Source organism: Rhipicephalus microplus, chromosome 8 (assembly GCF_043290135.1).
Source record: "Rhipicephalus microplus isolate Deutch F79 chromosome 8, USDA_Rmic, whole genome shotgun sequence".
In the NCBI taxonomy this organism is placed as follows: Eukaryota; Metazoa; Arthropoda; class Arachnida; order Ixodida; family Ixodidae; genus Rhipicephalus; species Rhipicephalus microplus.
The window spans coordinates 105097800-105169888 of NC_134707.1; the positions used below are offsets into that span (position 1 = coordinate 105097800).

A 72089-nucleotide genomic window follows, 5' to 3' on the forward strand; every position below is an offset into this window, starting at 1 on the left:
TGAGTGGACTCTGAAGGTGACCACAGTTCAGGTCCACCAATCTGCTACAATCTGCTATAGACAGCAGAGCCTTGGAAGAAGTCCCCCCCTCCCTCCCCCCCCCCGTGATTTACCGTTTCTTTAATATAACGTTGTACCTCTCATGAACTTGGAAAAAAAAAGATGGCTTTTGGCTCCCAATTTTTTAGGTAAATGCAAAAGCTTGTCAGCTTTTCAAATAAAGTGTTTTCTGACTACGAATGTCGCAGCCACGACCGCTGGATCAAAAAGCGCACGGTACGGCCTGCCGCGTGGAGCGGATTTCTATGGGAGAGTGCGTGTCAGCCGCAGGGTAAGTTGCGGCCGCTGCAGCACGTCGGGGCGGGGACGGGAGGGACGGGGAAACGAAGGCGGCGGCTCCCTCGGGGCCACAGCCGCAGCAAATTAGCTGGTGTTTGTGGCAACAGTGACCAACTCATTTTTTCTATTCGGCGTTTTTTTTTCAAATCTCATTTATCACAGCGATGAGATATCCCACATTTAGTAGACTACGAGGCACTATTTAGTTAAAAACCAATTGATTTTTCCTGTGCGTGCCGAGCACCTGACTTTTTTTTTTCAGAACCAGCTTCTTGCTCTGAGGCTGACAGAATAATCCACACTTCATGTAGCTGAATCATATGGCACTGCATGCGTGACAAAGTCATTGTTCTATTTCTGAGGATGTCTTAAACTAACATATTTTGAATATTGTGACGTTTATTCAGCACTTTCGCGTTTGCTCCGTCAGAGTGCTTGACAATTGATTTTTGAACACTTTACAATAGACGTTCACAGGTTTTATTTCTGAAACCGTATCAAAGAAATATATTTTAAATATTTTTCATGTTATCTGGTACACAGTAGTATATATATATATATTTTTATATATATATATATATATATATATATATATATATATATATATATATATATATATACAGTCGAAAAAAGGAAGACGACAAACGTACGAAACGCAGTTTTTACTAACGTTTCGGCAGGTGGGCCTGCCTCCGACGAAGGCAGGCCCACCTGCCGAAACGTTAGTAAAAACTGCGTTTCGTACGTTTGTCGTCTTCCTTTTTTCGACTGCATTTCCTACCGGAACCATTGGATTTATCTCTCGCCTATATATATATATATATATATATATAAGGGAGAGAAGTGTATACCTAAGGGCTCGTATTTCTGTGGTTTAACACAATATTAATGAGATATAACAGACAGTAATGCCAAGGAATGTACAGGGGAAGTTATTAGAACCAATGGAATGTAAATAAGAAGAAAGAAGAAAGAAAAGTGGATGAAAAAATTACCAGCTGTGATATATATATATATATATATATATATATATATATATATATATATATATATACGACCGTGTTAAGTGACAACCACGTTTTTATTATGTGTACACATCGCAAAACCCCTGCTGCTGTAGGGCAGTGCACTTGACGTGCTTTCGTTTGAGCGAGCACAAGTGCCCATTTGTCGACGATACATAGCAGAACAAATAAACAGTAATGGATGAAGGAACCGCATGACGGAGACTGCCAGAATACAAGCGTGTTGGAGTGCTATCGGGATTCGCCATTGCCCGTGGAGAGGCTAACATGAAAAGAGCGAACGGATGGTTTTATTGTCGATAGACACAGAAGCCAACAGTTGGGCGCACAAGCTGTAGCAATTGTTGAGTCGTTTGATTATGCAAAAGTGTAAAGAAGTAAAAAAAATAAAAATGCCAGGGTCAGGGCTAAATTGAGAATAAATAAAATTTTTTCACACATCTTGTTTTGATTATGCGTTCACTGATGAATTAGTTGCATTATCACAACAACGTCGAGACGGAAAGAGACGAAACACTCATAAGCGCAGGAACGTAAGAGGTTGTGTTCACATTGTGCAGCATTTCATCGCTCTTTTCGTCTCACAGTTTTCATATTATTCACTTCATAACGGCTCGCTCACTTGCCAGCATTTAAATTACAGTCACTGAAATTTCAAAGAGGCTCGAGTCCAATGTTATGAGATCACACACATGCAAAGTATATTTCGTGGCTGTTGCATCTAATACTGCATTGTTTGAATATTAGGGCATATTTGGAGGAAGTGAGAAGTCCATCTTAGTTTGTTTTAAAAGAATAGTGGCAACTGCAGTTTCTGACGTAAAATATTCTAAATGAAGTGATCAACTTTGAAGCAGCATTTTCTGATGCGACATACTCACATGACCCCAAATATTTAGATTCCAAAAAAAAAGTATCTCTTCCGGATGTATTAATTGTGATCTTGTAAGATCCGAGTAAAATGCGGTCACAATTCTTACTTTCGCGAACACAGGTTGGCGTGCAAGGTTCCATCTCGGGTAAGACAATACCAAAAATTTGCAATGGCTACAGGTATCTAAAAGCAAGGTCGGTAAGTACCTGGTGCGCACACGCCAGACGGATATTAAAAGAAGATTTCGCGGGTCACACAGAGATACACGTGCTCAATAGTAACTACCGCAAGCGTGCCGCGCATGAGATTCTATAAGTGCTCGCGAAAACTGCCCCCCCCCCCCCTTCGTTGTGTCGCAGTGGTGGTTCGGGAGCTAGACCTGTCACGCCGGTTGTGGAACACGCGGCGGGCCGTACCCGTGCGCTCTTTCATCCAGCGGCCATGCCTCAGCACGCCCTTGGCAAACATTGTCCATATTATCGACAGTGTTAATTTGAGGCACATAGATAAAGCGAAACACCATAATTATTTCCCTTTTAAAGATTTGATGTTGTTTTTTTGCATCATTTATTTTCCTTCATCCCAATCTGCCTTAGCGCCGCTTCTCTTACGTCTTTCCAAAGGTTCATAACAGAGGAATGCCGCTCCACCTTCTTTATTCTTGCTTCTAAGCGTAGCAGCTGGTCCCGAGAAAAATAAGGCTGCCAGCCACCAACGTTTCCATTCCTGACGTAGCTGAATTGCTTGTCGCTTTCCACAAGTGTTTCGCTCTTTGCTGCCATTATTCTTTCAGTGGCGTTGCGCCATTCAGGATCGATGTCTTTAAATGTATTAGGTGCAAGAGTGCGCTTCATGTTTTCGCTGGAGCATCGACTTACAAGCTTCTGTAGCAGCTCTGCGTCCTGTTCAAATATGTTGCCGTACTCATCGGCCAGAAAGTGGGCTAGTCTCAAAATCACCTCCCGAGCATCGGCCTTCAGTTCCTCGTAGGTAACGAAGAACACGTTGGACTCATCTTTCAAGGCGTAGGCCGATACCACGTGATCAAAGTAGTTTCCCTGGCCAGCGCAGTCGCCGTCCAGGAACGCATCGAAGAATTCCTCGAACGTTCCGTCCCGGAAGCGAAATACATCGAACGTGGTAACGTGGTGGAAATCGGAGACACACAAGTCCCACGGATTCTGTGCTACATAGACGTACTTTGCATCTGGGTTCATGGTGTCTTTCCGTAATGGAAAGTGGGTGGCAAACAGGCGCAGGGGGAGATTGGGCTTCCAACCGTCGATTTGAACGATTCCCAGCAGGCGCATATTGTGCGTGAACTCTTCTAGGCCACTCACAGGTTGACCTTTTTTTAGAATCAGTTGTGTGATGTACAGCATCCAGTGTGTGCCGCTCTTGGGGAATGCGGTGATGAGGACGTCGTCTTTCTGTGCGCAAAACTCCAAGGCTGCTCTCAATAATTCCGGGCAGAAGCTAGGACTTCTCGGGATGCCGTCTATAACTTGATAGTAAGGCTTTCTTTGCTCCATTACAACAACTTGCGGACCATTCGTCCTCTGAAATGAAAGAAGATTCATCATTTCAAACTAAAGTGCTTAGACATCTTTTTCGCAAATGTGCGTGTGTTGTGGCAAAAAAGCTCGATCAGTATTTTACCCGCATAATACCAGATCTGCTGAGCACCACACTAACTCCTTCAATGCAAATACTATCAGCTAATTCTAGCTTAAGTGCTTGTGCCAGCATATCTACCGCAGTTACAAAAATCATTGAAGTTACTAATATAGTGAAACTGAAAAAGTGGGTGACTTCGAAATTGTTCATTTTCGTTTAGCGCAGGAATTTCTTCTTTTTTCGGAGTACCTAAGTGTGAAAAGGTAATACTATTAACTTCTCTGACGCTTAATAGTACTAAATAGTATTGAATATATGGCATGTTGGTAACGATTCGAAGCTGGTCAAAGTAAACAGCAAAAAAAAAACAAAGGCAGAGTAAAGGAAGGACACAAGATGAGTGCTCTCTTTCTTCTGATAAATTTGATGAAGAAACACCAAACATGTACCTTTTTTTTGCGCATGTTCTTACAAGGCAAGAAAACTGAAAAAAAATCCGTATAGGCACGAAGCATCTCATCTTAACAATGTTAGCGTTAATATTCTAAAAACAATTGAGCAGTTCACAAGCAAAATTTGATATTTCTTGAGAGCAATGAACGGTTCACTGACGCCATTTTGCCTACCCCTTTGCATTCTGTGGGCTTCAAGTATTTTCCTTGCCAGCTGGTCGTGGTGGCGGATAAGAACCCTCGTTCTCGAAAATCTGCTGCGCACATGCAGTCCTGTCAGTCCGTTGCCAAGTGTGTCAAGGGCACAATACTCCGTAAAAACATTTGGTGCTTCTTCAGTGTCGAGTTCACCCAACGCCCCTGCTGGTCAATATAAATGCTTCCACATGCGAATGATATGTTGTTTACAACTCGAAGGGCACATTGTAAAAGCATATTGTCGTAGTTAATAGCGCAGGCATTATGCAACAATAGGCTGTTTTCAGTGCGTTTCCGCACCACCGCCCAAATATTGCCGACCTTATCCTTGGCAGCGAAAACACTTCGATTTTTCTCTTTGGTATTGTGCCTTTGACACACTTGGCCATTCACGGCTGGGACTGCGGTTGCACTGCAGATTTTTTGAGAACGAGGGTTCATTTCCACCACCGCGACCTGCTAACAAAAAAAAGTATACGAAGCAAAATTAAAACGGCAGAAAAAAGCTGTGTCAGTGAACCCGCAATTGCGCTCCATCATAACGAAATATCTCCTTTATAAGTATTGCTTCAACGTTATCCCCTTTAGATTATTACCGCTAACGTGACTAAGATAAGATGCCTATTGTCAAAGAAGAAGTGTTTTCAGTTTTATTGCCTTGTAAGAGCATGCACAATAAAAATGTGTAAATGTTTGATCTTTCTTCATTAAAATTCTCTGTTGAAAGAAAGCACTCTTCTTGTGTCCTTCGTTTACTTTGTCTTTGATTTTTTTTGCACGCTTCACTTCAACCAACTTTGACTTTATGAGCACCTCTCGAAAGAATTTTCAGTGATGGCACTTTGCTAATTCCGAATAGATTTTTATTACGTACAGGCGTTAAGCTGTGTTTACCGGTAGTGTGGAAGTGTTGCACCCCAGAATATATAATACCGTGAGGAAGTCTGAATGATTTCTTGCACTCATAAAAACTTGAGTGGTAAGTGACCGTTCTTGCTAGACAGAACCAGCTCCGTCTTTATCTGCATCAGTGACTCAAAGGTCCAGTTTTATACTTTATTAGGCTTTTTATGGGGAGATATTTCTGTCTTATATGACGAAAAGGCACGCCTTTTGTGTGATAATAGCGCGATGGTTTTTAATCCGCCTGAGGTTCACGAACAAGTAGATCAACAGTTTCGGCAAAATATTTGGGGTATTATTACTTGAAAAAAAAAATAAGGCTACCACTTCACTTGAGAACTGAAAGATTCGTGTAATAAATGAGATTGGCGCGATGGCTACCGCTTCTTTTTCCCATTATTAGAACACTCTAAACACCCTATGATGATAGCTATGCTGCAGATACGGCCCTCGATTTCTGCTACATTGAACAAATGCTTTCGCCGCAAAATACACGCAACTCAAATGAAATCATTGCAATTTCTGCTCCCAACAAGGCGTAATGAATAACGGCATCAACTACGATGCCTATAGAATAGGTACACGAAGAGAATATTGTAGTGTAAACGACCCCGTTTTAGGCCACCGCACCGACTTACCTATTCAGCCATGAAGCTTCGTCTCACGAGTGCATGAGGAACTGCGAAAACACGTTTACCTATGACACCGGACAGGGTCGTGAAGAACAGAGAATAAACCCATTGCCTTATTTTAGCTTTTCTTTTTACACATTGCACCCGGAATGAGAACCGTGTTTATATGCGACACCCATCCGGCCATTTCGCATCCGGCCATTTTGAGGGTTTTGTGTAGTCGCTCGCGATTATATTTGTAAATAGCCTTTAATGGGCTCGCTTCTTCGTTTAGTTATTCGTCGCGTCAGCGTGATGTGCAAATGAACTAGACTCATGCGTGTGGGGGCCTGCGTTCCAGTACAGCTATGGGACGACAGCTTCGGTGCGTAGGAGTTTCTGTGCTGATAAAACGAGAACATTGTCTATCTCTCCTCTTTCTCACTCTTACATAATAATAATGCTAAAATGAATGCATGAATGCATACACGAAATAACTTCTCTCTCACACACATAAGATTGATGCTAAAAGCAATCGAGGAATGCATGCATGCAATAGTTTTCCACTCCACTACAGTGCTTGGGTTCGAACCTATGTCCTCACGCTCCGGAGGTGAGTTATGCCACGGTAAACAGCCATTGTTGGACAGTAGAAATGTAGGTAACCGTCGCGCGTGAAACGGCGCCTGGTACGACATTTTGAGCATGCGAAATGATTACCGGGACTCGATAGTAACAAACACAAACTTCATTGCATATAAAGTGAGGGTATCAAACAAATATTTTCACAAACGAAAAAAAAAAGCCAAGATGCCTTTTGCGTATACGTTCGATATAGCCTCGTTTTCAGATGCATTGACTCGGTGCTTAAGTTCTGGCGTTGAGTAATCCGGTCCCTCACATATCAGTGACGCTTCTATGGTTGTCGATCGGGATAACTCATCGGTCGTCAATCGGTAATACCTTGTCGGTTGTCAATTGGTGATAGCTCGACGGTTGTCGATTGGTGATACCTCGTTGATCGACGAGCTTGGCAGAGCACCGCTCCATCGTCGAGCTTCCACCCGCGTGGTTACTAAAGGGACCAGCTCTTATGACGTGCCCCGGCCCAGCCAGGGTTCTTATATGGTGTCGGAACTAGAGGCATCCGGTGTCACAGATTCCTTATCAGCGGCGCAAACACTGATACAGCAACCGAAATAAGGTCGTGACAAGTGGTGGCGGGACACTCGAACAGCCACTGGCCGAAACAATTGCTCGCGCGGGATAATACAGTGTTACCAATTTAGGGCGAAATCCAGTGACGCTTTGTGAAGCTGTTGACCTCTTGAGCGGTTCTGGTTTCTTAGTTTGCTTGTTTATGTGCATGGAACAATGAGGTAAAGAAAAATCATATCAGAGTATACCAAAACAAGATTTATTATATCCCAATTCAACGTGCAAGTAGTATGTAATGAAAGCGGTCACGTAATATGCATCTAAATGGGACCTTCATTGGAATGTGGAGATAAGTATTTAATTGACAACAACAGTGGGAAAAACTGATAGATTACAATACTGCGTCCCGTAACAATACGAAGGTCGCTTCAAAATTTATTATCATTAAAAAGGTATTATTTATTTATTTGCGCAATACCGAAGACCTTATTTGGATTCAAGCAAGAGGGCAATACACCAATAATAATCAGGGAAAATGCTGAAAAAAAGGATGACCCTAATTGTAGGTCTGGCGTTACCATGCCGCAAATTTCCCAAGAGGTGGGTGCCCTCTCAAGCGTCTACAACTTCATTCTGCCGAGAACCAGACCGAAGGTGCGCTTGTACCTGTTTAACTAGTAGGTACCTGGTGGCGGCAATTCTCTGCCTCCCACAGCTGCGGCGGATGCCCAACTATTTCACCAATGCAGTGGTGGGTTAAGGTACGCCCAGGGGCATTCGCAGAAACTTATCGGGCTACCTTTTGAGATAAGTACCTAGAAACAACCGAGTGCCAGGTCCGTGTACTCCTCTACCCATTGGGAAAAACCGGTGGGTGTTCCGTCGGCACTGGGAATCGATCCCGGCACATCGCGCCTTGGAGGCGGGTGCTCTAACCAGGCATATAGCCACTGTAGCGGTGACTACTAAAATAGGACATACATTGAAGAAACATGAATAACAATGTAAATAAAAGTTATGTGACTGACAAAAAGTTGCAGTAAAAACGCATTGCATGCGCATGAACATTTCTTATAGCCACGCAAGACACATATAGGAACAATTAAAATAGGAAATGACGGATTAGCTATCGCGACAATGGCGATTACATTAGGTGAATAAACGTTCAACAGAATTTGTGCTTATTACTTTTGATAGATTCCGATCATTCTAATCGTTTTACACGCGTGGAAGGAATGGAAATTTGCAAATGTTTGTTCTGGTCTCATGTGGCGAGACCGTGATGAAGCTGTGTTTGACGAGCTGCAATTGGTGTCACATAAACCTGTGGGTTGAAAGAGCTGTTATTAAGTTGGACAATTGTTTCAGCCTGTGTACTTTCCTTCGAAGCTGAAGTGAAAAGAACATATCAATATAATAAAACCAACAGTTTTTGACAAATCACACAGTGTATGTTTTTAACAAAACAGTTTAGAATGAATATGGTAGACTTGGACACCTGCAAATCGCACGGAAGTGGAAACTCCGTCAAGTGAATTGGACCTTAATTTTTCAACACCCTTTATCAATATTTGTAGTAATAATGCTAAGTAAACATTCTTTTTATTATAATTAACACTTTTTTAAAGTTTGCCTAACAAATATTTGTTAACGCAGAGAATAAGAGCGACACGTCAAGTGGAATAATTAAAATGGCACACTGCGTCAAATACATATTAGTCACAATATGTTCAAACGCACGCAATGAAGTAGGCTACAATTTCTGCAGTTAAACTTGAACTTGCCTTAATATCTGAGGCAGGATAGAAAAAATGTTCAATAGTTATCGCGGGGACACGGTTCGAAAGCTGGTAATCGTTGTTTCAGATGATATAGATTTACTTAATTGAGGTTTCCAGGTGATTATTAGAAGCTAATATTCCGTCGGTTGTGTTATTTTTTCCATCACACCTACATGAATTTCGACTTCGCTAATCGCCACGCTGTGCCTTCGGCTAGTTATCTTACTTTTTATCTATTACTCTTCATTACATCCCCTCTCTTCTTTCTTATTTTTATATACGCTGTGAATCTTGGCAAAGGTTCTAGTGTTTGGAATTTTCGTTCTGCGATAACTTACCTCGCCCCTGTCATTTTCCGGCTCACTAAACTTCAAGAAAAACTGCGAAAGGTGGGTTAACAAGCACAAAAGAGCTTTTGCTATATGCACAATAGACGTCCTGTGTCGCATCCTGCTTTCGTATGGCAGAAAAAATTGAAGGAAAGAAGGGCGAATTTAAGGGCTTGTTTTTTTTCTTAGACACTGTGCCAAGTAAAACATAGGAAGTGTTATTAGAAGTAATTGTAGTGTACATGTGAAGCAAGAAAAGTGGACGTTAGTGGCAAGTTAGTTCAACGCTCTACCACTGAGCTACAGTGGCGCTGACTTCCCAGTCCACTTCCGAAGGTACACATGCGCTTTAAAAGTGGAAGCGTCAGTCAGCGCCGTCTTCTGTCACTGCGCTGAGTATAAAACACTAATTTTTGGCTGTTCGCTTCACGCAGCATGTGTCGATTTCCTGCGTGAAGGAAAGCGGCACATGCTGCTTTTCTTATACTTTTCCCATACTTCTCCTTTCATCATTGTATGTAAGTTCTCATTTTTATTGCGTCAAACATTATAATGGTAACACAGGGCTTTAAACTGATGGCAGATTTAGCGAACAACGTGAAAGATTGAAAATAGACGCTGTGGATGGTTAGCCAATAATTGTAGACTCTACGGCGGCGCATCGCTGTCCGCGCATGTGGAGTATTCAAGAGGATACAAAACCGGCTTGCGAGAGACATTTTTTGGGCTGAGGCTATCTCGTCTCTACTTTCCGCCCGTGTGTGACCCGCGTCGCTCACCCTGAGTGATCAAGAGCTGTAGTTTCTGAGAATATGTTCTTCGTGCGTATGGTATGCCATGCGATGCGTTTCCTCGGATATATAAGGAAGCGACTGAGGAAAGGCGCATGTTGAAAGAAAGCGCCCACATCGGGCGCCCTTTTCGTGTTCATCTGTTTTTAGTTAGCGCTCTTTTAGTCGGCAGCATGCACCAGCAAGCCCGAATTTCAATCAGTAATGCCGCACATAATAGTAATGCCGCACATACTATATACAGTATAGGAAACGGCTGGAAAGGGTAAGGAATAGGGGTGGGCAGGAGGGAATAATAAAAGAATGTATGCCCACCAGGTGCGCTGGATCCTCCGCCCTCACCCCACTCGTGCATAGCTGCTCGAATTTTTTCTCGTCACCTGCTGTATTTTAGAAGTTTGAAGACTAATATCTACCCCTTCCATGCAACGGATTTATTTATTTTTGCGTTTATCCCACTATTCAACACTAAACTCTCTCGATTATCGCAAAAGATAACTAATGACAACTTTGCAAGACCATTCGTCTGTCTCGGCGTGTCACAGTTGATGCACCCGAAAATATACGTAAAGTAAAATAGTCCCCAAGCGACAGCATTTGTCATGTCTCATTGTCGCTACACCATAACGGTACCAAATACTTGGAAAAACGTTTCCCCTTACTCGGCTTGTTCGTTAACTTTTATTCGAACTAGTTTGGCGTGCTTCTTTATATTCACGGACGACCATAAAGTCAGCTTATCTCACCATACGTGCATGACTTAAATAACACTTGTGTAACAATGCTGGCAATCTTCCCTACTTTTTATTGGCCATTGATATCACTAATGTATGTCCATTGGAGAACTGCGCTTCGCAAGCTCAACAGAACGGCAAGCTTTCGCTTTTCTACTTCATAGTGACTATTTTGTATTTCAGAGCTCAGGCATCTTGACATCTCGAACGTCGCTATTTAGCTTACCACAGTGTTGTCGCCATTGTAAACAAGCGCGCTTTCCAAGAAAGAGCGTCGTTATTCGCTAATATATAACCATAGCAGCTATCTCTCGAAAAGTTACCGAAAAAATAGGATCTATACACAACAATCCCGACACCTCATGAAAGCGCCACCTTGACTCACATTAGAAAACATGTTCCGAATTGCAAGTGAAGTTTGAAGTGCAGGGCTTTATAGAAACATTCAACTTTTGAACACTTTGACTTATTCGGCCACTCGATATGTGAGGTTTAACATCCTTAAACCACCATGTGATTATGAGAGTTGCCATAGTGGAGGGCTCCCAAAATTTTGACCACCTGGGGTTCTTTAACGTGGACCCAAATCTGAGCACACAGGCCTACAGCGTTTTCGCCTCCTTCGAAAATGCCGCCGCTGCTGCCGGCATTTGATCCCACGACCTGCGGGTCAGCAGCCGAGTACCTTAGCCACTAGACCACCGTGGCGGGGTTACTTGGCCACTGAAAAGTAAAAGTGGCACATCAATTTCTAAAATCCCTCTGGAATAAAAAGATTTCGAAGAATAAGCTCTCATTTGGTACCAGCATTAGCTCTCGAAATGACGAAAAAAAAACTGCTCCGAAACTGCAGTTTTCACAAGAAGGTCAGTGCAGTTCATTCAGCGCTCACCGTGTCAAGTCAAGTTCCTTGAATTGGTGGCGCATACTTACGCTGGGATATCCGCCTAGAACCGGATAGTTTTCATAAAAGAGTTCTTCTGTGCTTGTTCGTTTTCCTTCAATGTATGACATGTACTTACTTCAGTGGATAAGCCAAGAGTGCCACGTTGAGACTTTTAATGTTTTTTTAAAGAAATGGATGTTCAAAACGAATAAAATGGCAATAATGCGTACAATACAATAAATTTAAAGTACAAGTAATATGCTATCGAGCTTGTAATCAAGACTGCAGTATTATCTGATGAGAACAATTTAATAATTAGTTAGATTTTGCCTTATTGAAATGACGAAGAGTTTTCAATACCAGATGAAAATGGTAGTAGTTGAGTAGTTACACGGCAGAAAAGATATACCCGTGGCAGTACCGCAAGCCTGAGGTACCAAAGCTTGAAAAGTTTTCCCGCGAGAAGGTTAAGCCTATTTTTCAAAGATTAGTAATGAGAAATCGACCTATTATTATAATAATGTCTTCGACATGACAAAAAGTAATGTGGAATATTTTGTAGCTCTCTCCAGACTTGCCATAGGGGTGATATTGTCACGTAAGAGTGAGGGTAGCCCGAAGACAGGAGACCGGGAGGCTCGTAGAAATAGAAGGGAATCCGTTTATTTGGCGGACTTGCGCCCACTAAAGGAAAATATACACATCGGCTTAGCGGGGGGCGGACAGCGTGTTCGACGGCCGTCGGGGAACAGAATGCCCCACTGGATTGCAAGCGCGTTCACCATGCGAGATAGTCGTCGTAGAATCTGGGGCTATCTCGTAATCAACGAATGGTCGACGTGCGGGCCACGATCTTCGCAGATGAATCGCGGTGCATCCTGGACCACGATGAGGCCGCGTGCCGGCGGTATCGCCATGCGTAACACAATCCGCAATGCGCTTCGCGGCAATATCCTCATACCAGCTCTGTGCAAGTATAAATTTAATGGTGTGCACCATGTTTCTTCTTCGGTGTCTTTTTGTGGTGCTTTGTTTCTGCAGAGGAAAAACGGAGTCAGCCGAATATGCCTTAATGGTATGCTTCAGACCGAACAGGGCAGGGCTTCTGGCTGAACAATGACTGCTGGCATGAACAAATTGCCCCCGATTAATCATGAATACATGAATTCAGCCAAAAACATTAAGATAATATTGTTTTAGTGAGAAATTTTCGCAACTAGTCGCTGATGTTGCACCTTGTCAGATGGCTTTTCAAAATTTAAAAACTGCACATCACCTGGTACGTTTAGACAACGTTTAGAAGTAATATAGTATAAGATCTTGGTATTATCGAAAAAAGTTCACTTGACATTGCGATAACGTTAATATCATACTTAACTTTTATTAGATTATTTTTGGGACACCTTATCCGATAGTCGCAGGTTCGGTCCCTGCCCACGACAATTTATCACTTTCTCCACTTTTCTGTCTTCACAATTATATTACAATTATTTCAAATAATAATCCCTATAAATTTCTTGGCAATCATGTGAGTTCTCAATATTATTACTGGTACTAAAAATTTATTTGTAATGTCTATAAACCGCTAAAAAAACGCAGTCAACACTCGAACCAGAATTAACGTTAGCGCGACATGATGCCTGTATCATAAAAGAGTATTTAAAGTGGCCCTGCAACAATTTCGAGCATGGTCAGAGAACGCTGCCGATCGGTAGTAGAGGCTTCCCAGAACACGCGAGCCGAGTGTTATAGCGCAGCACGCGGCCTGAAATTTGCAATAAATTATCGAAGTCAGCTAAAAATGACGGAATACGCTCAAAATCACATGTTGGTTACTCATATATCAGCCATTGCCTGATTTGAACGTGGCGCGCTTGGTTGTTACAGAATTCACCGCGAGAGGCCGCTACTTGTCCAAGCTTGTGCGCGCGATCGCACTGAGAAGTCACGTATTGGAAGAGAACAAGAAAAAATTGCTCAAGGTCACGAGGCGTGCGTTACGTTTTTAGATGCGGAGCATCTAATACTCGAGGCTTGTAGTGCGGCGCTGTCCGCAAGCTTCCTCCTCCTTCTTCCACCATCTGTGCATCCCTTCCTCCTCTACACACCGCGCGCGCTTCACTCCTCCACCATCTGTGCACCCTTCCTCCTCTACACACCGCGTGCGCTTCTCCTCTTCACGAACATTCGCTAGCTGTATAATGTAGCGCGCATGCGCCGTCACGCTTCGAGAACATCGGCAGCTGACGCGCGCGCATGCGCCGTCGCGCTTCGAGAACATCGGCAGCTGACGCGCACGCATGCGCCGTTGCGCTTCTCCCCCTTCTCGAACATTCGACAGCTGACAGTGCATGCGCCGTCGCGCTGTATATATACTCAAGGTCGGCGCTCGCTCGCTCAGTTGCCGCTCGTCGGTTGGTTTGTACGGCGCGTCGACGTCCAAGGTCGCGGTGAAATGAATTCCAACGAATCCACAAACACAATGATCGACGTCCCTTCGACCAGCGCCGCCCTTTCGCATACGTGTGTACGTGTTCACTCATTTAACACCCCCTCCTACAACCACGTTAACCAATTTAGCCATCGACCCAAGTAAGTCGCAATTTAACACCCCATTTCACAACCACGTTAACCAATTTAGCCATCGACCCAAGTAAGTCGCACTTTAACACCCCGTTAACCAATTATATGCTCCGCATCCTCCTCAGTGTTCCCCCGAGGGAAGCTGCGGGCAATTTTTTTGTTTCCCCTCCCATCCCTCCCTGCTTAGCTTCCAGCGCTTTCGTCGGTATGAAAGAAGAGATAATGAAATTGCAGCGTGTGAAAATTTTTTTTAGCTCCACTCTTACTGGACGAATTCTTAATTTTTTTGTGGCGCTGCATTTGTGGGACAATACGCTTTTCCAGTGAATTATTTCCATGGTTACTCAGAAAAGTTTTTCAGGGCCCCTTTAAATAATGTTTATTATTTTTATGTAAAAAAATTGGCCCCGTATCTGCATGGTATACTGCAAATGTGGTCGAAAGACGATAGTCTTGCGTCTGGTGGAAGTTGACAAAACGTTTATTTGATGTTCTGCGCAAGCAAATTGGTGAATGGTATACTGGAGGCGCTGCGTTAGAGTGCCTCGAGCGTGCAGCGGAGGCGAACGGGGGCATCAAGTCACGTCACACGTGAGACATGAGCGCTATCTAGCAGTTATCTTGGAAAATGAAGTGGGCGGCGTGTGCGCCCGGCTCGGAGGTACTGATAAGGTGTAGAACGCAAGGCGACGGTTAGGTGCCACCACCGTGTCGTCTCAGCAAAGCGTTGGAAACACTTGCCTTTTTTTGAAAGCGTTGCAATGTCAGCGGAGCGTGATAAACGCTGCAGTCTGTGGAATTACTTATGTATGCCTTTTCTAGTAAAAAGACACACATACAGACTATTGACGTGTTCCTATGGTGCCTCAGATATGCGCAATAATGGCTTTTTAATTGACAATCGCACAAGTATGAACTCTGAACCTTGAGCAATATTGGTGGGCGCTATGGATGGGGTTGGCCTTTGAGGTATCGTTTGGTGCCGTTTGAGGTATAGTTAAAAGCGGACAAACAGACAAATGTACAGACATACATACAGAACAAAATTAATGCGTTGAAGTTCCCCAAGAAAGAAAAGTTGAAGCAGCCGCCTCCACTAACGTGTCATAGCCAGCATTGTAGCCGCCTTGAACGTTGTACTGACATTACGCCTGCTTAGGAACGTCTCAAGAAATTTCAAGACGTGACGTGGCTCTATGGCGGAATGCCTGACTGTCTGCAGAATGCTTTTCTTAGATTCGCGCTGCGATGCAGTTTATTATTCGTTGTACTCGTGGGGTGAACGCTGCCCACGTCGGTTTTACAAGACACTCTCGCATTTTCATCACGAATTCTTGTTCGCACCATACGGGGGTATATAAGCTGTCAATTACTGGTGGCACATGCCCGCGCACCACGGGATGTGTGTGTGCGTGTCTGGAGAATGTTTCTGACTCTGCACTAGACTGCATTTTCCAGTTACTAAATGCGAAGTAGTTCTTGGAAAACTGCAGGCACTTTGGACGCATCTATCTATCTATCTATCTATCTATCTATCTATCTATCTATCTATCTATCTATCTATCTATCTATCTATCTATCTATCTATCTATCTATCTATCAATCAATCAATCTGTCTATCTATCTATCTATCTCTCTATCTATCTATCTATCTATATGTCTATCTATCTATCTATCTATCCATGAAATTGAGGACGATAGAGCGAATGTTTTTAAGCAATAATATAGGTTTAAACTGAATCGACAGAAAGAAAGCAGTGCGGGTTAGAGAACACACATGGCTGAAAGATATCATAGTTGAAATAGTAATTATATAATTGTTATTACTAGTATTACTCTTAATATCAATATTTTACAAGAATAACACAACTATTATGTACCAAAACTACTAAATAATTATAGAAGACGCCGTTGAGAAGGGCTCCGGAAACTTTTTACTGTCTGGTGTTCTTCATAGTGCACTAGCATCACAAGTACACGGGGCTCTGCCATTTGTTCTGCATCTAAATGCAACCGCTGCCTGCCGGATTGAACCCACGGCCTTCCGGTCAGTAGCCCAGCACCGTGTTCGCTGTTTCACCGAGACGGACATAGCTCAAATCAACAAGAAGATATGAACACAAGCCGTTCTTATGCATCCAGAAATGTTTTGCGGATATTTAGTCAGATGACCTCTGTATCCTTGTTTCTGCAAATTTTTAACTTTATGAAGAAGGCATTTCATGTACGCCACTACGGTCGCAAAACAGTCTACAAAGCAGCCGAGCGTCCCGAAAGTTTAAGAAAATATTGGAGGATCTGCAGGAGCTGTGATCTTCCCAGCAAGAGCCGAAACCATCCAGTTCAGAACGTCACACAAGACGACATCGACAGCCGTGGAGCTCGCGGCACTCCGCAGCGCACTCCGCAGGATTGACCAAGAGACACCACAAAAATGGAGCATTTTTACTGATTCGAAACCAGCTCTCCAATGTCTACACAATGCTCTACGTCGTGGACCTCAAGACCAATTGGCGCTCGAAATACGACAACTGTACCATCACCTAATAGACGAGGGACATGACATATCTTTTCAGTGGTTACCAGGCCATTGCGGCATCATCGGTAACGAACATGCCGACAATGCAGCTAAGAATGCTCACGAAAATGGAGTGATGGAACCTATTCCACTATCAAGAAGCGACGCAGCAGCAAAGATTAATACGCTTGCGCAGGATGTCGCAAGGTCTATGCGGAATACGCCCGGTTTTCTCCACACCCGTCTTCACCGCCTGGACCCATGCCTACGACTTACTATTCCATCTGGCCTACCCCGATCCGAGACGACCCTTCTCTGCCGTATGTGGCTTGGGGTGTCTTTCACGAACGCTTTTGCCTGCCGCATCGGAATGAGAGACAGCGCTACATGCGACCATTGCGACAATGACGAAACAATTGAACATATTTTATGTCAGTGCCCCCAGTACAGCTCTCAGCGACAGTCCCTCTCAGCAGTGTTTGCTCGTCTCGACGACCAGCCATTTTCTGAGCAGTCAATCTTGGAATGTCGGAAAGATCGAGCCTCACGCCAGAAAGCAACGAAGGCGCTGATGAAGTTTCTGCGAGCGACCCGCCTCGTTGAACGATTGTGACACTACTGTGTGCGAGTGTGTGTGTGTGTGTTTGTGCTTCTCTTCCTCCCTTTCCCCTTTACCCCTTCCCCAGTGCAGGGTAGCAAACCGGATATGTTTTCTGGTTAACCTCCCTGCCTTTCCGCATTAAATTTTCTCTCTCTCTCTCTCTACGTCAGCTTCAACACTCAGATATATCTAATCTACTAAATTTGATTTCGCAATCAAACTTCAGTACAAATCACTTCAGGTTAAATGAAGAATTAGGTTGAGTAGAAAGTGACATTTGCCTCAGTGGCGAGGTAAGAAGTCCGTTCAAATTTTTGGGACGCTGGGTAATGTTATGCACTCCAGCTTCCTGAAATAAGTACCCCGTATTGCAGGTGCTATGCAGTGATGCAAGGGAGATGCCTCCGTTCTGTTTGGGATTTGGTGAAATGAAGATACAGAGATAACACCACTCATTATTAACGAAGAATACGTCGGCAGATTATGAAATTCTCATGCGTTATACTAGAGCTAGTCAGGTTGAACTCACTTCACCTGGTGATTTCAGGTGCCGTGGGAAATGCGAGCGTCAGGGCAGTGAGGTGGAGTTGGCCTGCATATGCGCCATCGATAATAACTCATCACAATAGCGACGGCACATAGGCGGCCTCGTTGGTTTGTTCAGTGCCTGTCATGGTGGAAAAAATTAATGAACCTGGACGGTGCATCATTCATTTCGGCAGACTGTGCAGGGATGCTTGGGCAGCTGAATTCTTTTCTCGAGCAGTGGGACACACGAGGTACCTTTATTGTCTCAATGAATAACATCCGACTGAAAGCTTATCTGTGGCCTGTGCTACTAACAAGAAATAAAAGAAGCAGGCATGCATAATTTCATGTGGACTAATAGAGGAGTGACACATTGAAGTTGTGCGCAGCACCCTGGGTATACAATTCTGGCGTTGCTTGTGACTTGCCCTGGAGGAATATTGTCATGGCAGAGCAACTCCAGTGCTTTGCACCTCTGCTCTGCTTTGTATTTATCGGCGCGGTGCAATGCTGCAAATCAGACCCCAGGGACGGTAAGCTATTTACGCACACTATTCCCTCTCTAGAGAAGTGCACGCTTTTTTTATAGTAAATGTGATGACGCAAGTGTAACGTTAGATATGACGAAGTACGGTGTGCGCAACATGACACACATGCCCCCTGCTAGAATACTGCACCGCCACGCTGTGTGCGTCGTCTTGGTCGCACATGAGCGCTACGCTTTCAGAGCATGTCCCGTTTCACGCAAACCATCTTAGTGAGGTTACTCGGGAAGAGCGAATGCTAGCAGGTCTTACAAGGATACACATATGCAGCCTGCCCGCTCCTCATGTTATAGTTCTTGGTACCAACCAGCGGATTCTTGCAGAAGAGACTTAAAAATAAATAGAAAGTACAACCCCGTGATGCACTAAATGCTGTCAGTGTCAAAGAACCGAATATATTTCGCAAAACTTATACCATAAACAAACGTGCTCTTCGAACAAAAAAAAATCTATAGGGCGCAGTGGAAAACAATTACGCCCTTACAGATGATCGCGGCTGCGAAGATTGATTTAGCACAAGAAGTGGTAAATTATAGGGAGCCTTCGTGAGCGCGTCTCCGCCTACCAAGTGAATGAGTGTATACAAAGTTCAGCTGTGGCATTCCGTGAGTCGGCTCTTCCGCGAAGCGTCAGCGCGTTGATGCTCACTTCATTATTGTTACCTTCTAACGCGACATGGTATTTCTCCTTCAGACATGAAATATCGCCCACAGATCAGAAGTCATTGCATGGATCACTGCGTACTTAGTTTCCGATATTTTCTGTTAAGGGCATGAATAAAATGAATGTGCACAGGTTTCCCCCCACTCCTCTTAGCACGGCTACACTCCGCCCACTTATGCAAGGGGGACGCGTGTGCTAATGGCATTTCATTTTGTCCGGGCCCTTCTCAGCTTAGTTTTTTTATCCACTGGGCTGAGCATCCCGATGCTTAAATCACCCTGAAAACATTCACTGCATGGTACCGGCCGCCTAACCTATCGTGATGGGCCCACTAATAAAGAAGTTACGAGGCTATGTGACTAATTCCAAGAGGTGACATAACAACGCCAAGAATGTTTAGCCAATTTATAATGTCCTGATTGCACCACTCTCATGGTGACTTCATACAGCAATGTCTTTGTGGGATGATAATTTTTTTCATTACTCGTGTTGACAGCGACGCCCACAGTAACCGTTTCTCTTTGACAAGCCATCTTAGACTTTTACCTTCATAAGTGTTTCAGTCAGAGTTCACCCCAAAAATTCTTGTTTTTGTCAAAAGTTCTGCCACAGAGAAAAGCCATTGCTTGTAACTGTTTCAAAAAAACACCTGAAGCAGGCGTCATGTTTACCGAAGCGACTTGTTAACATCCGTGTGTTGAAAACGTGAAATCGCCCCAGACGTAACTTTATGCAAACCGAGAACTGTATTAGGGTAACTGTATGAGTAGGTTAGCACCATGTCTACCCATTCTGAGCGATCTATATTGCTGTACGATAGCCATAATCATTTATTCACATGATGAACAGAGCGCACAGTTGTGCGCATGGCCTTCAGACGCGTGGTGCGTAGTACTTAACAATTATGCCATACAGAGTGCTGCAGGGGAAACGCGCAGGGGAAACTTTAAACGTAAAATCGCTTGTGCACAGGTGCCCCCCCCCCCTCCTTTATTTTTTGCATTGCGGCTAAGCTGTTCACCGTAAAGCGAAAGATAGTAATGGATAAGTACGACATGCGAGCGTGGTTCTGAATGCTGCCATCTTCCACTACTCTTCATTTCCTTGTGCATATTGTTTCAATCTTTCCAGCAATGTTTGTCTCCAGGGAACTTGGGCGCGGAATCAACCACTTCTTCAAGAACTGCAGTGCCATAATGTTAAAAATGAAGCCTTATCCCAGTGCTTCTGTCATCGCCAAGGTGAGATTTATTCGTCCAGTTATATTTACCGCAGCAGTGGCTGCATGTCTAGAGCGCCCGCTTCCAAGCCGGAAGGTTCCGGGTTAGATTCCCAGTGCCAACGTGGAACCCATCATTTTTTTCCCAATAGGTAGAGAAGTACACCTACCTTGCGCTCGGTTGTTTTGGGGTACTCATCTGGAAAGGTAGCCCCATAAGGTTCTGTGAACACCCCTGGGCGTACCTTAACCCACCACAGCCTTGGTGAAATAGTAGAGCATCTGCCGCTGCAGTGGGAGGCAGAAAATTGCCGCCGCCAGCTACCCATATTCTGTTTAAATAGGTACAAGCGCACTTCCGGTCTTGTGCTCAGCAGAACAAAAATGTAGCCACTTGGGAGGGCACCAACCTAGTTTGAAATTGGGGGCATGTAACCACCAGACCTAAAATTAGGGTATTCCTCTTTTTTTGCTTGCCTCAAGTAGACAAGTACAATTGATACCTACATGTCGAGTTATACACAGTGTCAGAGCTACAAGCGACCCGCCTAAGGTCTATTCAGTCATATGCAGCCAGTGAATCCCTGGCCCTTTGACCCCCATGAGCATTGAGACATATACACCAATACTCAGGCGTGGCATGACTCTGACGTTGCTCGCACTTTACGCCGGACCTTTCGTACTTATAGATGAGATGAACCATCAATTTGCACGTCTTACCGCAAATGGGCGACGGTCTTGAAAGGCTGAGGTGATGCACGATGCCCGCCTGAAGCCCATCACATGAAGGACACAAGAATATAGTGCCCGGAGAGTTTGTCTGACAAAATAAAAATGTTACGGAATATCACTGCCAGTGGAGGTATTTATGTTATTTTTGCCGCAGTGCCCCTTCAAAATATCTTACATTGCGTCAGAGTACGTTACATCATCTTTGAGTGGTAGGTTGGTGGTGGAAGAAAAATATGTCCCCGAGAGGTCTGTTCGGCTTGTGCAGTGGGTCGATTCTCCCGACAAATCATTCGCCTTCAAGTTCAGGTTGAAGATAGTAATCTCTGCGTGTGCAGTGAAAGATATCAAGTATTTGACTTCAGCTACATTGGCTAAATCTCGGGCGATTAGTAGAATTCTAACTGTCTGCCCACAAGTTTGTGTACCGGCACATCCGTGCGTGCCTTTTTGAAGAGGCGCCACGACCCGTTTCTAAGGATAGAGTGGGTGCGCAGTTTTACGTAGCCGCTGGCCCTCTTCATATATTAAAAGAAGGCGGGACGCTGCATCACAAAGCGACCCGCACGTGTGCTAAGTGGTCAAGAGATCGTTCTTATAAGCGGCCTGACATGAAGTTTATGACATCCACTTGTAATTCACTCAGTGTAGATATCGTATCCTTTTGCTTTCCTAATTATGATTATGTATTTGTTAAGGTGATGTAGTCATGAGTAGGAAAAGGTACCTTTGGCAAAGGCGCCGAAACGACTGTGGCTACTTCCCTCAGCCTCTTTCTATCATGCTGGTTGTGACTTCACCAATGCATCTGCTAGTAGTAGTATTTGCATATGCTAGTCGTAGTGATGAGTGCAGTGTATAGAGATGAGTTCAGCGCGGGCGTAAAGTTCAGTGTATGGGCTGGCACGTAGAGAGGAATTAGATAGTCTCCTTAATATTTTCACGCCGCAGTTGCTAAGATAAGAATGTTAAATAAATATGTGGTGTCGTTTTATTACTTCGCTGTCACCAGCTCAGTGCTACCAACGTCTCTCGCACAGCCACGGCTGAAATGCCAAATTATCGATGAAGATTTACTCTCCATTTCTTTCGCCAACCAGTTCGGCGCATGAAATCAACAGGGTCATGGAAATGACACAAACTTGTATGAAAGAAAAGATTTGTGCGTTCACTAGCGCTTACACGCATGATCCCTTTGTTACCTGAACCGGGTGGAAATCATTATTTTTTAGGCTGTCTGAAATATGAATGACAAATGCTAATCACAATGCGTCTGAGAGGCACCCTCGGAAAATTGTCAGATTTACGTTTGCCCAAATGTTGTTGCAGTTCATAAGAAGCCTATGTGACGGACTCAACGTATGTGAGATAATCCTGCGCACTGAAGATATGCAGGTAAGATTTGACCCTACCATTTTTAAGGCAATCGGCTGTCTAGTATGAAAACCATGACAATTTTTTAAGGACGTCCGCAAGACAGTTCGTTTGATGGGACATCATTTTATCAACTCTTTATGGCACAAAAGTTGTACCAACTAGCCCCCATTCCAGTCTTATTAACATAATTTGCTGCTGTTTGACGTCTTCAGTACACTTTCATTGAACATGCAGTTTTGTTTTCAATTGATAGCTTGCCATTCCTGCTGGCGTGTCTCAACAAAATGACTCTTTAGGTACGGCTTGACTTTTAAACACTTCAGCAATTGAAGGTGATTACGTTGCTGTCATTTTGTGATGCAAACATGTAAGAGCGAGTGTCTCTTTTGGGAGGGAGGGAGAGGGAAGAGAAGATTTAAGCCCGTACCTGTTCTTGAACAAAATTCATGTTTCCTTTGAATCATTGTCGTAGCCAATGGGCTGGCGTATAAGGGGAGGCGACTGCCCCCCATAACACTTGTAAACTTTCAAATTACATAAAAAACACATATTCAAACACATGAATTAACCTACCTGAATGTTTGTGAAGCTTTCTCTAGTCCGAAAAAACTTTCTGGCGGCGCCTCTGCCTTGTATAACTTCAATTAAGCTCTTGAGTCATTTCCACACAAAGGACTTCTGCAATATAAATCAACTAAAAAAATTTGCCTCGAATTGGCATGTTAATCTGAAAATGTCGTCGAAAGACGATTGTCCTGCGTGGGAAGACAGTGCAGAAAACATTTATTTGATGTTTTGCGCAAGAAATCGGTGAATGGTGTTTTGGAGGCGCAGCGTTAGAGTGCCTCGAGCGTGCAGCGGAGGCGAACGAGCGCATCAGGTCACGTCATACGCGAGACATGAGCACTATCTGGCAGTTTTCTTGTAAAACGAAGCGCGTGGCTCTGAGACGTCCCAGAGGTGATACGGTGGAAAACGCGAAGTGACGGGAGGGTGCCACAACCGTGTCGTCTTAGCAAAGCATTTGAAACACTCGCCTTTTCGTGCAAGCGTTGCATGGTCAGCGCGGCGTGATAAACGCTACGGTTCATAAAATTACCTATGTATGCCTTTTCTAGTAGAAGACGCACATACAGAATATATACGTGTTGTTATGGTGCCTTAGATATGCGCAATAGTTGCTTTTTAATTGACAATCGCACAAGTATGAACGCTCCCTTTTGAGCGAAGTTGGTGGGCGCAGCGAATGGGGTAGGCCATTTGGTGTAACGGCTGGTGCCGTTCAGACTACCCAATACCGCTAAGCGTGGACTTATAGACAAACGTACAGACAGACAGACAGACAGACAGACAGACAGACAGACAGACAGACAGACAGACAGACAGACAGACAGACAGACAGACAGACCAAAATTTTTGCGTTGAAGGTTCCCAAGAAAGACTATCGTCTTTAAAAATTTTACCACAGTGAACGACAGTGTAATAAAGATATTAAAGCTATGAACGTGAGCGCTTGCACCCTAATAGTACAGAAAAGAAAGAATGAGGAAATAAGAAAATAAGAGAGGAATATCAGATAACTGTTTTGCTAATAGTAGACAGGCCCAGCATGATGGTTTTCCACAACTAGAGCAGTATCCCAATAGCTTTCTGCGCCGAAGGTGCAAAGGTATGGCAAATTCTCCACCATTGAGGAGCCTTGTAGTGTATACGGGCTGATTTTGCTCTGCGTTTCCCGTTTCCTTTAGATGCTATTCGCCTTCTTCGAGGTCCGTACTTGTACGTAGTTCTAAAAAGATGTCACTTCAAAGCAATACTTCTTTGACATTGATTGCATCTGACTCTGCCATTTGCTCACCCGGAGCTAGTGAACTTTTTGTGTCGAGAAAGATGAAAGACGACTTCTATGTATTTTTACCAGAAATATCCTCCCTGCTTGGAACCGTTCATGTGGGCGCAATGGGTGAGTCTTTCGCAGAGCATGGCTGGATCATATATTGGCTATGTGTTTATTTCAGTGGTCAAGTTTGTCGATAACAGGTTTGTCAATAACAGCCTTAGAGTCCTGAAAACTAGGGTGTTTTCTTGCCATGCCGTGGGATTTGTTTCAAAAGAAAGCCATGAATGCAGCGGAAAAAACTTTAACCTGGTGTCAGAAAAGGCCTTTCAGATAGAGAGGTGTGCTCTGGCCCTTCTTGAGAATATAAATTTAGAGCACTAGTGTTCTGCTGTAAAAGCTGCTAAAGGCCTTGAGCTGCACTTTTTTTTCAGTTCGATACAGGCTGATGCCCCTTTTGGGTAATTGTTACCGAGGGGAACTCAAGGCAACACCTTGTGTACGTCTGTTTTTTAATAGATGCCTTTAGTGGCCTTGCAGTTGGTTGATGCTTTACTTACTCGCAATTCACATGAGGTGGTAAAAGTTTAGCCAAGACATACATGCCCTGTCTTATTCTTTGCCATGTGGTTGCCTCATGAGCTGTGTGAAACAAACTATTGTCGAGGGCAATTATGAAGTGGTGTTAAGAAATAATGTTGGCATTTCAGTGAAAAGCCTTATATAATTACTTTGGTTGTACTCATGATTTACAGTTTCTTTTTCATTTGGGCAGAGTCTGTATGTCAAAACTCGGGTATGTTTATGGGGTCAAGGGTAGCCTCAGTACTTATCAAAATATTTCTTTGGAAAGTGTACCGAACCCTTGAGCAAGACTTCGAGGGAAGGTCAAGGCATGTTTTTAGATAAGTCGACGATTACTTTGTGTTTGTCAATCCCGTCAACTTCATGGAATCTATGATCCAGGTCATAAGAATGTTTAAGCAAAGGGGCAAGGCTCTGTGCTTTACTTCTGAAGTCCCAAGAGGCAAAATGCAATGTCTTGAAATTTTCAGGTCTTTCAATACAGTTACAGAGGAATCTTGTTTGTTGGTCTTATTCTCCCATTTTACAAAACCACTTTCAAAATCGCTCTGCTCGTTGAGGAAGTTGTAAAAGTGGATTGGCTACGTTTTGGCTTAATTTGGCTTTAGTACTCCTGTCCTTACGCTGTAGGTGAGTTTCTCATGGCAAAATATCAGATATGAAGTGGTTGGTTTCCCGCGCTTGGTCCTTTCCTCCACTTCACAGCGACTGTCCCAGCACCTAAAAAGCAAACGAAAAGAGGGCCGTAATGCTGCGCGCTTGGCCTCGGATTGGCGAATATTGTTCGTCGTCATCCCATACCTGCACGCCATGCCGCACCGTTTGAAGAAGGTGGCCAGTCAATCTGGCAAAAACATTGTCTTTTGGTCTGGCTAGAAGTTAGGAAGCGTGTGGGCGAGAGTTCACAAAAGAGTGCAGAAGGGGAAGGCCGCCACTGTCTGCACTGAAGGTTGCTCTATAAAGCACTCTAAGCAATTCACTGACTGTGCGAGCGGAGTGGTGTACTCCACCTCTTTGTCGTGCGGATGCATGTACAGTGGGCAGACAGGAAGTTGCCTCAATGCCCATCTAAGGGAGCAAGCCAGCTCCCTGAAAGGTACACCATCCACAGAACTTGCCCTTCGTAGCTGGCAGTAGACACGTCTGTCATGGTTCGGCACAAGGCATCCAGAGGGGCGTATACCACATACGCTAACCGCTACATACTTCACAATACGTAACCATAGCAACTCCATCATTGTGCCCTGGGACATGGGCCGCCTAGGCGTCATTTACGCTACACTTTTCTGCCGCTGTTTCAGCGGTGCCTCTCTTGAGTACTTTCATTCCTTCGTTGAAGATGGTAATTGATGTCACGCGAAAATGCAGGGTATCGTACAATGTGGCTTTTCAAGCCCAACTCCTTTATTTGTGGCAGCGTAGCTCCTGTAGCTTCGTGACGGGGTCCAACGTAGACGTGCCATCGTCGCTGGTTGAATGAAAGACCGAAAGCGTGCGACACAAGGAAAAAAGCAAGATGCCGAAATAGAGCAGCGGCCGTGGGGTCCAGCAAGCCGGAAGCATACGAACGTCTATAGGTGCCACATGTTACGAGCCACCAGCGCTCGTCTTCTTTCTCCCACTGGCTGGCCTTTATATAGACGATTTCATGATTGGAAGATTTTTGCCCCCAAAAACCTTCCGGTCACTGCCTTCCGGTCACCTTCCGGTCACCAGCTCGTAAAGTCAAAATTGAAAGGACGTTTTAACGTTTTTTTTTAGGGTAGGAAAATTTTCTTAATAGTTTTTCAAAAAAAAAAGAACGTGTTTAGTGTTTAAGGCAATTTCTCGTAGTTTTACGTAGCTGAAAAGAACATGTATTTGAATATATTTTGCCAAATAAGGGAAGTAGAGTGTAAAAAGCCAGCTGGCTATTTTCTAACGCTCTTCTTGCCCACCGGTGCGATTGAAGCACATCGGTGGACGAAAATGTATGTCATCAAGGGCCTGTGTTTGTAAAGAGTGAAAGGGTCTTATTATTGCAGCACATTGGATGCCACCTTTAGTTCAGCGTTGACCTGTTCTTTCTGGATTATAGAACATTGTTCAGGACTTCACAGAAATATTATGTAGTTTTTTTTTCGCAATCTGTAGATGCTGTATGGTCTTGTGAGCGACGGCCAATTATTGGACTTGTGTCATATCATGATCGATGGTTGAAAGATCTCATTGAGCATCACCGAATATGCTAAGTCAGGGGTCTTTAACACGCAGCCCGCAAGTGGCTGTCCTCGCCCCAGATATTTTTCTGCTAATAAATATGTTCTTGATCTACACATGAACGACTGCTTTGAATCATTGTTTTCGAAAACAGCACGGTGTGGTCGCCATGCGTTCAAACATATAACAATGAAACAAAAACTGTATTTCAGATTTGGCTTCCTGACTTTAGCCGTTGTGGAGATCGATATAGACATGATGAAATCCCGACATGAATTCTCCTTCAGAAATGACTCGTACGTGAGTGTTGTGTGTAAAAAAAGGAAGCCTCCTTGTAGAAAAGATTGGTGATATGGCGACTGTTGCTCGGACCACAGCTACAAAGTCTCCGTTGTTGGCCGTTCAAAATCAGTGAAGGCCGAGCCACGGGCCGCACGCTAGTTCTATCGTCGTTCCTTTCTACTTTTATTTACCTCGTTCCGGGGCCGGAGGTGGCGAGTTCTAACGGGTACAGTTTTTGTACAGGACTGAACAGCTGGGAGCCATTCAGTATTCTGACTTTACATGAAATAACTATGCCATCTTTACTTTGAATACATTGACATAATGACGCCAGTTTTCCAGAACAGTCCGGGAGCATTGTCTTTGTGAATAATCGCCAGTCCACGTCTCCTACACTTTAGCATCCTCCGTCCCCTTAAATGATGCCTGACGATGAATAACTCTTTTGCCCCCAGGTTCTAAGCACATGTTCTTTGTTCACGCGTACTTGTACTAAGTCCAAGTCAATCAATGTAGAACAATCCGGGTTTTCTCCTCCGGCGCATGCATGCTCTATTGTCGGTGCTCCCGACGCATTCGTCACGCTCATGCTTCTGAACGCGTCGCCTTCGATGAACTTGTGCTTTTGACGATCAATTACCATTGGTACAAACATTCGTTATGCCGACACTTCTACGATGTTCTACTGCTGCCCCTTTTGAAGAGTGCTCGCGATTTCACTGTCTTCATTTTATACATCCTTGAAGCGCAAGCCTTCTCAGTAATGTGATTGGCGACTGTGCTGCTGCCCTGGCTTTCTTCATTGTCGTCTTAGAGTCAATGTGCAAAATGAAAGTGTTAGGCGACGCCTTGGGCATTCTGCCACGCCTTCTTTAAGGTGTGTCGCAAACAGAAGACTAGTATTGCGCGCTTTTCTGACGAGCTTCTACCTCCAGCCGTACATGGTTCAACAGCTGCTGTAACTCTGTCTATGACGAAACTGCTTCATTGGGCTTTTCTCCCGATCACTGTCTCTTGTGTTCTTTCACACCGATGTCTATGAGGACCACCTTGACTTGCATATTGAGAAGTATCGCACCGCATGAAAACTCTGATCGTCCAAGAGGCTCGAGACCTCTCACGTTTATGTTCAATGTATTGTGACGGGGCGAGGTCTTGGCTTACAGGATAGCGTCCACCGGGAATCGGCAGCCGAACAAGATGTCTAAGTTGCCTCTCGCGCAAGCGCCTAACGCACAGGCGTCTTCTTCATCTTCGCTAAGTGCCACGCTTACTCCTGTCGATGATGGACCCCAACATCACTCCCCTGCGGCGGAAGCGCCATCATGGCGCTTAGTACGGCGGCGACGAACGAGGAGGGTGATACGGTTTCAGTCTGGAAACGTGTACAACATCTGTCCGGAGTGAGGTGGTCGAAGAGGCATTGTTTAGGGGTGCGATCTTGTAGCTCACGTCCCTAAGTTGCCGTAACACTTTGTAGGGGCCATGGTAGTGTGATAGTAGCTTCTCTGATAAGCCGACTTAGCGGTTTGGTGTCCAGAGAAGTACCAAAGACCCCGGCGAGAAGTGCACGCTTTGGTGGCGACTGTCATAGCGGTCTTTTTGGTGCGCTTGCGACAAGTGCAGCCGATCACGGGCAAGCTGACGGGCTGCACGGGCTCGAGAAACGACATCGCTGGCGTACTCAGTAGACAAGGGGGCAGCCGAAGGAAGGAGCGTGTCAAATGGTAATGCTGGGTGTCGGCCAAATAGCAAATAAAACAGCGAATAACTAGCTGTGTCGTGCCGTGAAGAATTGTACGCGAACGTGACAAAGGGGAGTGATTTGTCCCAGTCACGGTGATCTGGCGAAACGTACATTGACAGCATCATTGTCAGCGTGCGGTTCAGACGCTCGGTCAATCCATTTGTCTGTGGATGATAAGCGGATGTAAGCTTGTGCTCAGTGGTGCAGGCGCGGGGAATGTCATCCACAACACGTGAAAGAATGTACCTTCCTCGATCAGTAAGCAGCTGCCGCGGAGCGTCGTGATGAAGAATGACTTCATACAAGAGAAAGTCAGCGACGTCAGTGGAACAGCTTGTCGGCAGTGCTTTAGTGATGGCAAAACGTGTGGCGTAGTCTGTGGCGACTGCAACCCATTTATTTCCGGAGGTGGACGTAGGAAACGGGCCCAACAGGTCAAGGCCAACACGGAAGAATGGTTCCGTCGGTATGTCAATGGGCTGTAGGAGGCCAGACGGTAGCTCAGAGGGGCGCTTGCGGCGTTGGCAGCGGTCGCAAGCAGTGACGTAGCGAACCACAGAACGATACAGTCCGGGCCAGAAAAAGCGACGTCGCACACGATCGTTTGTACGAGAGACGCCTAGGTGACCGGCTGTAGGTACGTCATGTAGTTGTTCGAGAACGCTGGTACGCAGGTGATGGGGAAGCACGAGTAGTAATTCCGGGCCATCAGCGTTGAAGCTGCGACGGTACAGAATGTTGTCATGCAGTTCGAACAGGCGAACGGAAGGGTCTGTTGGAGCAGAGGTCAGACGCTCGATGATGGAGAGTAACGACAGGTCACGTCGTTGTTCGGTGGAGATATCACCCAAAGCGTGGATGGAGAGAACGCAGGGGTCTGAATCAAGGTCTGTCAAGTCGGGCGTTTCAACCGGATAACGTGACAAACAGTCTGCGTCTGTGTGGAGGCGTCCCGACTTGTAGTGGACCACGAAAGAGTATTCTTGCAGATGGAGCGCCCAGCGACCAAGACGTCCAGATGGGTCCTTTAGCGATGACAGCCAGCAAAGAGCGTGATGGTCCGTAACAACGGAAAAAGTTCGGTCATACAGGTAAGGCCTGAATTTCGCCATGGCCCACACTAAAGCTAGGCATTCACGCTCAATGATGAGAACTTCCGTTCGGCAGGTGAAAGAAGACGACTGGCGTAAGCAATCACGCGGTCCTTCCCGTGCTGTCGTTAGCCAAGGACCGCTCCAATTCCATGGCCACTGGCATCGGTCCGAAGCTCTGTAGGTGATGCTGGGTCGAAATGGGCAAGTATTGGTGGCATAGTCAGCAGATGGATAAGAGCCGAAAAGGCGTCCGCTTGCTCTATACCCCATGCGAAGGGAACGTCCTTCTTTAAGACATCAGTAAGCGGTCGAGCGATGTCGGCGAAGTTGCGGACAAATCGACGAAAATAGGAACATAGCCCTACAAAACTTCGGACGTCCTTAGTTGAGCGTGGTTCAGTAAATTGTTGTACTGCTCGCACCTTTTCGGGATCTGGTTGAACACCATCGGCACTGACAAGGTGGCCGAGTATGGTGATTTGGCGACGTCCGAAATGGCATTTTGACGAATTGAGCTGGAGAGCAGCTCTTCGAAAAACATCCAGAACGGCTGACAGACGAGTTATATGGCTGTCAAAGGTAGGTGAAAAGACGATGACATCGTCTTAGTAACGTAAGCAGATGGACCACTTGTATCCTCGGAGAAGGGAGTCCATCATGCGCTCGAAAGTTGCCGGCGCATTACACAGTCCAAACGGCATGACTTTGAACTAGTAGAGGCCGTCGGGCGTAACGAAGGCGGTTTTTTTATGATCTATGGGATCGACGGAAATTTACTAATAGCCGGACCGAAGGTCGATAGACGAAAAGTATTGGGCACCATGGAGGCAATCGAGGGCGTCATTAATCCGAGGAAAGGTTAGACATCTTTGTGGGTCACTTTGTTTAAATGGCGATAGTCCACGCAAAAGCGCCAGCTGCCATCGTTCTTCTCAACGAGCACGACTGGGGAGGCCCAGGGGCTGGATGAGGGTTCTATTACTTCTTTAGTAATCATTTTATCCACTTCATTTTGAATTACTTGGCGCTCCTTGTGAGATACGCGATATGGACGCCGCCGTATTGGACTGGCATCACCAGTGTTGATCCGGTGAGTCACTGTAGTTGTTTGGCTGAGAGGGCGGTGGTGAAAGTCGAAAACGTCTCTATATGATGTTAGCAGACTACGGAGGCTGGCAGCTTGCACTGCAGTGAGGTCGGGAGCAATCATCTTGTTAATGTCATCTGCAGGCAGAGTGTAATTGCGGCCAAGACAGGGGAATGTAGTTTCTGTGTCCAAACCAGTAACGTTGCAGCTGTCAAGTGGAGATAGGGTGGCCAAAGACATGTCTTGCGGAATAACTTGAGTGAAGAGACTCACATTGAGTAGTGGTATAACCACTGTATTATTAGCGACGGCGACAACAGTGTGAGCAAGGGCGACGTCTCAGGCCATCAGTACGTCGACTATAGGAGTGACGAGGTAGTCACCATCGGGCACATGACGTGAGCACGACAAAGTGACATATGTAGCAGCTTGCGGAGGCAAGCGAACGTGGTGGCGAGAGCATAAACGGGGAGTATAGTCAGCTGGAAAATCGGCAAACTGGGGCAGTTCAAGCTGAAGAGCACCAGTGGCACAATCAATGAGCGCAGAATGATGTGACAGAAAGACCAAACCAAGTATTAGGTCATGAGGACACATTTCAATGGTGGCAAACAGAACTAAATTAGGATGACCGGCAATGGACACACGGGCCGTGCACATCCCTTGAACATCAGGGGTCCTTCCATCAGCGACACGAAGTTTGTGGGAAGCGGCAGGCGTGAGCACTTTTTGTAGGCGTCGGCGAAGGTTCGCGCTCATTACAAAAATGTGCGCTCCAGTATCTACAAGGGCAGAAATAGCCACACCGTCAACGGCAACGTCTAACAAATTTTGTCTCGTCGGAAGCGTCAAGAGAGGATTTGTGGAGGGAGTCGAAAATGCAGCGTCACCTCCGGGTGCTGCACCGTTTAGTTTTCCGGGTAGGCAGGAGCGGGGTTGAATGGGGACGACGGCCTGCGAGTCTGCGGTGAGCGAGACGATTGGCGACGTCCTGGAGGTGAACGCGACTGACGACCATGCGGTGACGGAGATCGGCTGTTGAACCTTCTGTAGTTGTTTTGCGGAGAAGGCTGCGCGGCAGACGCGAAGCGGGTGCTGTCCTGTCGGTAGTGAGGTTGAGATGAAGTCCGAGGTGGCGAGGACCAGCGGTAATTGCAGTAACGAACGACATGACCGATACTGTTGCAATGAAAACAAATTGGTCGATTGTCGACGGTTCTCCACGCAGCAGGGTCGCGAGATCGGGCCGTGAACTGCTGCTCGTGATAGGACGAGGGTGGACGCCGCTGCGCGGCAGACGCGAAGCGGGTGCTGTCCTGTCGGTAGTGAGGTAGAGATGAAGTCCGAGGTGGCGAGGACCAGCGGTAATTGCAGTAACGGACGACATGACCGATACTGTGGCAATGAAAACAAATTGGTCGATTGTCGACGGTTCTCCACACAGCAGGGTCGCGAGATCGGGCCGTGAACTGCTGCTCGTGATAGGACGAGGGTGGACGCCATGAAGCTCGCTGCGGGCTGGGCAAAGCGCACACCGAGGGAATACCTATGCTGGCGAGTTCTTGGCGGACGATGGCTTGAACCATGTTAGCAGTGAGTGGGATGGTGTCACTTGTAGCGGTGTGAGCCGGAGCAGAGGCAATGGCTGCAAGTTCGCGCCGTACAATTCGGGTCACCTGATCCGATGAATCTAGAGGTGGTGGCTGTGTTCTTGCACGGCCTTCGCAAGATGATGTTGCAGCCGTATTCGGAAGGCGGGTAAACACGCTGTTAATCCGCCGGCTCTTCGCTCGCTCAAAGCGCTGACATTCTTTTATAATGGCGTCCACTGTAGAAAATTTTTTGCAGATGAGGAGGTTGAATGCGTCATCAGCAATCTCCTTAAGAATATGCCCGACCTTCTCAACCTCCGGCATCTCGGCATTGGCTTTGCGACACAACGACAACACATCTTTTATACAGGAGACGTAAGACTCGGTCGAGGTCTGCGCCCGAGACGCGAGCATTTTGTTCGCGGCCATTTTTCTTCCAATCGGCTTTCCGAACAGGTCCAACATTTTCTCCCTGCACACTGCCCAACTCCCAAGTTCTGTTTCATCGTTCTCATACCACGATTTGGCGGTTCCCCTAAGATAGAATAACAGGTTTGCCAGCATAAGAGTCGGGCCCCACCGGTATCGAGTACTCACACGTTCGTACTCTGCCAGCCAATCTTCAACGTCAACTTCATCTGGATCGCCGGAACCGCTGAACGTGCCAGGATCCCGCGGGGGTTCGAGCACGAAGGTTGTGGTCGCAGAAGGAGATGTAGTTACCGCATCATCTCCGGCCGCAGGAACACCAGGAGCAGATGCAGACGCCGTACTATCCGTCATCGTTGTGGAATGACCCTTCAAACGTCGGCCGCTGCGAAGTTCCGTTGCGAGGCGGTTGCCCAGCACTTCCACCAAATGTGACGGGGCGAGGTCTTGGCTTACAGGACAACGTCCACCGAGAATCGGCAGCCGAACAAGATGTCTGAGTTGCCTCTCGCGCAAGCGCCTAACGCACAGGCGTCTTCTTCATCTTCGCTAAGTGCCACGCTTGCCCCTGTCGATGATGCACCGTAACAGTATCTTCGGGATTCCTATGGGTGGTAACGTCAGTGCAGCATCGTACGGGCTTGAGCATTCTAAGGCTCTTCTAGTACTTCTGCTCAATGATCCTTGTGCTTCCGAAGTGGTTGGTGTGAATTCTGACAGCATCTGCATATGACATTTGAGGTTTCCTTGAGGTTTGTTTCAGGTTTTTATTTTCCATACATATAAAAAATGAAGCAAAATCAAAAGGCTATTTAGCCTGACAGAGGTTCAGGCTTTGAATGCAGGCTGGTACAGAGAAAACACGTGTACACAACTCACAGGCAAAAGAACTTTTTATTCAAAGACTAAGAATCAGTAAATTGTATTAGGGCAAGTAAACATCCCAACAGCGAAAAAGAAACAGAACAGCATGTAGCAATAAAATACCATTCAAAAACATTATTATCGCAATATGTAGAATAGGTGAGGTCAAGAACGCATCTGCTGGCATATGCATTCCTAAAGCAAGCAAACAGAACAAAACACAAAAAAACCACCATGATTGATACAGTACTTCGCACAGTTGTGACACATGTAGTAATAAGTAAATGTCATATCGGTAATAAACGTATTCAATACATCCATGAAGGAAAATTTCCTCAAACTGCCTTTTGGAACTTTTTTAGGCCAACTAAGGTTACAAGTTTGTTGAGGAGACTGGGTAATTGATAGCCAGTATGTAGCGGACAATAGCTGATCTTAGTTCGATTGTTCTTATGACAGGTGTATGGAGACAGTACTGAACATATCGACACAAATCATAAACGAAGGTATAGTTTGTTATTTTGAATGTACAAAAGCAACTTGTAATTACACTATATATTTGTTTTTCTTGTAAAATAAAACGTGCGTCACTTCATTTCCTTATTCGCTTTGGCCGCAGGTCCAACCAAAAGAAGTTTCAGGTGGTGGAATCTTTCTCTTTTCTTCATACAAGCGTTTGTGTGAACGGCGGGCTTAACCAGGTGCTAGAACATCTGCCACTGTAGCACTGCTTCATTGAAATGAACCACGTCAAGCTTCGGTAGACTTGAAGCACCGGCAACCAGACTTGAATCATCACCGATAGAACTATTTCCCTAAATAATCTGTGTCGGGTAGATAAACTGAAGCGATGCGTGCCTGCAAGCAGCATCGGCGGCGCTGGCTCAACACTTGTGTGCGTTTTCCCATATTGGGTATAAAACGTGTGCAAATAAAGACGTGGGGGCTTTTCCCTGTTTGCTAAGAACTGGTATTGGTTGTCACTCAGGTGGTACAGTAACCGATACATGGTATCAGAACGTGAAGCCACGGCCACAGTGCTCGTGCATGGTTACACAAAAAGCATGGACCTTGTGAAGCCACTGGAGTCGCTGCATTTCACCACCGAAATCAGTAGGCAATGAAACCTTTCCAAACAAAAGCTCAAACTTTTCTTGGCTGCCTCTGCACCAGATAAAGCGCCTAGATAGCATGCCACAAAGATTGCCTTATTGCTAACTCTGGCAGGGGACAATACCCTAGAAGTTTACAACAATTTCCTCTTTGAAGATGACAACAGCAGAGAAAGTTACGCAGCTGTCATTGCTAAGTGCGATACTTACTGAGCCGAACACTTAAATGAAGTGCATGAGCGCTACATATTCCGAAGACGCATCCAAGCTCAGGGCGAGCCAGTCGAACAGTTTGTCAAAGAGCTCGAAATATTTCTCGCTCCTGCACCTTTGGCACGGTGACAGACTCGTTCATGCTTGACCAAATACTATTTGGAACAAACGATCACGAGGTCAGATCACGAGGTCTTGCTGCAAGATATGAAGTTAACTTTGGTTAAAGTGCAAGAAGCCTTCAAGACTGCGGAGATGTCGGCCACCCAAAATAAGATTTTGTCACGAGAAGTGAAGCAGATTGGTGCCGTCAAACGACGGGAGCAGCAGCATTACGAGGAATAGCCGGCAACGTTCAAGTGCCGCTGGTGTTGGCGTGTACACGGTCCGCGAAGCTGCCCTGCACTTGGCAAAACATGCAGAAAATGCCAAGGCCAGAATCATTTCGCTGTACGTTACAAGGCAAGCAGACAAGTCTGGGAAGTACGCAGCACCGAGGATACCGAGGCGGAATTTGACATCTTGGCCATCGGTGTGAACAGCGTCAGAACAGTGAGTGACTATGACTGGGTGGTCAGAGCGCAAGTTGAGGGTATGACGCCGATCTTGATAGTTGACACAAGAACACAAGCCAACCTCATGCTGTTATCGAAATACAGAGAGCTGCGAATAAGGATTCCCTTGACCAGAAGCAACTGTTTTTTACGATCTCACAACGGACGAGTCATCAGTTATCTTGGCATCATTACCACCACGGTGACAGTTGGGTACAAAGTGGCCAAGATTGATTTCTTCATTGTAAAGAATGCCCGGCAGGCCGTACTTAGACGGCGAGTGAGTGTGCGTCTTGAACGGTTCTCGCGCACTGTTAATGATGTCTGGAATAAGCAGCAGCGAGGAAGTCGCCCAGCAGTTTTGACATCTTTTTTCGGGGGCTAGATGTATCAGCCGCCCATACCACATGGTTCTTCGTGAAGACGCAGTCCCAGTCGTCCAGAGAGCCCGCCGATTGCCCATTGCCTTACGAGAGCCTCTGAACAAATAACTTAACCGCATGGTAAATGCCGGCATTATAGACAAGCAAGATCAGCCGATGGAATGGGTAAGCCTTCTGGTTATTATCAGAAAAAGAAGACTGTAGACTAAGTTTAACCACGGACCCGGGAAAATAATGACTGCCTGAAGCACTAGCATTACGAGATGCCGCGTGCCCCGCCACGGTGGTCTAGTGGCTAAGGTACTCGGCTGCTGACACCGGCTGCGGAGGCTGCGTTCCCGATGGAGGCGGAAATGTAGCAGGCCCGTGTACTCAGATTTGGGTGCACGTTAAAGAACCCTAGGTGGTCAAAATTTCCGAAGCCCTCCACTGCGGCGTCTCTCATATTCCAATGGTGGTTTTGGGACGTTAAACCCCACAAATCAATCAGATGCCACGTAGAGCGGACATTGAATCTGAATTAGCGGGAGCATGTTTTTTACGCGCCTTGACGCCAACTCGGTGTTTTCTCCAGATACAGCTGCATGAGGAAACGCCAAGGATCTGTACGTTCACGGCTCCTTTTTGGTCGTTACCGTTTTTGCAGGCTGCCCTTCGGCATAGCCTCGGCCCCATAAGTGTTTCAAAAGTCTATCAGTGGAATATTCGAGACACTGCCAGGAGTGCGAGTATATGTCATTGACGTCATCGTGTGGAGTACCACAAGACAATAACACGGTGAGAGATTACGAGTGGCAGTGGAAGCGGCACAGAAAGCTGACCTAACGTTTAATGAGGACAAATGCGCCATTGGCGAGAGCAAGATTATTTTCTTGATGAGGTTATTGCAGCAGACGGCATATGCCAAAATCCTATTTGGTCAGCTGTGTGCTAAGTATGCCACCAACAAAATATAAACAAGCTGTGCAGTGCATGGTAGGTGTCGTTAACTATTTGGCCAAGTTTTCACCATCACTCACTGACTGAACAAAACGGCCTCACGACTTGATAAAAAAATAGTACCTAGCAGTGCACGGAACACCACGTTGAAGAATAGAAAATAATTTGTGACAGTTTGAACAAAGGTCCAGTGCTGGCGATTTTCGGTCCTAAAGAATTACGAAGATAACATCAGATGCTTCGCGAAATGGAATAGGCTCCGCTCTCTGGAAATGTTACAACTTTTTATAACACTTCGTCAAAGCGTATTGCTTATGCCTCACGCGTTTTAACAGAAGCGTTACAAAGGTACTCCCAGATATAAAAAAGTGGCTATGGCTGTTGTTTTCAGTTGCGAAAATTTTCAATATTACCGTTGAGACCGATTACCGACCCTTGATAGCAATCTCAGAGAAGCCGATAGAAGAAATGCTGCCCGAATTGCAATAATGTTTTTCTTCCCTTAATCAAATACTACTACAAGCTCCACTTTGTTCCAGGAAAAGACTTCGTTGTAGCCGACATGCTGTCTCTCGCTTCCATAGAAAATCTCGAAGAAAACATAGATCATGATGTAGAAGTGCATGCGGTAAGTGTTCTTTCATCACTGGACAGCGAAGCAGCAATGAAGCTGTCGGCATAAAAAACTAGAAAATACGACTACTTCAGTCAAAAGATCAATTGCTTGGAAAGTTATAGTCCAGACTGTGGAGCGCTAAAACCTTTGGAGGTGACTTAGTTGTTGTGAGTGGTGTGTTTGTTAATAGATGCGAAGCAGCGATACCATCAAGCACCCACCCCTAGTTACTTCGACGAATTCACGAAGGCCATTTTGGAGTAAATAAATTCAAATCTCGAGCGCATATTACTGTTCTGGCCGGGTCCTAATACGGACATTGGAGCACTCATTAGAAGATGCCCAGCTTAACAGAAGTATGTGTATTGGCATCAAAGTGAACCCCTAGTGAACGGCGTAGTGCCGGAACATGCATGGTACCATGTAGGGGACGATATATTCACTGGGCCAGAAAATCGCACCTGTGCGTTTTCGATGCGTTACTCAACTTTGAGTTTGAGTTTATTCAACCACAAGACAAGTACACGAAAATACACTGTATACGTGGTTTGGTGCGAAGGGAAAAAAAGCTAAATTTCCCAGCTTGACGTTCGCAAGAAAGTACGACTTTAAATGCGGTACGTCAAACCCGTGGTTCTCTCGATCAAACAATCTCGCGAAGAGCTTTTAAATTGCAAAAACATTTATAACAAAGATGTTGGAAATAAAAGATGACTTGTGGCTTGGATTACTCGCTTACAGGACCAGTCCGGTAGCAGACGGTCAGTCACCTAGAGAGTTACTTCAAAGGTGACAACTTCGGATAACTCTTCCAGATTTCAACGAAGCTCCAAGACAGTTGAGAAAGAAGCATGAACAGTACTGGCCCCCAAAACGTAGTCTTGCTGCAATATGGAGAGGCTAGGTTTTCAGGATACCAGGAGACCAGTGGGCACAGAAAGCAAAGCAATGCAGCTGATCACCCCAGGTCATTCCACGTCGCCACCGAAGACGGCAGTGTTTTGCGCCGCAACCGACAAACCTTAGAACTACGGCTGAATCTTTCAGCACTTTTCCTAGTGTTGACGACGTTTCCTATCACATCCACGAGGACGGGTACACTGACCCAACCCAACCTAACAATGAAAACGCACCCGACGCGGCACGATCAACTCGAGAACCAAGAATAACTCGGCGCTGAAAAAGGCAACCACCGTGGTTGAGATGTGTCGACAACTTTGTGCAAGATCCGTGAATTCAAACCCTTCGGAAGTGAATTGGTGTTGTGTTATTTTTAGGGAACTGGCTTTTCGTCAAAACATTACAGTGATTTAGTTTTTATTCAAAAAGAGGAAGATGTATCAGGTACATAAGCTGAAGTGATGTGTGCCTGCAAGCGTCATCATTGGCGCATGCTCACCACTAGTGTGCATTTCCTCAAAACGGTTATAAAACGTATGCGAATAAAGACTGGGGTGCTTTTTCTTGATTGCTGAGAACTGTTAATGCTTGTCACTCAGACGGTACAGCAACCGATACAGGGTCGCACCGTCGTTGGGTATAGGCAGGCCTTGGTGCACTGTAATTTGAGGCTGAAGTTGCTCGATGTGACAAAAGAGAAGGGAGAACATCGCTGCTGCATTGTTTTCGTTCTCAGAGACTGATGTGTTGTTGTCAGCTGCTTGCTCGTCTGTGAGGAGTCCCTTCAGTTGTTCGTTGAGCACTATTAGTACGTCATGACAGTTCTTTATTCTGTCGTGCAGAACTCGAAGCGCCGGGGCGCTATTCTGGCTCGGTTCAATGAGTTGGTTTGCTTCGTTTCGGAGACGCGTGCGCAAAGCTCCTTGCGTGTCTCATTCGCCTTTCATAATACCCGTCTTCGTTGCTGTGTAAGCCGTTTTCTTGTCGGGTTCCTTAGTTACAAAGTTCCCGGCCATCTCGTCAGCATAAAATGTAGAAGAATGAAAGCTTCCTGAGATAAAAGACGTACGATTGGGCTGCTTAATTACCCCGAGCACCGTTAAAACGTGTCTATTGCTAACCATTCAAAATCACCCAAAAACAAACCACGAGTGGCTCTCCCGCTGCGTTAGCTCCATCATCGTCGTTGCCTTTTAGTATTTACCAGTTGAAAAGGGTCCGCTCATATAGAAACATTTGCTGACCAATCCGGCTAACTGCTGCCCCCCCCCCCCTCATTTATGTTCATAACTGTCCCGACGCTTTCGGAAATTATTTTAATGCTTGTGGCTTGCTGAACGAGGTGAGTTTGAAACCCCTGCGGTACGTTATTGAGCAGGCTGTTAGGAACGCGATTAAATTGCCGCATATTACAACGCGTGATGTGGAATGTGACGTTACACAATTGTTTTGCTGGAACAGTCAAAAATCAGTCGTTGAACACGTGTAGAGAACCACCGTAGAGTACAGATACGGCGCACACTCTACGTTTCAGCCTAGTGTATGAAAGGAATAAAAGCTTTGTATTGCACTGGATCATGCCTGAAAAAACTCTTATCTAGGGTTCCCGAGGTTATCTGGAAATAATAGTGAAAGGACGTATTATTGTTGCTGTATACTATTTGGAAACCTTAAGACCGAGTAGGTGACCATGTTGTTCCGAAAGTGATTGTCAGCTGTATTCTTGAGCAAAGATGCTGGGGAAAGGCTCATAAAGCTCAGGCCATTACCAGCTTTTTTGATTAGGACATTCCAAATATGGTGGCAGATTTTTTTCACAATTAGTAAAATCGTGGGGTCCGCAAAATGCCGGCGCAGCTCCAGAACAGATTTTTCTCCGGGCTATTTGGTGAAGATTCATTATAGCTCAGTGCACGCTCAGAGACACGGACAAATAAGAGACACACAGAAACAAACGCTCGTCTTCGTCTGTCCCTTCTTCTTCCGTGTCTCCGAGCCCACTTTGAGTTATTGTTCAAGAACCGAGCTGTGTACACCTAAGAACTGAATAAATGTTTTTCCTCAATCGACCTTTCAGATTGGATATACCATACCCATCGATCAAATGGAGATTGCGAAGAAAACAATCGTAAGTTATGTTTCTGCATGTTTCTCAGCACTCGTGTCATAAATTAAAGGCCGTTTGGTGCAATGCTCAAAAAAGAAAGCCTTATCTTCAGCCTAGGAGTAATCAAATACCGGATAAGTAATTGTGTTCGCTAGATATTCTGATGCATCTGATTGCATAGGTTTTCGGGCTGACTTCTAAAACTCTCAGCTATTTTAGAAGTTTATTTAGGCGCGTGTTTTACAGCGAAAGCAGTTATAAGATAAAAAAAACGGGTCGCGTGCGCGCCGTAGTTATCCACCGCCGGTTTTCATCACTATCGCATAAAATAAGAAAAAAGACCCTGTAAATAGAAAAAAAATAAAATGGGATTCAAAACCCCAGTTTCCTGCTTGCTAGCTCAGTATTCTACCATTGAGCCCCACTGCTGGCTTTTTTTTTAATCCATGAAATCATCACAAGTATTTGTGAACTACGCACAACATACTTCATCAGAAGTCAGGCAAACGCACACAAGCTTCCAGAAGGGGAACCCACTCCCGAACGGGGCCAAAATTATCAACAACACTGTCCACTTGAGCAACTGCTTCTCGAAATATAGACCTCGTGGACCGTGGTGGCTCGGCGTGTCTATCAATCATGCGAATTTTCTATAGTGAATAGAGTGCCAACAACATAAACAGGTCAGATGGAGTACTATCGATCAGGCTTTTTTTAAGGGAGGACCCTTATTCCTAAGCTCTGATTGAAAGTTATTTTCTAATTGTTCTTTTTAGAATGTCCCAAAAAAGGCGTCACAACAATGAATGGAACAATACTCTATCCTTTAATTTTGGTTGCAGAGTCTGCAATTTTCTGTCTGGGACAGATATAATATTTTACATTCAGCCATGTTTTCACTGGCAGAGAGAATGTATGCAGTTTAAATAAATAAAATATTTTCTGTGAAGGAGATATCCAGTTTATACGTAGATAAATAATACATTGTGACAATACAGAAGCGAATATGGCATTCCATAAACAGGTTCAGGGAAAAGGTTATTCACAAGTGCAGTAGTTCTGTCAATACTTTGTTCTGTCAATATTTACAAATACTCCGCCGATGCTTCGATCTCCTTTGCAACCTGGGCTAATAGGCTGGCTTAATGCCAGGAAATTATTGCGTTAGTATGAATATAAAAAGGATTAAGAACAGCAAAGGAACAACCAGGTGTCACCTAATGCGAATTGTGCTACGAGTGTGTTGTGATGATGATGATGATGATGATGATGATGATGATGATGATGATGATGATGAAGCTCCTTGGATCATTGTCACCTACCCACTCTGGAGGATCGGCCATGAGGCAGGCGGATCATACATGCTGAACTTATAATTAATATTTAGTAAGAGCTAAAATAATTCTGAGATGGTTTTTAATGTAACGTTTATTATGAATTATTGTAATTTTAAGTCGCACTGTTATGTTTAATATTCCAGAGACTGAAGATCTTTTGACTTTAAATGCTGAATAAAGAATTGTTAGTAGTTGATACACCTACCAAATTTATTCAAGTCACATATAAACTTTTCGACAGCTTTGAAAATATTCCTGTCCGAGTGTGATGTCCCAACCCGCTACAGAAGCTTTATTATCTACATATATTACCTATAGGGTAATAGATGTAGGGAATGTAGGGAATTGGGGTGGTTACAAAAGCTTCTTGCATAATTCTTCATCGTCGTCAGCCACAAAACAAAAAATGCAAAAAGCGCCTTGCAAGTGGGAAGCGGCTACCACGCTTCTGCGAATAATGACGGAAAATGGCGCAGTGAATGCCTGTCTACTACACAATTATTACTGGCGTAGTGCCTACCCTGCGAGTGTGCTTGCAGCAGCTGCCCAAAAAGTGTAAGAAAAAATGCTATCAAAGACCGCTCTTCCGGTTTTCGTTGTGACAGTGCTGTGCGCTCTGCGAAGGCGTGGCTGTTCTTTTTTAAGGCCTCATTATGGATTTCTACTCGTACATGAATTCTTACCAAAAAAAACAGCATAAAAAGAACAAGGACACCGAAGCGTTTTGCGCTGTTTGTCCTCTGCTAAGAGTGCACAAATCGCCAAAATCAAAGTCCCGCTCACGTACGCAGTTGATTTTTTTTTATTTCAAGATGCACTGATGCGGAAGATGTCAAGGACGTCTTACCATGGTACCCGCGTTATTTACCACAACGCTCCACTTCACATGGCATGTGATTCAGAGGCTACAGGAATGGATTGCTACTCTCAGGATATGGATAGTACGCCTTACATTGAGACCTGGTGCACAGTGACCACTACTTTTTCCCACAGATGCAGAAATACCTAGGATGCGAAAGAAAATTGCCGCTCATGACGAAAAGTAGACTCCTTACCTAATTTGAAGACAAATGTTCTGTTCGTTTTCGAAGAGCATACATATGTTAGTTAAGAGGCGAGAACAATATGGGTTCACGTCTGTGGAGTCATTGAAATGCGGCAGGTAGTTTCATTATATGCGAAGCACCTTATGCCAGGGGCATGTGATCCTTGTCCTGTGGCGTCTATTTCCTCTCTATTGCGCATGCGTGTCTCCTCACCCTTTCTCTTCTACGCTCCCCCTTCTGTTGCCTCGCAGCGCCGACGCTGGCAGCGTCTACTTGCGAGTTGCTTGGGGGAAAATCTGACTGCTAGCGCTGCACAATCGTTCACTGGCCAACCCGTATATATGGCATTAGATTTTGACCTCGACGGCAGGGTCAGTGGGAAATTTCTTCTGTGCGTTGTTCAACAATGAAACAATCACAGCGTGTGCGTTACCTTAAAGGGGTATGTGGGCCTCAGTGTTCAATCGGAGTCTTCTGCCTAAATTTCCCACTAGCAGCGATATACAAGTTCCAGAAAGAAACACCAACCAATTACTGCGCGCTTTGCGCCTCCCCAGGATTCGCTCCTGCTCAAAGCCATGATGAGCGCAAGCATCAACACCACCGTCACTGTAAGCGTAAGCGCCCGCTTCTTCGCATCCACATATGGTTCGCTTGAACGGGAGATGACTGGAATTTTTTATTGCCATTAAAATCATTAATCTGCAAGCTCTAAGAAATATCGTTCATCTTTCTACAAGTCGCATTCAGAGTGATCTGCTGTAATTGCAGAAAGAAAACTGTGCTTATTAGGCCAGCAGGTCAGCGAACGCAATCAGATACAGGAGATCTGCAGGCTTGTGCATGATAGTTTCGAGACCTTTACATGTTGTGAGATGGGAGTGGGCTTCTCACTAGGCAACAGCTTGCAACACATCATGACGATGTGACAGTGGTGGTGAATCAAATTCAGATGACGCTGCGCTGAGACACGCCAGTTTCTGTTTTAACCGTGAAAGATTACTTCCTTTAGTGGTTGCGTGAAGCTGTGTTTTGTAAAAATGTTTTATTGGGCTTCGTAGTTATCTGCGTGTACCTCAATCAAGTTTTCGGTTTGACGAGCTGAAACCAATCAACAAAAAGCGAGGCAGTTTTATCAGTGTAAAGCATGCATAAAACTGCAGGCTACTCTATCTAGATTTCTTTCATTTAAAGAGTCGAAGATTTTATAAGTATATAGCCGCAGTTTCAGCGCATGTACTTCTCAATAGTTCATGAACTTGGTACAATTACGAACACACTCATAAAAGATGTTTTTAGAAAATAATTTTGCAATGCCAAGGTCCACCTTGCTGCGCGCACATAATTTTTTGCGGCGATGCCGAATAGCATACCGATTGTTGGCAGCAGCAATCTGCATGCAGATTGCATCGCACAGCTTCCCCGCCAGCAAAACTGCCATCACGTGCTGCTCTATGCATCACGTATTGGGTGAAACTCATCCATCACTTACCGTCAATGGGTGTCTGCCATTGAAAGGTCATGCAACACTTTTCAAGTAACCACGCAATGTATTCTCTAAGAGGGCTTATTGCCTCCTGAATTCACTGCCGAAAAAATTTTGAGAACCCGCCCAGTACGAGCGGAGTTCGTCGCATGCTGCAAGATTTGTTTCACACTGCAATTGTATTCTCTGTTCTCTCATTCTGACGAATTCACTGAAAGCTAAGCAGGAAAGGCTGAAATGGGCAAAGAAAAGACGTCACGCACGCCTCACGATCTCGAGCACTTTTTCTTTTTTTCTTTAAATACGTGGCTTTTTCAGTTTATCCCGCGTGCCAAAAAACCCCAAACCTTACCCCACTACCCAACCCTTCGCGGGAGGACTGGGAGGCAGCCCTGCTCGGCTGCTCTCACCTGACGGCCCAATGGTCCCTGGTCGAGCGTGCCCGGGCCGCGGCCAACGCCAATGGGCTCCCGTAAGAGGGAGCTCACCTAGTGTTTGTACGGGGCGGCCCTTTAAGTGCCGTTCCCACCCTCCCTGTAAATAACATCTGTAAATAAATGTTTTTTCAGCAGCAGCAGGCGTAGACAATTCACGGCCCCCCACGGCGATCCCTATAATGACTGAGCGCGCTATGTTGAAATCAGCCAACGGCTCATAGAAGGATTCTTACGAGTAATTTGAGCTTCTACCATCAATTTTAGAAAGAAGAGAAAGATGTTTATCTGACTTAGAAATTTTGTCACAAAGTCTAGGGCGCTATGATACTGCGTCATATTTTTGGGTCACGTGTTCTAGGGACCCTCTACCAGCGATCGGCCGCGTTTTACAAAAGTGCTCAAAAAATGTTGCAGGGCCTTTTTAAACTACGAGCACAATGGCGGCGCGGCAACTCGTAAGGCGTCGCTACTTTCTTTCTCCCGAAGATCGTCAGGGTTTCTCTACCACTAACCGAATCTCTCCCTGACCTATTTTGATCCCTGCCGCGCAAGCACACTGAAATTCGGCGCATGCTTTACATCCCCGCTCGGGCGTCGTCATAGCAAACAGATATTGTTTTCCTTTCGCGCGCAACCTATCTTTGTCGGAGACAAGCCGTACCTGCCAGACATCAAGGCCTGAAAACTGCCACCATAACAGAAAAATTGTCTGCCGTGGCTGCGCTACACCATACAGTGAAAGATAGCTTCGGCTGCACAGTCCTGTGTCCTTTCTTTGGTCATTGTTCCTATTTTTCTCCTAAAAATTCATCTACCAAAAGACAAGGAGCTGCGTGCAAATATTTGCTGTTCACTAAACCACCAAAATATACATACCTTCCTTCTACGAACCATAAAAGTGCACTTGATATTAGGTATTGGCAAGCTTTTCCATACCATTTTGCTGATCTCATCCCCCGTATTCAAGCTCGGTTGTAAGCAGAATTAGATATATCTAATCTTAAACAGATAGTTTTGTTCTTCAGCAAAAAATTTTAAAAACGTGTTTCAAACCAGTATTCGTCGTCACTGGAGTGTAAATAGGACGAGTTGTTGTTAGGAAATGCGTGGTGAGGCCTCAAACCACTTTGCGTGAACCCCATGACGATGGAAATGCGTCGGCTAAAATGTCACCGTACTCTTCACCCGTGCTCGCACGTTTTAAACCCACGAATACGACATACGATGCGCGAGGCACTTGAGATCGATTTGATTTCTGTGCAGAACATGACAGCGATGGTAAGAGCGATGCTGACAAGAAAAAAACATTGAAAGTTGTCATATAATCGTTATCATAATAAAGAACAATGGGCGAATGAATAAATATTTTAGTAAAAACATATCAGTAATATAAATTAACGGTCTAAAAATTGGCCGCGTACCTGCGTGCTTCTCTGCAAAGAACGTCCAAAGACGACAGACTTCTTTCTGGAGGCGCCACGTGAAATATGCACGCCATCATGTCGTAATGTGAATAAACGAACTTTGTTTAGAACGCAGAGCAACTGACAGGTGCCAGCCCCGAGTCGTTTAAATTAAAAGGGCCTCGAAACACTTTTTGAAGTAACCATGAAATGGATGTTCTAAAAGAGCTTGTTGCTTCACAAATTACACATCGGAAAAATTCTGAGGATTTTTTCAGTACGAGCACAGTTACAAAGATTTGTCACTCGGTGCAATCGTATTCTTTCTTTTCTCGTACCGACCAAAGCGCTGGAAGCTAATCAGGTAGAGATAGCATGGGCAAAAAGTGTATGTCAAGCGCGCTTCGTGAACTTGGTAGTTTGTTTTTTTCTTTGAATACATCGCTTTTTTATTGTGGTCGCACCAAGGAGGTTTAAATAAATCTTCCTGGAGTGGAGGCCACGTATACATACCAAAAGGGTGGAGTGAAGCCGTGGCGGCCACCTTGCCCTAGGCAAGATACAGAAGCCAAAGCGCATCCGCCACTACTTTCCGCCCTGATTTTTAATAATTATGGAGGAAACTAAGTGGTAAATTGCCAAGAATAAGAAGTCACATGGCAAAGAAGAACACAGTTGACTTTATTCTGTTTCTTTAGGCGTTTTCCTTGCAAGCATGCGCACCGACGAAGGGTATGTAACGCTGACTTTAAAAAGAAGCACACTCGTGAGAGCTGAACTCACTTTCTCAGCATTCATTTTCTTTTTTATTTTATTCTTAGTGTCACGATATCTTATGCATAAGTACATTTCAACCAATTTTTTTGCTTCAAATATAAAAGTGGGTGTCCCAAGCTTCACATCTACAAAAGGATATGCTCGCCGAAAAAACAATTATGTATGTGTATCGGGGAAAGCTGCAGGGACACCCTCCCCCCTACTCTCATAAGTGGGCTTGTAATTCTTGATCCCTTTTATTTTAGCTTCGAGATAAAGCCTTGCTGTTTTGTTTAACTACAATTTCTCAGTGGTAGAATTTTTTTCTGGAGCTGTTTTAGCTACGCTTAGGAACATGAACTATTTTTTTTTGTGAGAACTGCCATGTAGCGAATGCCAATCTCACAACTTCAAGTTGAATACATATAACGGCACGAGTATCCCTCAGTTATGGTCGATTTATTTGCAGTTAGTTGCATTACAAACATTGCACAGTTCAGACACTGGTTTTTGCTCGCTGCACTTGCAATAACTGTATAAAAGGCGCGAATGTAAAAAAAGACAGGTCCTTTTGTGTTGCCCAAACAATGTTAACTACCCTCGTGGTAGCGAGTTAAGCTTCTAATTAACGCAACTAAGAAGCAAGCGCGTAGGCAGGGATTAGCACCCCAGGCCCATGCCCCCCCCCCCTTTCCTCTGTCTTCCCGATTTTTTTTCGTCATGGCATAGAGAGCGAAACATGGTCATTTCAAGGGGTTACCCTCCCCGAAAATAACGAAGTGTCCTCTTCTCGAAAAAATCTTGGCTACGCAAGGTTTATGACCGGGCTAGTTGGCGAAGATTCAAAATAGCTCACAGCGCACTCACCTCATCTGTGTCGTGCATTGTGAGCTATTCTGGCTACACCCCTGCCAGTAATCAATCACGAAATGTCGAAGACGCCTATTTACTTTCAACGAATAGTTAACTCGTGTTATTTTCCAACTCGCTTACCACTCTAGTAGTATCCACAAGTACAAGGATGCGTATCAGTCGATATCCAAGGTGTTTCAGAATTGCATCTAGCCCAGCCACACACCTTGAAGTCACAGTCCAGTCCGGTTGTAACAATTCGACAACTTCCTCTAACATATGTGATCGCTCTATTTTCGCTACCAGTCATCCCGTCATCTAATGATACAAGTGTTCACAGCATGCCCCGAAGCGGTTCGAACATTTGGGTCTTTGCGAAACCCGTTAGGAAAAAAAAAGAATGACTGTGAGATATGTGAAGACAGGTTGAGAGCTATCAACATGCATGTGTTCCTGCACACAGTTTTCATCAAGCTCGAAATACGATACTCACAACTGAAACATTATCCCAGAACACCTTTTCCCTTCACCTAGGTATCCTTAAGAAAGGCATGGTGTATCCATTACAAGGCCCGGTCGCTACAACACGGGTGAACATGAAGAACATCTGTGCGCCCGCAGTGGCTTGAGTTGTGAATGGTGCGCTTTCTGCCTATGGCTAAATGGCGGTGCGTGGCTACACCTGTGGGTCGCTTCCTTTACTCCAGCAAATAGTACTTAAGCCTCCTTGGATCACGCACATACATGAACAAGTCGTGGCCTCCCGCGGTGATTCCTGTACCGACCAAGCTTCGCCATGCTCAAATCACCTAGTATCTGATAGATGGCCTTGTACGAGTGAGTTTTGAGCTTCTCCTGTCATTTGTAAAGAGAAGAGAAAGCAATTTTTGCTGACTTTGATAATTTACTATGGAAATCAGTCCACGTGCGGCGCTATGATATTTGGCTCGCTTGTTATCGGGAGCCTCCCCAACCGATCAACCACGTTTACCGACCATGATCAAAAAGGACGGCAGGGCCCCTTTAAAGCTCCTGAATTTTCTAGCAAACCGTAGAAAAAGCCCCTCTTCTTCGTTCATAACATCGTATTGCCAGCGAATGTAATGAACATTTCAGCGCTTAGAATTACGTGTCTATGCGTTTTCTAAAAAAAAGACACACTGCCTAACACTTGCGTATTGATGTGATGCATTCAATGTGTGATATTTCCTTTTTGATTCACAACGTTCACACGCAGCCACCAGATCAAGGTGAGTGGGCGTTAAGTATAAGTTTAAGCTTTCACTGGGGGGTGGGGGGCTAAATCGTTGGACAGACATCAACAGGGAGGTCAAAATTATTGCGTTGCTTTTCTCTTTGTTTCCTTTAATGATCCGTGACGAGTGGGAATATTGCAGTGCTTTAAAAAGAATCATGTCTATGCTCTCTTGTTTGTACCTGCCACTGAAGTAATTTTGTTACACCGCAAAGTTAATTTTGTTAAACCGGACAGTGTAATAATTTAAAGTGCTGTTACTGGTACGCAATAAACTTCACTGTTTGAAATATCCCATGAAAGGCTATCGTCCTTCAAAACCAGAGCCCTAGCCTGTCAGAAAAGTGTTTGCAGGCGATGTTTAAAGTGGTGGGTCTGTCACATTGCTTCTTTCTTTTCCTCGTCAGATCTGTATTAGTTTATGCCAGCCCTGTCTGGTTCCTCTATACCCACCAACAGATTAGTAAGTAGAAGCGGTTCAAAGAAAAGCAATAAGGTTTATTTTTAGCAAGTATAGACTGACGGACTCGCCGACGCATCTACTCAATAACGCTGGCATTTTAACACTACAAAAGCGAACAAAACTAACAAAACTAAAGCTAACGTTTCAATTACTCCACAACATAATGAAAATAGATACCTCAAGGTATCTATCGTTTTTTCATGGCAGACCAACCCGTCATAATCACCCATACTCTTGTAGAATACTCTTTTAACACTAATTGCTTTAAATACTCATTTTTTCCGCTAACTATTAAAGATTGAAACTTGCTGAAACCCACCTTAAGCACTGAATCATCCATAAACTTGTTTACAGCTGCGATTGAAAGCGAATTGCTTGCCTCGCAAATCGCACTAACATCACATCATCAATATACAAAATAAACGAGTCAGTGTCATATTCCTGATACAAACGTTTTGTTTTTTATGATTGTTATTTTCAAGTGACATGTTTTTCGATTAGTTTATTGTTAGTAAAATTATTTGAATAAGTTGTTCAATAAAAATGCCTACTTGTTTTCCCTACCCCATATTACAAATGCGTGCATTATCTTTTCGTGGTCGTTTTAAACGATAACCTAGTTTATGATTTTGTTTTCCTATCACTAAAATTGTTTGATTGCGTGTTCTTTAACGGCAATGTATAACCTATGATTTGTATGTCATTTTCTAATACCAGCTTTTTTTGTGTTTTCTATCAATATGTATCTGTGTAAACAAATATTCGTTTTCATATGCCTTCCCTGCTATAATCTCTGATGAGATTGGCAGTATTGTTAAATAAATAAATAAATAAAATAATGCGTAGCGACCCTTCACGGAACGCTGTTTTAGGCTCAATTGAAGTGGCATCTGTCATGTTTATTTCCAGCATTTGTGAGCCTGTTGAGCGGTACTACAAAATGATCGTCACGCCATCGTTCAAAATGTCTTTATAAAGCTAATTTATTCTAAATCTAATTTTCCTGAAATGTGTATTATGTGATGTCAAATTTGTGTTTTGTGCAGAAGATACTTTTTCATTGGGAATACGAAATATTGCTGGGATACATCCTCAGTGATGCGTACTGCTTCGCAATTCTTTTTTTTTAGATCGTTAGCGCTTTCGCACGCAACACTGATTGTTTCACGCTCAATCTTTACTTGTTCACATTGGACAAGCGCGGGTGCTTGTTTTAGGTGTACAAGGCATGCGCCTTCGGATTGTGCAGACTCGTGTTCAAACCCCAGCTTCCAAAAAATATTTTTTTATTTATTATCCACCTAGTGGGTGCACGCCAACTGCGCGGAAGAAAGGTTTTTTAGAACACCACCATTTATTGAGGTCAGGCATTACGAACTATGCTTTAATAAATTTGATTTATTTAATGATGGCAGTGGAGGTGATTCTTCTGGAAAATTTTCGGGACATGAGAATGAGAAAGTCTCGACAAAGCTGATGATTGTGCTAGGTCAAACTATCAGCTTCAATTTTTGTCATATAACCAATTAGCCAGGTTCAGAGGCGAGTGCTCGTGTTTTAAAGCTGTAGCCAGCGTAGTACTTCGGTAATCATAAATAGAAAACCCCGAAATACTTTTTCTGTGTTCCTTGTGCCTCTACTCAATGAACCTTAAGTCATCTTGTCGGAGTTTTGATTTTTGCACGGCAATGAATAAATCAAAAATCATTGAGAACTAAAGGGCAACTACGTTAGGCAGGGTGGTAGATGGCTACCAGGCAAAACCAAAGGACCAATAACTGTGGCACTATATTTTGATGACGTATGCGAAGGTTCATTATGACTACAGCAGTTCTGACGGCTTACGTACCGCTTTGGGACCCCGGTGTTTGATTCGATAGCACAGGAAGAAACCAAATCGCTTTTGAAGTACCTGAGTTCAAGAAATCCGACTTACCACCTGTAGAATAAATCTGCTCTCCCAAAATTTTCCCTCTCTCAAGTGCAGGTTAGCTGTAAGACGTGCATCTGTTGAACCTCCCTGTGCTTTTTTTCCATCTTAATCTCTTTCTGACGGCCCTTGCTTATTCTCCGACACTAGCACCAGCCATTCCCCTACCGGAGAAAATAAGGTCGACTGGTTAGACCTATCCGCCTCTCACAGCGCGCTCCCGTTCCTAGTGGCAGCTTCCATGCTTGATGGTGTGTTCTTTTGCGTGCGTTCTTGTGGGTTTCTCTGAACTTGTGCTTGTGGGGTTCGTGTGTGTGTTCGTGCTTATGTTTGTTTGTTTCACAGTGTCATCATGTGTGTAGTTGGGTTAGTGTGTGTGCGTCTGCATACGGAAGTTGGTGTGTAAGTTTGTGTTTAAACGTGTGTGTATTTGTGTGAGCAATTGTGTCTTCGTGCGCTTGTGTGCATTTGTGCTTCCCTGTGTGTGTGTTTGTGTATGTGCGCGTGTTCTTCTGTGTGCCTTCGTTTTTTGTGGGTGTGTCTGTTTTTGTGTTTTTTATGCGCTTGTGTATGTGTGCTGTTGTGCAACGCTTCCTCCTTAATACCGGCTATAGTGATATGTCCATTTAGCTGCAATGCAGGTTTGACGTGATTGGAAGGCACAAGTGCACTAAACAAAGATGTTGAAATTAGCCGAATCAAACTGAAGGAAAAACGAAAACACAACTGCTTGTACAATTGCTAACACGGTGAATGCGACCTCACAACAACACACGTTAGCTAACTGGTCTGTCTGGCTCGATGACATTCTCTTGTTGTTTTTGCAGCTGTGTGGTATTCCTGCGGTGTCCACAGTACGGGTTGCCCGACATGCACTGGCATATGGTTTGAAGATTACCGGCTGACAAAACCTCCTCACTTCTCACGCCAACTGATTGAGAAGTTCGCCTCTTTCCCTCAGTCAATTATTTGTCTCGTAAATAAATAAGTACGCTGCCCTTACGGCGTGCTGAATTTGACACAGAAATGTAGGCACTGCTTCAGACAAACGTTGACTGAAGCTGATAATTTTTTCTCGCATTTTATGTGCAACCAGTTTCCCGCATGGTGGCCGTCCTCTGAAGGCACCTCGAACTTCATTATAACGTCAATTGGGTAATAATCGCCTTTACAAATTTTAATAGCCCTTCCTTAACATCAACATTTCCAGGCTTCTTCTTGCAGCAATGCTTGCTCCACAAATCGCTAAATTTGTGGAGGCAAGGTGAGCACAGATAACGTCATTGAAGGCTGCAGAGACATGGAGCAAAATCTGGTGAAAGCTTGACCAAGTCATTTAAGAAACACATAAACGTTTTGAACCCAAGGCCACTTCAAACGTTGTCCATCATTCAATCGAGCAATGCGTGTTCGTTGGAAAGAACGAAAGGCATGACGCGGAATTAGTAAAGGCCGCCAAGACTAAGGAAGACCATTTTAGGTTGGTGGTCAGGCATCCAAATTACTTGCCATGGCCGCTCTGTGAGTCGGTAGAAAAGAACCCTACTCAAGAAACTCTTCAATTATCAATAATGCTCCGCAAGGACGTCTGCGCAAGCAGGCGCTTGGTGTGTAGCGACACCACGGACCCGAGTTAACGGGGTGGTTTCAACTGCCTCCCACGCTTCACCGTGCGTGGCAAAGCCGTGCCTGGGGGAAAACGGTAACCTAGGGTTTGAGCTGACGTCGGGTGATTAGTTCTTTAGGGAACCCCGGCCGAGGCAATACACATCTTTGGTCCTGGCTTCACGTAGACGGCACTGCTGGGCTGACCCACTCAGGGAAAAGCGGCAGTGACCTTTTCCTCTTTCTCCCCTCATCTTTGTCTTTCTCGAACTTTATTATTTTTTATCTTCTGCTCTTTTCTATTTACTTCTGAATTTCTGGTCGCTAGGGTTAACCTTGTGTATGTGTCCTGCCTTGGGCATCATGTATTAGGTTATAGCAGCAATGTACGGCTGACGTCATCAGCTTTACACTTTAAGCTCTGCAATACTCCCTAGTTGGGCTCCGAGGAGGGTGGCTGCCATCGCTGCCGATTGAATCAATATTGTTACGGGAACACCTTCGTTTTCCAATCTACTTGATCGACACCTTTCGAAGAGGGTGCGCACTAATCATATCGTGAAGCACTTCTGTGAACCAATAGAAACTTTTCCGCGTTTTCATGTCATACAAAGTAATAGAGCAGATGTACCTGCACGAGTCATCTTTCCGTTTGTTCTCTTAATGTCGTTGACCGATAATCTAACAGCAGAATATAAGATCACTAGAATGTCCAGCGGAGACCTCCTGCTTGAGGTCCAAGACAACGAGCAGTACTGTAAGCTCAGCAGCCTTAAGACGCAAGAAGAAACACTCGTTCTAGTTACCTCACACCAATCTATAAACGTGTCGCGGGGAGTTATCTCTGACGCAGACCTTCTTCACCTGGCTGAGGTCGAAATCTTGGAGAGAGGGCACACCAAAATGTGACCAATGTGCAAAGACTCGAAATAAGGCGTGACAACAAAGAAACTCTGACAAAACATCTCATTCTTACCTTTTCGACCAGTGATCGACCTCAGATAGTTGAGACAGGCTACTTAACAGAAAGACCGTACATACCAAATCCGAGGAGGTATTATCAATGCCAAAGTTTGGGCCATGGATCCAGGAGCTGTCGTGGTAAACTCACTTTTGCCAAATGTGGAGTTCAAGGCGCCTCCTCCGACAACTGCAATGACACTCCCCAGTGTATAAATTCCCATGAATTGCACGCTTCATATTCAACATCTTATCCACAATGGAGAAAAGAGAAGGAGATCATCACCCTGAAAGTCAAAGAAAATATTTCCTTCTAAGTGGCCCGAAGGAGATGCTCTGCATTCCACGGTTCGCCTTACGCTGAAGTGGCGCGCCAGGGGACAACGTCGCATTGGCCTTCACCATTCGCTCGGCCCGTACGTAGCGAGCCAGCTGTTGTGCCCGCCCCCCGGGTGAAAGTAGCTAAGCCTGCTCCACCTACCTCGCAAGACAGCCCGGCGAGCCCATGAGTGTCGGGCACTGGGACCAAATCTCACCAGGTGAGGTCTTGCACGAGAACGTTCAGCCTTCATGCATGGCCATCCAGTGCCTCCAAAAAGGCAATGAACACAACACTGTTACCTGAGGTGCCAAAAGACCAGCGCCGGTCACTTGACCGCGTCAAGCAAATCGAAGAACCTATACAAAATATCATCATCAAACGCCGGAAGAAGAAGAAAGAAGACTGCTGCCTGGAGCGAGCGCGCGCTACTTCGCTTCTTCTAATAAACCGTATTCGTTCGAAGCAGTCCCTGGTCTCGATCGTCTTAATAAAGGTGCCGTGAACCAGGATACTACCTCCTCGCCGGCAAGAAAGGTCAACCTGCCACGGAGCAGCAGAGAAGAAAACGGCGGAGGAGCAGAGGATTGACCTGGATCGAGCGACGAGACCACGGTGGACAGTACGAGCATCAGAATGAACGATTGACAAGTAAGGAGTCATTGTTAACCGCCTCAATATGAGCAAAAAAGTGATAACGAAGAAAATGAAAGCGCTTCGCTCCCAGATCACGCGACTGATTAACGCAGACCAGCAGCAAATTAATGATGGAGCTAACCGGGAGCAGCTACTTACAACGCAGGCGCAGATTAAAGCAATAAGCGACAGTCTCAAGAGCGCGAACGAGCAAATGGAAAAGTTTCTAACAGAAGACAATGCCGAAGCTGAATTCGAAAGCGTCATAGAGTACGACATGAAAGTAACGACGATCTTATCTGCAATAGAAATCAGACTTCGACAGCCTGAACAATCGGATTCAAGGGATAAAACAAGGCAGGTGACGCCCTCAAGTACAGGACAAGAAGCAACGGAACTAGTTAAGCTACCAAAGCTTGAAATGATAAAGTTTGGGGGAAAAACTTTGGAGTGGAACCGCTTTTGGTCTCAGTACGAGTCGGCAGTTCACCTAAGACCGAACATGAGCAAGGGACAGAAGTTCAATTACTTGTTAGCATCACTAACCGGAAAAGCTGCGGCTGCTATTGAAGGACTTCAGTACTCGGCAGAGGAAAATTATGATAACGCAATCAAAATACTGCAAAAAACGTTCGGCAATCGAGAACATTCCATTGAAATGCACATGAATGAGCTATTGAATTTGGAGAAAGTGAGGTCTGTTCAAGATACCGATGACTTAAATAGGCTAGTACAGAGAGTGCAAGTTAACATACTGGCACTCAAGTCACTAAAAGTGGAAACCGAGAGCTATGCGCCGATGTTGTTACCGGTATTGAAAAGAGCAATTCCACCAGAATTATCAGTGCAGTTCAAGTCAAAAGAGGCTATGAGAAACAGCTCAGCTTCAGAAAACGGCGAGCAAAACAACGCAACGGGAAAAGCGTGCGAGGAAAAGCTGGACAGGCTTATGTTATTCTTAAGAGAGCAAGCGGCTTTTCGTGAAGAAACACAACGTGAACAAGAGAGGATAACTGCAAAACCAAGAGAGAACCGCGGACAGATGCACGCAACTTCAAGCTTCTATAGCTCAGCGGACAGAATATGCTTATTCTGCAAGCAGAAAACCCACGCAACCGAAAACTGTCGTAGGAGCATTCCAATGGATGAAAAGAAAGCTATGCTTACCGAAAATAGAGCATGCTTCAGATGCACGCGACCGAACCACACTGCACGCATTTGCGAGGCCCAAGTAAAATGCAAGCGATGCAAGGGACGACATGCCACGTCAGTGTGTAGAACGGTGATGCAGAAAACAAGGGCAGAGCTGGTCTCAACAGCGCAAGCCGAAGCGACGTCGTCTACGCTACAAGCAACCGAAAATATCAAGCATAAGTTTGTGCTTGTGCAGACGGCTGTAGCGTGCGTAGAAGGAGAAACATGTGGCCGACATTGGCGTTTGTTATTAGACAGCGGAAGTCAACGTTCATTTATTGAAGCGGGATTAGCGAAAGAAATAGGTGCGAAGGTGTTGCGACAGGAAAGGCTGACGATTGGTTCATTTGGAGGAGACGAAAAGGTCAAACTAATGAACGTGGTGCAAGTGACTGTAGGATCACGAGAAACAAGCACGACAACAGTGATTGAAGCGTTACAAGTCGACGTCATCTCGCACAGTTGTATACCCACTCCAACTAAGAAACTCAGCGAGAAAATGAAACTGCTAAATATGCAAGTGGCTGATCACAGGAGCAAGACGACTGCAACAAATTCTGTAGAACTACTGATCGGCTCAGACTATTATTGGGAATTCTTTACTGGTAGAACTCAAAGAATCGAGGACAGACTGATGGCTGTAGAAACTATACTGGGATGGCTCCTGCAAGGGCCGTCAGAGCAAAGCAAGACAAAACTAACACATAATCAAGCAGTCATGGTTCTGAAGGTCAAAGCTGCGGAGACAGAACTCCAGCAAGAGCTACAGAAGTTCTGGAGCCTGGAGTCAATGGGGATCACAAGAAATAGTTTGGATAACACCGGAAATGAAGTGGTCGAAGAATTAGAGCGCAAGATTGTACAACAAAACGGTCGCTATCAAGTCAGCTTGCCATAGAAACAGGACGTAAACTTGGAAAGCAACAAGGAAAATGCGATAAAAAGACTACAGCAACTGACTAAAAGGCTGCAGACAAATGAAGACATGCTGTATCGCTACGACAAAGCTATATCAGAGTATATCGCATTAGGAGTCGCAGAGGAGGTCCAAGAGCCATCAGAACAGCCAAATGCACTTTGCTACTACATGCCACATCATGCGATCATTAGAGAGGACCGAGCCACAACAAAGGTTCGAGTAGTGATTGACGCCTCATCACATTCTCGAAAAGGCATGTCTTTAAGTGAGAACCTAGAGGCAGGACTCAATTTGAATGAGGACATGCTATCGCTGCTCATTAATTTCCGAAAAGAAAAGGTGGCGTTAGTTGGAGATGTTGAAAAGGCATTTCTACAAATCTCTATACATGAAGAGGATAGAGATGCAATGATATTTCTGTGGTGGAAGCATGACGCTGAAGGAAGGTTAATGAATGAAGTGCAAACATGGCGCATGACAAGAGTAACGTTCGGCACAACACCAAGCACGTTTATACTGGCAGCTACAATTAAACACCATTTAAAACAAGTGGAAGACCAGTTTCCTGATATGACAAGGACACTGCAGAAAGCGATCTACGTGGATGATGTCATTTTGGGAGCAGCAACGCTTGATGAAGCAGTCAAGTTGTACAAAGAGGCAAAGCAAGTGTTCAGAGAGGCAGCGATGAATTTGAGAAAATGGACATCCAATGAAGAGCGATTAAACAAAATTATTGATGAAAACGAAAGAGACGATTCTCACATAGATATTTGATCTAGAGGATTTACAATGCTTCTGGGCTTGATATGGAAACACTCAAAGGACATGATTTGCTTCCCTATGGAAAAGTGGAATTTATTAACAAACACAACGCACTTGACAAAAAGGGCTGTGTTACAAACCACAGCGAAGATATTTGACCCACTCGGTTTGTTGTCGCCATTCACAGTACGCGCGAAAATAGGACTGCAGAGACTGTGGAAAATGAACGTCACGTGGGACGACCAGCTCCCTAAAGATGAATGCGACAAATAGAAGAACCTTATGTCTGAAGCGGAGGACTTTCGAGTTCAAGAAATCCCACAATGCTACGCAAGCAAGAATCAACCAATACAAGCATACAAGCTGCATGTATTTGCAGCTTGTCTCCTTCGCACAGGCAAAAAAAGAGCTTCTAAGAAGATCGGTGAACTACATATACCCTATGGAAGGTTGTTTCAAATAGCCCGCGAGAGCTTATCACATTTCAACTTGGACGGGTGGGAGCCTATAAAATATCATCATCAAACGCCGGAAGAAGAAGAAAGAAGACTGCTGCCTGGAGCGAGCGCGCGCTACTTCTCTTCTTCTAATAAACCGTATTCGTTCGAAGCAGTCCCTGGTGTCGATCGTCTTAATAACCTATACTGAGGCCTGACGACGACCTTGTTATGCAAAAACAACTGCCCACATAAAAAGACTTCTCTCCCTTGTGCACACAGCACATTTTTATTTTTTAAATGAATACACTACTCATTCAGTGGAATGTGAGAGGCCTGTTTAAAAATCTAGAAGACATTCAGGAACTTCTCTATAAACACAATCCTAAAGTGCTGTGAGCCCAGGAATCACACTTGAATTCCAGTAACACAAACTTTCTTAGACATTTTGCTGTGTATCGTAAACACCGAAATGGTGCACTTCCATCATCAGGTGGTGTAGCAATTATAATAGATAAAAGCGTCGCCTTACAACAACTGCATCTTCAAACGCGTCTTGAAGCAATTCCTGTTAGCGCTTTGCTAATAAAGGAACTAATAACCGTCTGCACACTTTATTTACTCCCTCATGACTCACTCACCAAACACGAACTCCAATCGCTTACAGCTGAATTACCAGAACCATATGTGGTTGTTGGAGATTGTAATGTCCACAGCGACCTATAGGGTGACTCTCGCTGCGATTCCTGAGATCATATTGTGAAAAAGCTCCTTTTCTAGCGCTTGTATATTGCATAAAACAGAACCTACATATTATATAGGTTGTACCAAATTATACTCATTCAAAGACTTATGCATAGTTTAAGTGACGCTGCTGCCTGATATTAAATGGGAGGAGATCAACAATTCTTATGGGAGCGATTTCTTAAGCTCCTCGGTGGAAGGCTGATACAGCCAGATGGCAGCACTACAATGCTATTACCAGTATTTCTTGGAATTATATGTCTTCTTTAGGAATAGGAGGGGCAGTCGTGTACTTCACCACTTGTTTAATTGATGCTGCTTCAAAACGTACGCGCGAAGTAGCGCTACATTCAAATAACGAGTCCCATGGTAGAACGAGGGATGTCGGACTGCACGGAAGAAAAAAGAACCAATCGTTGGGGCTTCTACGCGAAAATCTAGAAAAGTTTAAGATGATTTACTCCCAGGCAAAGAGAACTCGGCAGCAAGCTAGACGAGAGAGCTGACAGATCTTCATATCAAGCATTAATTCCTACACTGATGAAGTCAGGGTCTGGAACCGAGTAAACAGGGTAAGAAGCCGAGAAACATATTCACTTCCAATAATAAACACAACAGGCAACAGCTTAGAAGACCAAGCAAACATGCTTGGCGCAGATTTTGAGCATGCATCAAGCTCGTCACAATATACTGAAGCATTCAAATCGTCTAAGGCAAAGAAAGAGGGACATAAATAGGAACGGAAGTGTGGGGAAAATGAGCCTTTCAACCAACCATCTCCTTGACTGAGCTACAGGCAGCACTAAACTGCCCCAGGTTGCGACTGATTAATACATGAAATGTTGAAACACCTACCTCCTTAAACGCAGAATGCTCTCCTTTCTTTGTATACTGCTGCATGGCTTTCTGCCGAGATCCCATCGGCGTGGAAAAAGGCCATTATCATTCCCATCCTCAAACAGAGTATGGATCCATCTACAATTTCGAACTACCGTTTTGTGGCACTAACAAGTTGCATGTGCACAGTGTGCGAAAAAATTAAAAACTGTTGACTACTACATTTCTTGAATCGAACAAACTGCTTGACCGATACCAGTGTGAATTGAGAGAGGGTCGGCCCATGACTGACCATCTCATACGCCTTGAGACACAAATACGTGAAGCCTATGTCAATAAAGAATTCTTTTTGTCCGTATTCCTTGACATAGAAAAGGTTTACGATATCACATGGCAGTTTTAAATAAATAGAGCCCTCTCACACTTGGGCATATGTGAAAACATGTTAAGGATGATTAAATGTTCCCTGTCGAATCGCACATTCCGTGTTGGCATCGGCAATGCTTTATCAAGAGAGTTTGCGCAGGAAACCGGAGTACCGCAAGGTAGAGGCTCAGTTGTACTCTTTTTTATTGTAAAAATGAACTCCTAACGTCTGTGCATCCCACACAATGTAATTTACTCAACTAATGTTGATGACGTACAGAAAGGGTTTAAATACTGCTCCCTTACAAGTTGTGAGCACCACGTGCGGCTTGGTCTTAATGAAATCGCCAACTAGGCAAAGGAGAATGGGTTCAGAGTGAACCCACAAAAAAGCACGTGCATACTTTTTTCAAGAAAGAGAGGCCTGCATCCCGATCCGGACATTGCTATAAAGGGTCAACGTCTGCCTGTCAAAACAGAGCATAATTTTTAGGAATTATTTTCGACGCAAAGCTCACAGTTATACAGCACATCAAATACCTTAAAAGCAAGTGTCTGAAAAAGAATGAACTTTTTGAAAGTACTTTCACGCACAACATGGGGCAGCGACAGAAATTGTCTTATGAACTTATACAAAAGCCTAATACGAACCTGCATGGATTATGCGGCTCTATTCTACCAGCCTGCCACACCAAGTGCTTTCAAGGTGTTGGCTCCTGCCAACACCTAGGTATCCGCCTTTCCACAGGAGCCCTTAGAACAAGCCCTGGGAAAAGATTTCATATTGAATCAAATGAGTGCTCACTACACTTACAGAGATCATTATTATCATTCGTCTATTTTCTAAAAGTAAACGAAAATAACGAACGTCCTGTATATTCTAAAACAAACGGTCTATTTAGCTCTCTACTGTTCTAAGACCGTCCGGCAGTGGGAAAGCCTTTCTCACTTCTGGTAAGAGAACTGTCTGACGAAATAGATGTTCCTTTACTTAAACATAACTTTATGGCTCCTGAAAAACAACTCCCACCATGGCACTGGCAAGTTATTGACTGTGACGTCTCTTTTGTTGATGTTACATGGCACGCCCTAGGTGCGCATATGCGTGTCCACTTTTTGGAACTGCAGCACAAATAGTCCTGCGCAGAATTTTTCACGGATGCATCGCAGATCCATGCCGGTGTATATGCCGCAGTCGGCCCTTCCTTTTCAGACTCTGGCATGCTGTATCTGAACACATGCATATTCTCAACAGAGGCCTACGCCATAATAAATGCTTTTAAGAATATCAAAGAGACAAGGATTCAATCATCAGTTATCTGCACAGACTCGCTGAGTGTCGCAAAAGCATTGTATTTACTTAAGAATCATAAACACCCAGTGGTTAGCTAACTCTACGCACTCCTGTGCACTGTTTATGCTTCGAATCAGCAGGTCGTCATATGCTGGGTACCAGGGCACCGTGACAATGAAGGCAATGTGCTGGTAGACCAGCTTGCCTACTCCGTCAATACAAAAGCTGTAAACCACTCTATACCGGTCCCTTTTCTTGATGTGAAACCTTATATACGCAGGAGCCTACGGATGTACTGGCAACGTCTGTGGAATGTTCAGTCTAAGAATAAGCTTCATCTCATTAGGCCTAATCTAGGGTATTGGCCCCCAACTATAAGATCAAGACAAAATGAGGTCCTATTTTCAAGGGTGAGAATAGGACCTACTTACGGCACACACAGTCATCTTTTAAATGGCGGCGAACCTCCGACATGTCGTATGTGTGGAGAAACGCTTACCATCCTTGACGTATTATAATGTGTGCAGGATTGGAAAATCTCAGAAGAAAGTATTTCTCTAAACCCTACCTTGAGCAGATCCCCCTTCATCCAGCAATGTTTTTAGGTAACCATGATTGCTTTGATCATCAGTCTGCCTTAAACTTTCTTAAAGCGTCTCGCACATTGAGCATTATTTCGACTTTCGGCCCGTAGCACGTCCTCTTCAAGAAGATGCTGCTGCGACATAATGTGCTCATGCGCTACCCTCCAGTCCCTTACGCGCAAGGAATCTTGTGAGGTAGTAGTGCTGTGTAACACGACAAGTTTCCAGGCGCACTGTGTTGATGGTAATCTTTTATCGTAGTTCATCGCATACACTTCATGCGGCTCATTATTTTAATTTTGCTATTTTACGCACCTGTAGTGCGCATAATCTTAGGTCCTTATACAGCCCCCAAGCATCATCATTGTCCACGTCCCATATCGCGGCCTGGCGCTCTTTGGCCATCACTAGCCCCTGCGCCATAAAACGCCGTGTATCACCATCTTCATCATTTATCAATAATGGGTGAACATCTTTTAGAGGCCTTCTTAACATGATGACAATCACGTGCTTTTCCCGAGTAGGTGCAGATAATTTTTCAGCTAGCCTTGCAGGAACACTGCATTTTTTAAAATGAATACCATGGGGTGGACGCTGCCACGTAACAGTCGTGAAATGAATACTGGTGCGTAGCACCATTGTAAACTTGCTTACATAGTGCATGTAAAATGAATCGATTATAAAGTGGCTGCAAGAATATCGCTGCCTCGGGTGTCACACTGGCGTAGATGACTGTTGCACCACCTGTTGACGCTGCACGTTTCTGATATAGCGCATACAGTAATTTACCTGGAAGGGTGGAGGGAGTGACGTGATATTGGGACTTAGTCACAGCGACATGTACAGGCGGAGATTAGTTGGGGGAATGCTCGGTGCTACTAATTGTAATTCTGACGAGAACTTTTGCCTATCTCAGGCGTCAGAAATCTAAATACCAGACTTTTACCTGTGGGGGCTCTGGAAAGACCTTCTGTATTAGAGGCTCGCAATATGAGTGTAGGAGAACTCATGGAAGCCATTTGTGACGCAGGTGCAGGAATACATGAAACCCTACGCAGACGCACGTGTGACTTAAGAAGGCTCCTGTGACAAAGCATATACAAACAGAAATCATGTGCTGGGTGTGGTTTTAATGACATTAAAATCTCTGGTAAAAATGATGTGTCTGGTCCTAGGTAAACCTGCTAACCTACTTCTTTCCCGCTTCCATTATTACTATACGACTTGATGAAAAGTGTTGGTCGACTCCGCGTGGTTCTGATGACGCTGCTGCCGCTATTTTATGTAGCAGCTAGCTCATGTGATGGAGGAAGGTGTTTGAGCATGCCAAGGTTTTTTTTTCCTTTCAACGTACTTTTATGTGTGTTTTAAATTTTCACTTTTGCCGGCACATTGTCTCAGTAGTTCTTAACCTTCACCGTGTCAGGGTTGCAAGGAATGCGCCAATAGAGGGATAGCAAAACGGCGTGTCATCCGCTACAGTACTTCCAGTTCTAGGCTATATCCCATTGCTGCTTAATGATGCTTGCTGCGCAGTGTCATCGGGTATGATTGCACTGTGGGGAGGACACTGCAATTTAGCGACGTGTTTGTTGCTACTTGTACAGTGATTTTGTTAATGGATTCTTCTTTTGCTAATTAACAGACGATATTTCACGAATTTCATAAAACGAAGCGAAATGTGCAAATGGGCGAACAGAAGGACCAGTAAGAGGTGGGTTTCGAAGGCAGCGTGCGGTTATGCATTAAAAAACGCAGTAAGGTTTTGCATAATCCCCCCGATTTTATATTTTTGTAGCAAATCAAAACCACTCTAATATATAACCACATGTGACCCTTCATTTTCTCTGCTTTGGTGCCCTTACTTTCTGCAGCTGCGCTGAAATCTGCAGCGAAATTTGGCAAACAGAATCTGTTTTAAGTGTCCACCAACTACGTGGAATATGACAGTGCTAGTTGGAGATGGTTAGGTCTTCTGGTTTCAAATGTTTTCACCATATATAGGTGTGAACCATGGTATGAGGCACCTCCCTTTTAGCATTACTGCACCACGACATCAAGAAGCTGTCTAATATCACTGCGTAGTACATATATAGCCACACCTGCTTTTTTTATATTTTTAAATCTAAACCGCCCCTTCGAGTGTTAGCTAAGCCTCGTGCAGGTTTAGTGTTCCTTATCTGTGTAAACAGCGAAACTTTGGGTGCGAATAAGATTCGAATATTCAAGTGTCAACGAAAATTGATTTGAATATTTTTTATTATTTGTATAGTATGTCTAGAATATGTTTTGAATAGTTCCAAGCATAATTGCAGAAAATATTTTAGAGCATTTCTAAGCATATTTTGAAAACATATAGCAATATCAACGTGTTAATTTTTCGTTAGGTTATTGAAGCACTGGCGCGTTGATATGCCATAGTTGTCTTGTCAAGATTGAGGCAATGCATAAACCAGATAGTATTTCTACATGATTTGATGCAACCAAAATGTTGCCGACACCACTTCACAAGTGAAAGGCAAATATGCTATTTCCTTAGCTTCTTCCACTCGTTCAACTTCTGTGGAAGCCCTACTGATGTGCCAGACAAGCGTGTGCTCCTTTCGAGTTGGGAGTTCCAAAATCTGTCTCATAATTATGTCAAGATACATGGGCGTTTGAAATTTTCGATGCTAAAAATTTTCGGCGTCTCATTTTGCAGACCACCTGCCCAAATTTTATGTCAACAACAACAGTATTTGAGCCCCCACTTCTGCCACATTTGTAACCACCATGTTGGAACCAGTGCTTTCTTTAGTCGATACACTTGTGACCATAGCGGAGCAAGAAATACAGCTTTGCCGCTGTGCAGAACTAATTTGAGACAAAGCTTACCAAAAATACGAAGGGATCTTTTGTAACTTGGCGCAGATATTTGTTGATTTGTATACAGGGATACACAAGAACACGGAGGAAAGAGGGAGAGAAAAAGCTGGCAACTATCACCTAAAAGAGAACAACGCCTACCCACTGGGGAGCAGGGAAGAAACTGAGAAAACGAAGGGGGAGAAAATCGCACGTGAACTGTGATAAAATCAACAGTAGCGAATTCAGAAAAATCTCTTTGCTGCAGTGTGCAACTGTCGTGAGAAGTAGCTCAGTCAAATAATAAAGAGGTTCTTTCCAATTGGATGTGGAGTGTATGACTGCGTGAATAACTAACTCGACAAAAGCGAAGTTTGAAAGCCAGCTTTGCCACAATGCGGGACAGTTGTGAGAAAAAGCCTATTTAAAATCTGAAGGCACTTCTTTTCATTGAACGTGGAATGTATGACTGATAAATTGGACCATAGTGAAGCCTGAAAAGCTGCTTTGCCGCAATGCGTGTATGTCGTGAGACAAACCTTAATAAATTTTAAAGGCATCCAATATAATCGAACGTGGACTGTATGACTAATAATTCTGACCATGGGGAAGATTGAAAGGCAGCTTTGCCACTGCACATTACTTTATTGAGGTGAAGCACATTACTTATTTGAAGTGGTCATTCTGAATTGGACGTTGACTGCATATATATCTTTTTGAAGTTCAAATAATTCGAATAATGAAAATTCTAGTGGAAATCGGCACCATAGGGTCATTTTCAACTTTTCTGCAGAGCACTGATCTGTATGATAGTGTGCAACATGTGCTGACACCATGACCAAAACTAATTCAATAAAAAAAAACTAAAAGCTTCCTACCTGCATGTTTCCGCAATGCATGAATGTCGTGAGACAAACCTTCATAGATTTTAAAGGAATCTCATATAATCGAACGTGGACTGTATGACTAATAATTCTGACCGTGGCGATGTTTGAAAGGCAGCTTTGCCACTACACATTACTTTATGGAGGTGAAGCACAAACTTTATTTGAAGTGGTCTTTTTGAATCGGACGTTGACTGCATATGTCTTTTTGAAGTTCAAATAATTCGAATAATGAAACCTCCAGTGCAAATCGACACCATAGGGTCATTTTAAACTTTTCTGCAGAGCACTGATCTGTATGATAGTGTGCAACATGTGCTGACACCATGACCCAAACTACATCAATAAAAAAAACTAAAAGCTGCCTACCTGCATGTTTGCATATTCTTTACAAGTAGTGCTGGCATTATTTTACTAAGTAAGTGGCCTTCATGTGGAGGCTGACACAAAGTTCCCTGTGCATACTATTTTTGTTTTGGATTGAGTACTGCAAAGTGCAAGGTCAGTGGGCATATGGTAAAAGTTTGCACACTATTATCATGGTGATCGAGTGCTCTGAAATATATTTAGAGTACCTGAACTGTATTGTATATATTCCTAGTGTGTAGTATTGTTGGCATATTTTGTGCGCGAGCATGAAAATATACGTACACTTACACGAACATGAGAACTACCGCTGTTTCGATTCCAATAAAATATTTCGACGAACGCTGTTTTTTTCGATCATTTGAGATATCAACTTCTGCATTCTATACAAACTGCTGGAATCCGGCTGGCTAAAAGCAACGGCTTCTGTTTTTATTGGAAAACAAATACAGCAGATGATTCCCTTCTCATAATAATTGAGGCAGATGTATAGGAGACAGACAGATAGGCAGAAGCTGGTCACTGTGTTATTGCGTAGATTGCATGCTTCTTTATCATTCTTAGCATAATTGAAGTTGCGTGTTGCGCAAATGACGCTTAAACTATTCCCCGTGGCGCAATGCTAAAACGATTAGTCTTTTTTCAGCTTTCCACTTATATGTTGCAGTGCTCGTGTGTCTGTGTTATCTGTGCAAAATTCAGAATGGCAAACAAGCCGACCGGCATACTTGTGAGGGTTCAGTATACTAGCTATTCAAAAGAATTATTCATTATATATAGCTGATTTGTTGAGAAAAAGGGTAATACTATATTATTTTTTATTCCTGCTAGATGATTCGCGTAACAGGTGTGCAACGTACGCATGGAGGTTCTCAAGGGCAAAGTGTATGTGCATTTAGTTTTCTATTGACCTGGAAACATGCCAGTGCTAAACTTCCGATGGTTGTGCTCGACCCTGATGCACACCTTAGGCATTGGCTTTAACAGATTTGTGCGATGTTTACTAATGCTTAATTGGTAACATTGTTCGTACACTCCCAGTCTGGAAGCAACTAAATACTAAATTTGAGCGATACAACCGATGATGCTGCGCCAAAGTGCGAGTGAGAAATAAGTGCTAATTGCGTGGATAGATTATAATTCAGCAGCCTAGAAGGCGCCGCTGCCCCTGCGTTTGGCTTGCGACAGTACGTGCGCATTAAACGCAATTAGTGCAGGCGCGTACTCACGCCATTATAACTCTGGCATCTGCATAAGTGTGCACATGAGGTGGAGGGGGCAGGGCACCGCCCCATCTAATCAGCAGGGGGGAGGGGCACGTAGTCTGCCCCTACATTCACTTAATATTAAGGGCGGCCACGGTGACAAACGTTCGCCCCCTTCTCTCTAACGAGGAACCCTGGATATGAAGATTTCAGTCATTTATTTCAATCATTGATTTGCACAAATATGGTAGTTACAATTGGCGATCATACAGATACAGAGGGAGGTACCAAAGTCCACAGATTGTACAGAAGACCTCGCATAAGGAATGAATAACAAAAGTATGTAGGCTGCCGCAATGCATACTGTCACTGTGCATGTGCGCCTGATGAAGATGATGAAGGTGACTTGCTGCTTGAGCTCGGAGCCAGACTGGCCAGCGCTGCAACCACTCTTGCAAATATATTTTGTAAATATGTTTGCAATATATTTTGTTTGCAATATGTTTGCAATATGTTTGCAATATGTTTGCAATATATATACTCGTTGCTCACGTGATATATTTGGTGGACGTAACGGTGGACGTAGCATAATTAGTGGACGTTCCATGGACGTAACCACGCAGCACCACAGTGGCCGCATCCTCCGAGTTTCCGCCATGGCTTCCAGTGACAACCCGTCGCCTTCTCCATCTGAGGCTTCTCCGACAACCTTCGTCACAGTCCCCACACCCCGTGATCCCGGGACATTCTCTGCGCAACCTGGCCTCGATGTCGACTACTGGCTTCGCCTGTATGAACAGGTCAGTCAAACTCACGACTGGGACCCTACCATGATGCTCGCTAGAGTTCTCTTCCGCTTGCACGGAACCCCGCGTGTCTGGTAGGAAACGAACGAGTCTGAACTCACCAGCTGGGACTCGTTCAAAGAGAAGCTACGTGGCGTCTTTGGGGACCCGACCGGTCGCCACGCAGCTGCGTGACAGGAGCTGGCTACCCGTGTCCAGTCGCCAACTGAATCGTATGTGTCCGATGTCTGAAACTGACAAGGTTGGTCACGTTTTGAAGGGAATTGCGGACGACGCTTTCAATTAGCTTGTCTACAGCAACGTCTCTACTATCAACCACATCATTCAAGAATTCCGCCGTTCTCGAAACAGCAAAAAGCCGGCGGGTGCACCCTCTTTTTTCTCAGTTGCCAAACACGGCGCCTACGTCCACTTGCTTCGATTCTACCGCCACACCGACCTTTGAGCAGAGTGTCATGAGTATCGTTCGACGGGAACTTGAAGCAGCAAGTCCAGCGCCGCTGCAGCCCTCTCCTTTCGAACATGCTATGATAACAAACCCCCACAGTCTCTGTTATCCAGGCAGTCGTACGACAAGAATTCGCCAACCTCAGATTCCCTGTTGTCTGCCCCGTCTCTCACCCCTCCTCCAGACCAACGCCCATCAATGCATCTCGAAGTGACCCATTCATTCCTCCACGATTTCGCAACCCCACGGAATGGCGGACTCCCGACGAAAACCGATCTGCTTCTGGTGTCACCGCGTTGGACATGTCTCCCGCTACTGCCATGCCTCCTGGACGCCGCCTTATAGGAAGCTGTCTTTCGCACCTCATCGCCCATATGAATATTTTCCACGGTATTCGCTCCGCCGTACAGACCCTGCTTTCGGCAAACCTAACAGCCGCCTTCCTGCTCGTTCTCCATCCTCTCAACCCCGTCGTTTCCCATCGCCCCAGCCACGTGGCTATCCCTCGCCGACCAGTTTTCCATCGTACCCGACGGAAAACTAGACCCGGCAGCGCCTGGAGGTAGTGCTGCATCATCTCCGTCTGAACCAAACCCTCTATTGACACTTCCTACGAACAAGAACCTTATCAATGTGCACGTGAACAGCATTTCTTTGACGGCACTTGTCGATACTGGCACTCACGTGTCCGTAATCAGTGTTCATCTTTGTCACCGCTTAAGAAAATTACTCACGCCTCCTGCTACAGAAGCTGCACGTGTCGCCGATGGCGGAACTGTTCCTGTCATCGGAATGTGTACGGCTCGCATTCAGGGTGCTTCATAACTGTCCTCATGACCTCATCTTAGGGATCGACTTCCTGTCAACACATTCCGCTGGTATTCTTTGCTTAAACCTTCCTCTTTAGCCGGATATTCAACCTGAACTTCAACGTGAACCTTGTACCACAGATTTCCTCCGCTTACCGCCTAAAGCACTCACATTTGCCGAATTCACCATGACCTCACCCGTGTTGAATGGGGATTACATCTTCATGCCGATTCCTCATGTCCTACGGGCCCTCGACGTCACCTTCTCTCATTGCGTCGTAACTATAGCCGCCAACCGGATACATCTACCCGCCATAAATTTCGGCTTCATGAAGCGTGACGACCACGCCACTACTTTCGCAGCCGTCGTATGCATCAATCTTCCTTGTCGCCCACTCGATGCCACACGCCTCGACATGTCAAGACGTCCCATGATCGCTCCTGACCTCTCTCTAGTGCAATCAGCGTCCCTCATCCGCCTTTTAGCTTTCTACCGCGACATCTTTGACCTTCACGATTGACAACTTGGCCAAACTTCTCTTGTCCAGCACCGCATCAACGCAGGTGATGTTGCTCTCATTCACCGTCTACCGTACCGCGTGTCCGCATCGGAGCGCCAGATTATTCAAGCGGAAGTGAACAAGATGTGAACTAAGGCATTATTGAGCTCTCATCAAGGCCATGGGCGTCAACCGTCGTCCTTGTTAAAAATAAGCACAACACATGGTGTTCCTGCATCGATTACCGGCATCTAAATAAAATTACGAGAAAGTACGTGTATCCTTTGCCCCGTATTGATGACGCTCTAGATTGTCTCCATGGCGCACGCCCCTTTTCATTCATCTACCTTCGCTCTGGTTATTGCGGATAGCCGTGGACTAGAAAGACCAAGAATAGACCACCTTCGTCACTCCCGATGGCCTCTACCAAATCAAGGTTATGCCTTTCGGTCTATGCAACACCCCAGTCACGCTTGAACGTATGATGAACTCTCTGCTTTGTCAACATGCCTGTGATACCTTCACGACGTCCACGTATTTTCACCTACTTCGAGACCCATCTTGAGCGTATTTCGGCTATTCTCGACGTCTTCCGCAATGCTGACCTTCAGTTGAACTCTTCCAAGTGTCATTACGGCTGCTGACAGATACAGTGTTGGGCCACCTTGTCGATGCTTCTGGTGTGTTGCCGGATCCGGAGAAATTTCATGCCGTCATGAGTTTCAAAGTACCCCGATTCACCAAAGATGTCCGGAGCTTTGTGGGACTCTGTTCCTACTTCATGCGGTTCACGAAATACTTTGCTGCAATCGCCCAACCACTTCCCGATCTTCTGAAGAAAGGCGTCGCAGTTTTGTGGGGCCCAACTCAATCTGCCGCCTTCTCTCGCCTCATCACACTTTTGACGACGCCCCCTATCCTGGCCCACTTTCACCCATCCACCTAAACTGAGGTCCGAACGGATGCCAGTGGTCACGGTACTGCAGCCAGTCTCGCCCTACGCCAACAGGGATACGACCGCGTCATCGCCTATGCTAGCCGTCTCCTTACACCTGCAGAGTGCAACTATTCCATCACGGAGCGAAAATGCCTTGCTCTTGTGTAGGTGGTCTCAAAGTTCCATCCATATTTATATGGCACTCACTTCGTCGTCACCAACCGCCACGCGCTCTGCTGGCTTTCATCCTTGAGAGATCCTTCAGGTCGACCTGATCGCGGGGCTTTGCGACCGCAAGAATACACCTCTGCTGTGACATACAAGTCTGGACGCCTGCATAAGGACGCCGATTGCCTTTCTCACTACCCAGTTGGCGAATCGGCAGCCATACCTGACAACAACGCCTGCGTAAGCTCCGTTTCTCAACTGACCCACATAGCCGCCGAACAACGCCGTGATGCAGCCTTACAGGCTATCAACCAGCACCTCGACTTCTCTCCATCGAACCGATCCCATCGCTCGTTCGTGCTCTATATTGATACATTATACCGGTATAACTTCAATTCAGGCAGCCTATCTCTGCAGCTTGCTATACCCAAACACCTCCGCTTGATGGTACTGCAGGAACTTCACGACGTTCTTACTGCCAGTCACACGGCGTGTC

General features: G+C 44.9%; 2 protein-coding genes across 3 annotated transcripts; one reads left to right on the forward strand and one right to left on the reverse strand.

The window, feature by feature from the left end:
- Positions 1-1400: 1400 nt before the first annotated feature.
- LOC119165669 (sulfotransferase ssu-1) lies at positions 1401-7097 on the reverse strand. 2 transcript variants are annotated; one of them, XM_037417766.2, is made up of 2 exons: positions 6983-7097; positions 1401-3797 (listed from the first exon to the last, which is right to left on the reverse strand). In XM_037417766.2, the coding sequence occupies exons 1-2, from the start codon at positions 7067-7069 to the stop codon at positions 2802-2804; spliced, it is 1083 nt and encodes a 360-aa protein (XP_037273663.1). In that variant the 5' UTR covers positions 7070-7097; the 3' UTR covers positions 1401-2801. The 2 variants fall into 2 exon arrangements, with proteins under 2 accessions (XP_037273663.1, XP_075728560.1); XM_075872445.1 differs by lacking the exon at positions 6983-7097 and adding an exon at positions 6047-6380.
- Positions 7098-18328: 11231 nt separating this feature from the next.
- On the forward strand, positions 18329-52918 carry LOC119165668 (uncharacterized). Its single transcript, XM_075870718.1, has 6 exons — positions 18329-18461; positions 20268-20377; positions 22414-22479; positions 24383-24424; positions 40972-41022; positions 52794-52918. Exons 1-6 carry the CDS (start codon positions 18374-18376, stop codon positions 52869-52871), a joined length of 435 nt encoding a protein of 144 aa, XP_075726833.1. The 5' UTR covers positions 18329-18373; the 3' UTR covers positions 52872-52918.
- Positions 52919-72089: the final 19171 nt, after the last annotated feature.

What these genes read in the sequence shown, in the direction of transcription:
- LOC119165669 (XM_037417766.2), bottom strand. Translation starts at nt 7,069, where the DNA reads ATGGAGCGGTGCTCTGCCAAGCTCGTCGATCAACGAGGTATCACCAAT. An exon ending in ACCAATTGACAACCGACAAG is followed by an intron (nt 3,798 to 6,982) that starts GTATTACCGATT and finishes CTTTCATTTCAG; the next exon opens with AGGACGAATGGTCCGCAAGT.
- LOC119165668 (XM_075870718.1), top strand. Translation starts at nt 18,374, where the DNA reads ATGGCAGAGCAACTCCAGTGCTTTGCACCTCTGCTCTGCTTTGTATTT. An exon ending in GTGCTTCTGTCATCGCCAAG is followed by an intron (nt 20,378 to 22,413) that starts GTGAGATTTATT and finishes ATGTTGTTGCAG; the next exon opens with TTCATAAGAAGCCTATGTGA. An exon ending in AGATTGCGAAGAAAACAATC is followed by an intron (nt 41,023 to 52,793) that starts GTAAGTTATGTT and finishes TTGTTTTTGCAG; the next exon opens with CTGTGTGGTATTCCTGCGGT.